This window comes from Cryptomeria japonica, chromosome 9 (assembly GCF_030272615.1).
Source record: "Cryptomeria japonica chromosome 9, Sugi_1.0, whole genome shotgun sequence".
Classification (NCBI taxonomy): Eukaryota; Viridiplantae; Streptophyta; class Pinopsida; order Cupressales; family Cupressaceae; genus Cryptomeria; species Cryptomeria japonica.
In genome coordinates this window covers 149,583,581-149,655,669 of record NC_081413.1, presented here as the reverse complement: position 1 = coordinate 149,655,669, position 72,089 = coordinate 149,583,581, and positions in this window count along the sequence as shown.

Sequence of the window (72,089 nt, the reverse complement as noted above, 5' to 3'; positions counted from 1 at the left end):
AGGTACCAGTCCATCTTCTTTAATGGCAAGAAATACAACTTCATCTCCTTCTGATTCTTCATCTATAACACCTTCATCAACAACATAATATAAATTCTTTTGATGCTTATACTTCTAGTTAGACTTGTAAGGCTTATCATACTTCTCATGCTTCTCATATCTATCATTTCTATCATGATTATCAAATTTATCATGCTTATCATACTTAGCCATTCTCTCCAGGCACCTAGAAGAAAAATGTCCTACCTTATTGCAAGAGAAAAATTTCAAAGGAAATTTTCCATCATACTTACCAACTCCTTTAGACAATCTCCAGGCAATCAATGCTTTAAGCTCATCCAGTTCTCTTTCTTGCTCTACCATCTCTTTTCTCTCTCTCTCTCTCTCTCTCTCATATGTGGATATTATTTATTCTTCAATATCATACTTTTTCTTTTCGAATATAGATTCTCTAAATGCTATCTCAGACTTTCCATGTGATTCACCAAATTCACTCAGTTCAAATGTAGCAATCTTTCCAACCAACATATCTCTTGTTACTATAGTCACACTCTAGATCTCATCAATAGCAGTTACCTTGTGTTTGTAAGTAGGATGCAAAGATCTCAGCACCTTAACAATAATTTCATCTTTTTCAAGGGTTCCACTAGCACATTTGATACCTAGAACAAGGTCATTTACCTTAGCCATACAGGTATTTTTGTTCTCATCTTCTCCTATCTTCAGCATCTCATACGTCCCTTTCAGACTCTGTAACTTAGCAACTTTTACCTGCTTATCTTCTTCATACATGGTTTCAAGCTTCTCCTTGATCTCATGTGCGGTCTGAAGACCCATTACATTTGTCATCTCCGAATTAGTCATAACACTCAACAATGCTTCATTCAGTCTAATGTTATGTTTAGCTTCCTTGATCTCATCAGTAGTAACCGGTCCATTTAGAGGATTAGAATCAACATTATTTGTAATCTTCTAGTAATCTTCTCCAAGACATCTCAAGTTCACTTCCACCTAGTTCTTCCATATATCATAGTTACTTCCATCAAATCTCAGACTCTTCTTCTTAAAGATAACACTTCCACTTCCAGTTTCCATCTCGGATCTTCTCAAGTGGTTAAGCTTCTTTTAGAGGATCTAGCTCTGATACCAATTATTAGCAACAACAATGAAGGAAAACTGAGAGGTGGGGGGTGAATCAATTTTCACCAGATCTACAAACTTAACCACAAATATAGATCTGACATACATAGTCCAACAAGTCTTTTACTTGCTCTGATACCAATCTGATGGGATGGGGTGAGGGATAGACTAGCCTAGTCTATGCTCTTGGATCCTTTCCTTGGATCTCCTAGTGTTCTCTACACACCCTAGGGTCTCTAGGACTTTGCTTTTCTTGAGGAATCCCCTGACCATGCCCAATCCACCCACCAATGAGTTGCAATACTACTCCTAAGGTCTCACCTACTCATGAGACCCAAAACCCCCTACTAAGGCTAATAAGGGCTAATCTTGTTCCACACCTTCCAAGGTCTTAGCAAGGTTGTTTTAGGTCTATCGCATGGTCTATCCACCTATTCATGAGCCCCCAAGAGGTTTCAAGATTCTAATCCCTTACCGATTTCACAAATTTGGATTTTTGCCTTCAAACAGGGCTACAAGGATTAGGACCAATTAGGCCTCCTAACTGGTCTTCTAGGGCTCCCTATCACAAACGATGCACAAACAACTCAATCTCCCCAAAAATAATACCATTCATTTGGAAAGGACTCAAGGATTTTCTAGGTTTTAGGCCTCCAAGTGTCCTTACACTGTTCTAGGTGGATTTTAAGGTTTTCAAGGGTTTTTGTGAGGGTTTTTAGAGTCTGCCTGGGTCACAGTGAAGGTTTTGCATTCTAGCCACCTTGTTTGGATTGGTTGAGGCTCCTCCTTCACACCAATGATGCTTCACTCACTCCTCTGCACTTCCTCCAAAGGATGCACTCTCCACTAATCAACCTTTCTCTCCAAGACCTCTGCACCAACAACCATTCCTAACCGGGCACTGTCTAGTTGCGCCTAGGAATGGGTCTTTGCTTGGCCTCCCTGCATATTCAAGGGTCCTTCTTGCTTGGGACTATAGTATAGGGTCTTCAAATCCATTCTCCATGGTTTCATGGTGGTTCCACAATGGGGAATGGAGTTAAGACTTCATTTACTCAAACCGGTCCAAAATTGGACAGTAAGACTGCAATTTACAAATTATTTACAAATACACTCAACCGGTAAACAAAAAGCTAGTATAATCACTCACAATGAAGATATATACACCAAAGTAGACATTTCACATAGGTTTTCTCACAAATCAATGCATTAGTTTGCTCGGCAACTTCATTCAAACTGATTGGTAACCCAAAAATAGTCACAGTCAGGCTTTTCTTCCTTGGGCCGTACAATGTCTGACATCCAACCCTTTAACTTAGGGTTTGTAACATCTTATAATACCCATACCTTGGTTGGTGTGCCACATTTAGGGTTGCCCATGCCAACCTAAGGTTTTTGACATCATGGTGGAAAAGTTGCTTGACAACTTTTAAAAGTTGTCATGCAACTTTTGTAACTTTTCAGCAACTTTCCCAATGTTGCTCTTCATGACTTCTAGACCCACAATGGGCCAACCTAAGGACACCACCATGATATGAAGGACCCCTAAACACCTCTAGGACACAATTACTCTCCATTTTCAAGAAAATCACAATCTTGACTTATGACCCTAAGATCTCCTCTAGGACCCTACCTAGGACCTATGAGCACATGGCTCATTATTTTATGTACAATGGCTTCTAAAGAAGCATAACACCAACAAGACAAAGAAAGAGAAAGAGTCTAGAAGGGTTCTCCTACACTAGAGGGGATGATATTCCATAACCAACCTCGGATGGACACAGACTGTCATATCTCTCATCTACTGGTGTGACTGCATATGTTAGATGTATGTATGTATGTATGTATGCATGTATGTATGTATGCTTCTCTATGATGTAGGACTGTAGGTATAGAGCATCGACTCCACCTGAATCTTCAAGTTTGAGCATTCTCTTTGACTCAATGGAAACGTAGAAATCATAGCTATTAGTTAGACCCCGTGGTATCACTGTTCCTATGGAACAAGTTTCCCTGTCATGTATCCTTGTAAAGTACTTGTTCAGTCTTGTCAATCATTATCTCGGTTGGTCCTTCGTGTGTTGATTTGTTGTATTTTTGCTGCTCCTGTGTGTAGTATGATAATTATCTAATATGTTGTGAAATATATTAGTATTATATTTTAATGATATTTGGGTGTCATTATTTGATTATTAATAAGTTGAAATTGTGGAACTTAAGGATTTAAATTATTTAAATTAATATAATTAATTTGAAAAGAGTATTTATTAAGGGAATTAATAATAACATCTATTTGTGTGTCTTAAGATTAATTAATTAATAAATTATTGTAATTGCCTTATTTTACTCATTTAATTGAGAATTGTTAAGGCTTAAATTAGTTATCTAATTAAAAAGGATTAATTAAATATAAGATTGCAAATAATTAATTAAGTATTTTTGTAACTAGGAAAAATGGAATGCATCAAAGCAATAAATATTTGCTAACCACAAAGCTAAATTGCAATGAAATAAAATCCTATTACAATCAATAGAAGAATTGAAAATAAGACATTCAAAATAAATGAAAAATCATCACCAATGTCTCTTTCAATTGACCTCCATTGTCCTTCTTTCTCCTTCAAATTATCTTGTTTGTGGATCTCACCTACAAGCGCAAGAGCAAAGTATGAAAGCAAGCAAGATGACAAGATGAAAATTGCATCATAAGGATACTAGAAGCGTGGTTGATTGATTGAAAATGTGATTGATTTTGAAAATGTGATTGATTCCTCCTTTCATTGAAGAAAATCATCCAATTTATAGACAAATTGGAGAGAGGACAAGATTAGCATGAAGAGATTTGAAAGGAAATTCAAATCAAGAATCGCAAAATTATGACAAATGACAATTTGCTATGCAAGGAGTATGACAAATTATGACAAGTTGCTATGCAAAATGCATGACAAATTATGACAAATTATGGCAAGTGGAAGCATAAACATAGGAGAAAATGAGGGAATGAAATTAGGGGAAATATTAGAAAAATTAAAGAAAATAGGAGAAATAGAAATTAGGAATTAGGAGAAATTAGCAAATTAGAAAATTGAGGAAAAAGATGAAATAGAAATTAGGTGAATTAATTAATAGGTTTTCATCCATTAATTAGTTCATGAAAGAGACCTAGGACTAAATAAATAGATTTATTTAACCCACAAAGAAGAAGAAAAGAATTAAATGAACAAATCATAAAACCCTAGAAATAAGAGGACAAGGAATTAGGTCAAGACAACAAGAAATTAATGTAGGTTCGATCATGATTCTGATTGGCAAATGACCAATGTTGATAAATGATTGAGATTGGTTGACAAAAATCAATGACAAATTGACCAAGATTGACAAGGAGATCAAATTGATAGGCACCAATTGACGAGGAACAATGACTAATCGATCCAAATTGACATGATTGAAAAGGACAAGGATAGATGACGAATCGATCGCAAAATGACAAGATTGACAGGAGGACAAAACCCTAATTCTATCATCGATTAGAATTGATGATGTCCAAGATGATGATAAATGAGCACGCACATTGATGCGACAGGATAAGATTGACCAAAATCATGATTGAAGATTGCTATCGACAAGACCAAATTTGAAAGTGATAATCATGAGGAAAGCAGAAGAAGGACTCGATGCTCTCAAATGATAAAGACCAATTGTGTGACATAGAAGAAATGTTAATGCAACGCAAAAACCCTAAAATAAGGCAATGCACAAATGTTAAAGTATGACTCCGCAAGCATTGACCATTTTTAGACGTCTACAATTTTCATTACTGTTAATCTAATAAAAATACAATTATCACTTCATTGTTTAAAAACAAATAAAAATTTAAAGAAAATGATTCTATTTGGATATGTGGGGGTTACTAAAATAAATAAATTAATTGCATGAAATTAATTGAGATTCTTGCATGTGTATGGGAATTACATTTCGAAAAAAGCATATCTATTGATTTTGAAAAATAATTGAGTGGGTTGTTTTCTTGTGGCTTTCCTATGAAGTTTTTTTCTGCATACATGTTCTTTTTAGGGTTGAGGAGGAAGCTTTGTCGGGAAGTATTTTGGGGTTTTTGGAAAAGTTCTTGAAGGGAGAAATTGTTTGGATAAGTCAGAAATTTTTGAGGGGATTCTGCGATTATTTGGCAAATATTTGTTGAGGTATTGGGTTTGGATTTGGCTGGCTCTCGGGTTTGGATAGAGGATTTCTAGATTGCATCTTCTGTGTCTTCATAGAGTCTTTCTAGTTGGCGTTTTGATGTAGGAATACTACCCTCATCTTGCATGATATAAATTATTTTCTAGTTGTAGAAATAAATTGGGGATTTTAATTTTCAAATTGTTAATTTGGAGATTGATGTTAGTTTGTATTATTGGTTGCCTGATAATGAGTTTTTGGGCTTTTATAGAGTTTTGCATTTAAAATTTAGGTCTAAAATTGATATGAAATATTTCTCCTGAAGTCGTGTTTTGTAAATTTTAAATGTTTTTAGATTAAGAATGAAATTGGGGTTAGATCAATATAATTGTGAAATTTCTAAGCATTTGATTCATGCATTTGTCTGGTTTATCATCCTTGTGCATGTTGGTTTCAATATTCTATATATATATATATATATATACATATATATATATATATATATACATACATATATATATATACATACATATATATACATACATACATGTAGAATATATACATACATATATATATATACATACATATATATACATACATACATGTAGAATATATACATATATGTAGAATATATACATATACATATATATACATATATGTAGATATACATATACATTTACATATATATACATATATATATATATGTATATATGTGTATACATATATATGTATATACATATATGTATATATGTGTATATATATATGTATACACATATATGCATATATATGTATATATGTATATACACATATACATATATATGTATATATATGTATATATGTATATACACACACACACACACACACACATATATATATATATATATATATGTATATATGTATAGATAATTAATTGTTTATGCCAATATTTTCTTTATGTTCCGGCTCTATGTAATTGTGTTACCCTGTGTGTTTTCTTGGGGACTCATGGGGAGCCAACCCGCATCATGGGTAGCCTGACCTACACATATACATATATATGTATATATAAATAGATAATTAATTGTTTATGCCAATATTTTCTTTATGTTTCGGCTCTACGTAATTGTGTTACCCTATGTGTTTTCTTGGGGACTCATGGGGAGCCCACCCACATTGTGGGTAACTTGACCCACAAACATGGGGAAAACCCATGTTGTGGGGCGGGGAATCCCACAACTGTGGGCTATTCCCCCCATGGAAAATCCCCTCGATGCCTCCATTGAACTATCAACTCAGGGTTTCATGCGATAATCTGCATTTTCCAGCAGTGCATAGCAATTTAAATGACTTATATTATGTGTGTATTTCTAATTTTTGTGATTTGTTATATATAATATCCTTTTGTGGTATTATTCAGTTGCAATTAAATGTGTATAGGATATTGGTATTTTGTTATTTCTTCAGTATATGTGGTTAAAATTCAGTTTATGTTAATTGTTTTTTTGGCACTTGACTTAATATAACGATTCTCATTGGTATATTTTTTGTTCTAATTTGTATTTTACATCTTCAAATTCTAAATTCTTTCTTTAATTGTAAATGATCAAATAATGATAGTATAATGGTTAAAATGTATTTCGTTATTGTTTTTTATTGAATAATGAATTGCTAACTTTATTGTGCAAACTTATAGGAATAGAATGAATAATGATGATTTGAATTTGGGATATTATAAATTAATGTTAAATTGGAATTTAGTGAAGGTATAAAGATTAAATTGGTCTCCTTGGTATTAAAATTGTATTCTAGTATGTTCGACTTAATGAGGCAATGGTATCACTATGATTCTTGTCTATCCTTGTGAGTTGCATGGTCATGTTGTTGGCAAATGCACACTCCAATGAGAAATTGTAGGTGATTGAAGGTATTGTCATTGATGGCAACCTTACAATCCTATCACCGGCAACGACAACGACAAAGATGGTTACCGACACCCTGGCCGATAGGATTTTGGTTATTATATTTTGTATTTAATTGTAAAATCTTTTGTAAGATGACAAGGCGTATTGTAATAAGACTCATATAAGTATGAGATCTTGTAGGATCATTTATGTATGGAATGTAATAGGAAGATACAAACATGCGAATATTAAGGCAGATTTTGGAATAAGGTTTATGGAAGTTGTATGAGTTTAAACCGGTACTAAACCTGGCATAGTAGACGTTGAACTAAAGTAGTACATGATATTGGAATTACATAATCCAATTTTGTAAGTCAGTGAGACTTCCCTTTTGTAATTAAGCAGTGAACTTTAGGTAGTTGGCCTTCCTGCATGAGCAGGCTATTGGTATTTTGGTATGGTTTTGTCATTGATGTCAACACCTACTAAACCTTATCAACTCTGGCACTTTGGAGAATCAACAACATTCACCGGCAAGCAAGTGACTTATGCATAATCACTGGTATCTGGTACACCGACAGGATAAAATGATCACCGACACTTGGAATGGCATGGAAAACACTTGGTTATGTTGAAGACATCGTGTGGACACCTTGTCTTGGAGTTTTGTTAATTGGCATATTTGTATTTACATATTTGTTGTTACCAACAAATAGGTCTAGATTACACCGACAGGTTTATCTTCTCCAGATCAACATGGCATGCTATGGAGATGACTTATTATTGTTGTAAATGCATTGAGCCGACATGTTGAATTAGTTATTGCATCAAATATTATTTTTATTATAAAATAATTTTATTGTAATATATCTTGTAGAGCCGACCTACTAAAATTGGTCCTAGGTTATGGTATAAATGTAAGATCTTATTTGTAAGATCAAAGGTGGATTGCAAGAAAAAAAAGATTGTGTAAAGGTATATGTGAGAATAAGCAAAGCTATACACGCAGACATCATTTGAAGATCGAAGGAGGGTTTTTGTGAAGACAATCAGAACTACACCGGTACTAAATCCAACATATGAAGATGCCATTTTGAGCAGTACATTCTTATTGGATTTAATCATCCAATTGTAGTCACTGTGACTCATATTTTGTGATTGAGCAGTGAGCTCTAGGCGCTTGGCCTTTCTGCATGTGGAGACCCCATTTGTATACACTTACTATCTGCAGTAGTATCATATGATTGTGGGTAAGGTTTCCCACTGTGGTTTTTCCCCTTACAGGGTTTCCATGTACAGATATTGGTGTTATGTGTTGTGGATGACTTTTTCTTTTTGTTTCATGCATTAATCTTTACTAGTATCACAATTATCTAATAAAACTATCCATTGATATAATAGACTGTTTCACCGGTATTAAGCAGAAAGTTGTTTAAGTTGTTTTGTGTTTAAATTCATTTAACAACTGATTCACCCCCCCCTCTCAGTTGTCTCTAGGACCTAACAATTGGTATCAGAGCCTAGTCCTCTTTTGTAGAAGTTTAACAACTTGAGGAGATCCAATGTCTACTTACTATTTCAGGAAGGACAATCCTAAACTTGATGGAATGAACTATGGCATATGGAAGATCAGAATGGAGACACATCTAAATTGCATTGGAAAGGATATCTGGGATGTTACAAAGAATGGTTATGCTGCTCCTACTCCTGGTTAGCCTAATCCACCTACCTTGGGAAAAGATGAAGAAAATGATTGCAAAGTAAGACAAGCACTTTTGAGCGCATTATCAGATCAACAAATCATGGGATTATTAGATAGGTCTACTACTAAAGCTATTTGGGATCATTTGGAAACACTCAATGAAGGAGATTCCATAGTCAAAATTGCAAAACTTGAAAGCTTCGGAGTCAGGTATGAACATCTGAAAATGGAAGAAGATGAAAGGATTTCTTCTTTTATGGAAAGAGTAAATGAGATTGTTTTGGGTATTAAATGTTGTGGAGGAACCTTAAGTGAGGATGAAATTGTTTCAAAAGTTTTAAGAGGATTGCCACCGGCATATAAAATGAAGTTTACTTCTATAAATGAGTTAAGAACAATGCCTAATACATGAGTAACTAGGGATACATTGATTGGAAAACTTTCAGCTTTTGAAATTGAAGAATTTGGTCCTGTTGCTACTATAAAGACAGATTTAGCCTTTAAAGCATCAACATCATCTACACCATCATTTGATAAATCAGATTGGAAAGCCTTTTATGCAAGAGAACTTGAAGAAAGTAGGAAAGAAAATGAAGAACTTGAAGAACTTGAAGCACTATTTGCAAAGAAAATGCCTAAAGGTCTAGTTGGAAGTATGAAGGTAAAGCACCCTTTAAATGTTTTAACTGCAATAAGATTGGTCATATGGCTTCAAGATGCCCCGATAGACATGCTAGACTAAGAGAAGAAGCTAGAAGAACATACAAGCCTAACCCTGAATATCAAAGATACAAATTTATGAAGAATAAAGACAAATCTTGTTACATTGTTGATGAAGGTGTGACTGATGATTCTGATGAGGATCCGACAGGCAATGGATGGGTTTTTATTGCTATAACAGAAGATCAACCAACACCTACTGCTCAATCGGTAGAACATGCCTTGGCAGCTAAAGTTTAAGTAAAGGATGAGTGGATCATTGATTCAGGATTCTCACATTATATGACAGGAGATAAAGGCAAATTCTTGAACTTTCAAGAATACAATGGATGCTTAGTAAGATTTGGAGATGATAAAGCTTGTTTGATCAAAGGTAAGGGTACAATATCTCTTGATGGTAAACATAATACTAACAATGTTTACTATGTTGAAGGTTTAAAGCATAATCTTTTGAGTGTTGGTCAATTAGTTGAGAAAGGATTTCAGTTACAATTCAAAAATAGAAAATGCAAAATCATGAATAAAATTGGTTTGGAAATTGCAACCGATAATCAGAATAGAGGTAATATCTTTCATTTGAATAACAGTGAAAAGACATGCTTAATTGCACATATTGATGAAAGTTGGCTATGGCATAAGAGACTCTGTCATGTAAACTTTGATTGCATGGTGAAAATTAGTACTATTAAGGCAGTTAGAGATTTACCTAAAATTGTCAAACCTTACAATACAATATGTAAAGAATGTCAATTTGGAAAACAAGTAAGAGCTAGTTTCAAAAGTATTCCAAAAAAATTCAATAATGCTCTTGATTTAATTCATACTGATTTATGTGGTCCATCTAGAACTAAAAGCTTACAAGGTGATATATATTTCATGCTAATCATTGATGAGTATTCTAGAATGTGTTGGGTTACTTTTCTTAGAGAAAAATCAGAAGCACTTGGAAAGTTCAAACTGTTCAAAGCTATGGTAGAAAATGAAACCGGTAAAAAAATCAAATGTCTAAGATCAGATCAAGGAGGAGAATTTACATCTAAGGAATTTAATACATTTTGTGAAGTAAATGGAATCAAAAGACGGCTATAAGCACCTCGGACACCACAATAGAACGGAGTTGTTGAAAGGAAAACAAAACTATCTTGGATGCAGCAAGAAGTATGTTATCAGAAGCAAACCTACCACATGTATATTGGAGAGAGGCAGTCAGTACAATGGTCTATACATTCAACAAAGTTCACATCAAAGGTGAAACCGATAAACCCCTCATGAACTATGGTTTGGTATTACTCCTACTCTTAAATATTTTAGAATTTTTGGAAGCAATTGTTATATTAGAAGAGATGAGTATATTGGCAAATTTGATCCTAGAAGTTATGAAGGAATATTTCTTGGCTATTCATCTAAGAGCAAGGCATATAGATGTTAACAAAAGATTGCAGAAAATTGTTGAAAGTACAAATGTAAAGATTGATGAACAATTCAGAGGAACTTCAATGTATATAGACTCTGAATCGACAACATAAATTCTGACAAATGGACCTACACTGAATCCACCGGTACAGAATGAAGATCTAGTTACATCAGTATCATCTGAAAATTCCACAATAATTGAGGAACAACAGCAAACAAAGACACCTTGGTATGTAAGACTGAATCATTCTGAAGATCAGATAATTGGAAACAAGTATAAAGGAGTTATGACAAGAGGAAGATTGGCAAATGAAGAGGTATGTCTTATTTCTCAAATTGAACCATCATCTGTTAATGAAGCATGTGAAGATAAATATTGGATTAAAGCCATGGAAGAAGAATTGGAAGAAATTGAGAAGAATAACACTTGGACATTAGTTCCCCGGCCTAAAGATAAAAATGTAATTGGAACCAAATCGGTATTCAGAAACAAACTTAATGAAGATGGTAAGGTTATCAGAAATAAAGCAAGACTAGTGTGTAAGGGATATTCTCAGAAAGAAGGAATTGATTACAATGAAACCTTTGCACCGATAGCTAGAATTGAGGCAATTAGATTGTTTTTGGCTTTTGCAACACATAAGAACTACAAAGTATATCAAATGGATATTAAATGTGCATTTCTGAATGGAGATCTTGAAGAGGAATTTTACATTGAACAACCTGATGGATTTTCTTTGACAAATAACAAAGATATGGTTTGTAGGTTAAGAAAAGCTTTATATGGATTGAAGCAAGCTCCAAGAGCTTGGTATGCAAGATTGGATAAGTATATTTTGAAGATTGGTTTTTCTAAAGGTAATGCAGACAGTAATCTATATTATAAAGTGACTAATGATGACATCTTGGTTATAGAATTTTTTGTTGATGATATAATCTTTGGAGGAGAAGATGGATTATGTAAAGAATTTTCTATTAAAATGCAGCAAGAATTTGAAATGTCTATGATTGGAGAAATAAAATTATTTTTAGGATTGTATATTTCACAGACTAATAAAGGTATATTCTTGAGTCAATCCAAGTACTTAAAAGAGTTACTAAAGAAATTTGGGATGGAGAACTCTAAACCGGTAAGCACACCTATGACTACAAATGATAAACTATCAATAAGGGATAAATCTACACTTGTAAATCCTACTAGATATAAATCTATGATAGGAGCTTTACTGTATTTGACACAAACTAGACTTGATATTATGAATATAGTATGTATTGTTTCAAGATTTCAGAGTAATCCTAGAGAAAATCATGAATCAATAGTAAAAAGGATTTTCTTGTACTTACAAGGCACTATAAATCTTGGATTATGGTATCCTAGAGATGAAAACATTGAATTATGTGCATACACAGATGAAAATTGGGCAAGAGATGTGGATGATAGAAAAAGCACCACCGGAGGAGCATTCTTTCTTGGAATCAGACTAGTTTCTTGGCTGAGTAAGAAACAAAGTTGTACATCTTTATCAACAGAAGAATCAGAATATGTTGCAGCAGCAACTAACTGTGCACAGGTACTATGGCTTAAGCAAATGTTGAAAGACATAAAGGTAAAATGCAAGGAACCTATTACTATTGATTGTGATAACACTGTAGCAATTGATATATCTAAGAATCCGGTATTACATTCTAAAACCAAACATGTTTCTATCAAAATGAATTTTCTAAGGGAAAATGTTGAAACAAAGGAAATAAAACTGGTATATGTGAATACTAAACAGTAGATTGTAGATATCTTCACTAAACCTCTGCCTAAGGAGACTTTTGAATATCTCAGAGACTAGCTTGGGGTCATACCCCCACTGATAGAGACTTAGGAAGATGATGTTTGTCATCAACCAACATAATTAACAGAGAAATCTTTTACTCCGACTTTGATGAGGAAGCTACTTCTCAGGGGGAGTAGTTGGTATAATAATTTGGTTGGTATTTTGTATATGAACTTGGTTTTGTACTAACTCTGGCATTTGATGTCAAAGGAGCAGAGGTTGGTATGGAAAAACACAAGGAAAACACATGTTGCTCCCAGGCAGAGAGATTGTTATTTGGGAGAGATTATTACTCTCTATCTGTATTTTGATTTCTGGTTATGATCTCTTTTTGGAAAATTGTTGGCTTTTGGTATTTGGCATTTCTATTTTGGCACTTTGATGGTTTTTCCATCTTGTGTTGCCATCAATGCCAAAGGGGGAGATTTTTGGTATTTTGGTATGGTTTTGTCATTGATGTGAACACCTACTAAACCTTATCAACTCTGGCACTTTGGAGAATCAGCAACATTCACTGGCAAGCAAGTGACTTATGCACAGTCACTAGTATCTGGTACACTGGTAGGATAAAATGATCACCGACACTTGGAATGGAATGGAAAACACTTGGTTATGTCAAAGACATCATGTGGACACCTTGTCTTGGAGTTTTGTTAATTGACATATTCGTATTTACATATTTGTTGTTACCAACAAATAGGTCCAGATTACACCGGTAGGTTTATCTTCTACAGATTAGCATGGCACGCTATGGAGATGACTTATTATTGTTGTAAATGCATTGAGATGACATGTTGAATCAGTTATTGTATCGGATATTGTTTTTATTATAAAATGATTTTATTGTAATATATCCTGTAGAGCCGACCTGCTAAAATTGGTCCTAGGTTATGGTATAAATGTAAGATCTTATTTGTAAGATCAAAGGTGGAGTGTGAGAAAAAAAAGATTGTGTAAAGGTATATGTGAGAATAAGAAGAGCTATACATGCAGACATCATTTGAAGATTGAATGAGGGTTTTTGTGAAGACAATCAGAACTACACCAGTACTGAATCCAGCATATGAAGATGCCATTTTGAGTAGTACATTCTTATTGGATTTAATCATCCAATTCTAGTTAGTGTGACTCCTGTTTTGTTATTGAGTAGTGAGCTCTAGGCGCTTGGCCTTTCTGCATGTGCAAACCCCATTTGTATACACTTACTATCTACAGTAGTATCATCTGATTGTGGGTAAGGTTTCCCACCGTGGTTTTTCCTCTTACAAGGTTTCCACATACAAATATTGGTGTTATGTGTTGTGGATGACTTTGTCTTTTTGTTTCATGCATTAATATTTATCGGTATTGCAATTATCTAATAAAACTATCCACCGGTATAACAAACTGTTTTACCGGTATTAAGTAGAAAGTTGTTTAAGTTGTTTTTGGTTTAAATTCATTTGACAACTAATTCACACCCCCCCCCCCTCTCAGTTGTCTCCAGGACCTAACATAGGCCCCTATTGTAAGTAATATTCATTTATTGGCCAATGAGTGAATATTGTGCATCACAAATCTCACTGAGGTTTTTCCCACACCGGGTTTCCTCATTAAAAATATTGTGTTATAGTGTGCTTTCTATGTTGTGGTTATTTCTCTTATTTACTGCATTATTTCTGGTTTACCGGTACACTGTTTTGGAATGAAATTTTCTTAATAAGATAAGAAACTCTGTTAACCAGCAAGATACTGATTCACCCCCCCCTCCTCTCAGTATCTTTGAGAATCCTAACAATTGGTATCAAATCCTGGTCCTCCATTTTCAAAATCCTAACAGCTTGAGGAAGATTCTGGCATCGATACAGATGGAAAACCTGAGAAAGCAATTGGAAACAACTCTTGCAGATTATGATGCAGAAAAGTTGAAAAATATGAAACTTGAATATGATCTGAAGGCTGCACAGGAAATCATTCAAGGACTTCAATAAAATATCACTATTGCTAGGAACAAAAGAAGAGAACTTCATGAGAAGATACAGAGTGATGACGATGAAAAAGAAACTCTTAATGATCTTGTAAGCAAGATGAAGCAAGAAAACATGACCTTGAGAAATGAGATGCAAGATATGACTATGAGGTTTTGTAAAGACATTGAAGATCAAAAGAAGAATGAAGATGACTTGACTAGGAGAATCAATGATCCTGGAAATGAAAATCTAAGACTCAGTCATGAAAATGATATGTTGAAGATAGATATGATTCACTTGGAGCATGATAAAATTGAATTCATGAGATAGAAAGATTTCTTAGAAAATGAGTTGGCTACTGCAAATCAACACAAGGAGAAATTCAAGAAAAGCTCAGAAGAACTTGATGACATGCTGAAAAATTAGAAACCTAATGGAGATACTAATGGTCTTGTCTTTGAAGTTGGTGAAAGCTCTGGTACTGCAAACAATCATGATCACAGTAAACCAGTAAGACAACCTAATGCCCACAAATTTAATGGGAAATGATTTAACTGTAAAAAGTATGGTCATAGAGAAAATCAGTATAGATCTAGAAACTATTAGAATACCAATGCACCCACCGGTCAATGTTCTAAATGAGATAAAATTGGTCATAATTTAGGGGTAAATATACAGAGTTGGGTCCCAATCCCGTAGAAGTCCGCAGGTTGGGAAATGAGCATGCTAGAAATGGGTGCCCGAGCCAACAAAAAATGGGCATCCATTTAGCAACAGGTGCCCAAAGCTAAACGGACGCCCGTTTATTTCAAATCGGGCACCCGATTTGAAAAAAATGGGCGTCCGTTTTTGAAATGTATTTATTTATTTTTTTAAACCATTTTCCCATCATTTTTACTATTTGGAAAATGGGCAGGCGTTTCTGAGGAGCACGAGTACCCATTTTTTTCACCTCAGCTGACCCCCTAGACCATTTTTACCTCCTTCCAGGTATTTAGCTTTATTTTTTATATTCTATTTTATTTATTTTTATTGTTTTTCATAAAAAAATGTTAATGTATTGTTATTTTTTAATTTTTATGTTTTAAAGTTTGAAAATTGTCTTTTATTTCATGTTTAAAATAGTTTTCAGTTTTCAAATATTGCAAAAAAATGAATAGTAAAAACCGTAGGAAAAAAACAAAAACATGAATAGTATTTAAACCGTAGGAAAGAAACAAAAAATAGAAAACAAAAATGTAAACGAACAGTAAACATTAGACGCAAAAAATAGACAATAAACCCTGAACAAAAAAACGAATAAACATTAGATGCAAAAAACAGACAATAAACCCTGAACAGAAAAATGAACAATAAACATTAGACGCAAAAAACAGAAAATAAACCCTGAATAGAAAAATGAATACTAAACCCTAAATAGAAACAAACGAACAAGTCCCAGAAGAAATTTGACTATCTTGGTTGATTAACCCTAAACCCTAAATTAACCCTAAACCCTAAACCCTAAATTAAATGGTGCTTAGTGATCAGTGTTTTTCCTAGCAGTGTTGTATCGAATGGAACATATATTTAGTTTTTGATTGGAGCTTTTAGAGTTAAATTTAGTTTTTTTTGGTTTTCAGTCTATCATAATCAACAAAGGTATAATAGATCATCATTCATCTCAATGTAACTACAAAATTACAAATCACCATAAGGCGATCCAACACATCATGGGTCCAAAGCAATCACGAAACATATATCAAACTAAGCAAACAATAAACACTCAGGGGCATACAATGCAACAAATGAAGCATCTAGAATAAGATCAAAGTAAAACTGAAAGATTTACATTCAAAATGTAAATGGCACAATCATACGCACATGGCCAAATCCACATCAAGAATGAAGAATGCAAATGAGTAAAAGGGATTGGAATTAGAGGGGCATAGAATATAGTAAGGGAAATGTTGAGGAGCCCCTGAATTTTATCCATGTCATTGTGTTTAGGTGACCTCTCAAGATTATGCACCATCATTGTGTCATAATGTGTCAAAAATATATTGGTTAGAGTATTGAACTAAGGCCTATACAAGTATGGTGGAAGACCGTTGAGGGTAGTGTTAGTGTTGGTCTTAATGATAACAACTAATAATTAAGACCTCATGTATAGGGCATGGTGGCCCATTTTTTTGCATGATCAAGAGGATTGGCTATGATTAGAAATGGGTCATTGTAGATAGTGTAGGAATTGTCTAGGCTACAAGTGGATATCAACTAATACAATCACTACATCATTATGTTTTCATACATGTCAATATAAGGGTAGGCCATGAAAGTGTATGTTATAATTATTTGGTTTATCTTATACCAATTTGTAATAAAATGTAATTTGTTATACCAATATCTATCACTAGGCAATAATCACCTTGTAATTCTTTAGTGCATAGTTTGCACAATGGTGGGAATATGTAATTATTTTAGATGAAATAGAATTATTATCAATTATGAAGTATCATGTTTATAATCCATCACATGTTACTAAGAATTATGAATAAGCTCCCAACTACCTATGATGCTTGAGACAAGTATGGAGGTAGGTAACATCACAAATTTTTTTATCTAAGAGGGGTTTTTCTTCAACCTAATTATGTTTATTATAAATGAAGGCTTAAGAAAATGGATCTTAAGACTCCTTTTAATTATGGACATGAAAATTGTTAAGGGAGAATCAAGGTAGGCTTGTCTAAGAAATGTTTGTTGATTTCTCGAAAGGATTGGACTTAGTGACCTACTTGCCTCAAATGGAAAGCAAGAAAGTACAAATAGAAGGTGTACATCAAGAGTTTGAGGTATTGCAATCTTATTGTAGCAATATTAGTAAAGTGTTGGTTGGTTTGCAAAATGCACATGAAAATAGTAGAGTGTGTGTTGGAAGTGAATGTATTATATTATGTGAAAGCATTAATTGAAATAGTAAAATAAGAACCAACAAGAAGGGAGAGTCGAGGGTGGTGTCTATATAGGGTAGATGAGTTATGTACTCTAATATATGACAAATTTTCTTAGATAGGTTTCATTATAAACCCCACTAAATTACTTAAAAATTTACACGTCTATATAAATTTATTTTGCCAAGTATATATTAAATTAAAAAACTGATTATATATTTATATGTGTATGTATCATTTTACATTTAGAATGAATTGATTCTAAATTTTTTATGATAATTGCTTGTATTTCATTACCAAATGTTTATTCTAATTGATATAATTGATGTACATAATTAAAATATATTTTGAAAATTATTTAATATGTAAATAAAAGTTGATCTTAAGTAAATAAATTATTTAATATGATATAATGAATTTCCTCTTAAGTATCACCATCGAAGGGTATGTGATCTTCATCTACAAAGGGAATGAAACAATCTACAATAGGATCCTCTAGGAATGGAGAGATATGAGGGTCTCCATGGATCTCCTAAAGTCTATTCCAAAGTGTGTGGGGGAAATCAATATCCAATGCAATACACATAGAATAATGATCTTGATACTAGATCAAATCACTCCTACATGGTCAATGATGTTACACCAAGATTATATATTTTCTAGTGTTTCTAGTTTAGGTATGACTCCATACATAAAAGGAAAATGATTAAACCACCTAAAACTTATGAAGATACCATTTTAAAAAAGAATCATAGTTATCCCTTTCTAATTTTACCACAAACGAATGAATAGAGAAACCTATGATGCCTCCTCATGTTTGCAATTGTAATTGTAAATTTTCAAGTTTGTAATTTAAAATTAGAAAGGGAACACTCACATTGACAAACAAAAGGGACTGGTTTAATTATAATAGTAAAGAGATTGGATATTATTTTTATATTTCCCAAATTGATTGAGCATAATGATTTTATAAAATTTAAAATAATTATATGCTTGGTTTTAGATCACCTCCTTTGACTTTACAAGTCATGGAAGATCTTCTAAAGCCCAAATGCACCTTCATCTTTAAAAAACTATGTAGTTTTATGATCAACCCTTCATATATCTTGTCGAACATTGATGAAGTGAGCTTCTAAAAATAAGAATAACCAATACATATGCTCTACTAAAAAGATCATAATCCTAAAAAATCCGTAAGGATTGGAATAGTAATTCCAATTTTTAAGAACATTCTATTGGAAAGGAATGGATAGAAATGCAGCTAAACACTCTCAATGGATTAATCATAGTTAGAGGAATCGACTAAGATCAATTCATGAAGAAATAACTCTTATCTTAAAATTAATAGATGTCAAAAGAAAGGAAAATAAAATCTAGGGGTAAAAATCTTGAGACATTTAGCTAGCTTAACATGAAAAGAACATAAAATTTTTCCACAACTTAAGTAGGTAAAAAAGGAGCTGCAAAAATCACTTTTATAATTTTTTTGAGGAGAATCTCGCAATGAGCCTTCACCCATTAGACTTGAATCAATTTTCCTTTTTAGTGAAATTATTGCTAGTGAGGGGGATTTAAAATTGTAAGACAAAATAGACTTCTTATATTTTGTTCTCTTTATTAACACAAGTGAAGATAGTCAAATATTAATGATGCCTTTCATTAAGGACGAGATGAATTTGGATTCATTTTAAGTGAAATTAAACAAAGCCCAAAGGCCTAATGAGTTTCATGTTTCCTTGTTGGTATACCATTGTGGTGACTTGTAGTGAAGCCTAAAGATTCAAAAGGTTACTGAAACAATTCAATTGTATATTTATTACATTAATCCTGAATAATTCTTCCCTTAAATATCTTTTATAAATTTTCGATTAATCTCTGGTTGTAACAATCTATATAAAATCCTATAAAAGTAATCAAAAATTTAATGTTTGTAATTGTAATTGAAAATTTTAAGTTTGTAATTGTAAATTTTCATGTTTGTAATTGTAATTGTAAATTTTCATGTTTGTAATTGTAATTGTAAATTTTCATGATTATATATATATATATATATATATATATATATATATATATATATATATATGCAGATTATTTTCACATGATGGATGAGTTTGAGATAGATGAGCTATTAGGTATAGTACCACCTCCACCTCCACCTCCACCTCCACCTCCACCAGAGCAATTGCGACAAACAATTAGGACAAATATTGATGCTCTGATTAGAGATATTCACACTATTAGGCATGAGCCTCATCCACCCCCTCAGTTGTTACGCCTTGCAGATGGTATGCAAGGCATTGTACAGTATGTGCAGGTATTAGATAGTGAGTTAGATAGCTATCGTAGCTGGCGTGAGGTATTGTGTGCATTTTACGCAGATGGCTTCACATACAAACAAGTTAATGATTTAAAAATAACAAAAATAGATTTGAAAAAATATTTTGTGAACCCTAAGACGGGTGAAGAGATAGATCCGAAGAAGCCACAGATCTCTATTCAATGGTGTAGGCACCTGGGCATTGCTAGCCACTTTTGGGAGAGGTGGTGGATGGTCTTTAACCATCCACCACACTCCAATCATGAGGTCCCAATGTATTTTTTGAAGAAATTATGGGCGGAATTCGAATTGGGCAAAAAACCCAATTACTTTGATATTAGATCTTTTTAGGGGGTTGGGAGAGGCATGCCCCAGGATGGGCCAAGAGAAAAATTGAGCGACAGGGTTAGAAACTGTGTGCACGATGATCCATTGGTTCCTCTTCTAGCACCTTCCCATCATCGAGCAGTGGATTCTGCTCTAGGTTCATTGAGTGTCCTGTTGGGCAATTTGGTATAGCAGTTGCGGGAGGTGAGGGCTGCCCCCTACTTAGCACATGTTTGCACGAGTTGTGGGGATGTATGTAGGGGTCCATAGAGTGAGGCTGCCCCTAGAGGAGATGATGATTTTGATGATGCTGATGCTGCCCATGGTGGTTACGATGATGCCGAGGAGGCTGCACATGCTGATGCCGTCTCTTCATATGTTGATCTCCCGTGGGCAGATGATGATCAGCCTAGAGAGGTACAAATTTATTTGTATAATTTATAGTGCAATATTAAATTCCTTATATATACACATATGAACCATAACATGAGTCAATTTTTTCTGAACAGAGGATGGATCACACCACATCATTGAGGAACCGACAACATGTTACCTCAATACCTAGAGATGTTGGTGCCCCATTTATGGTATGCACTTTCATCTAGATAGATTGTATTGATATGTACATTTAAAATAAATAATAAATTTTTTAATGTAATGATTTACATATGATATGTTTCTTCAATTTTGTAGGGTGCTTCATGTAGCACTGAGGTGGGTACTTCTTCACGTGACCCATGGACCACTAAGGCCCAACCTCATATACCACTAGTATGTTTTTCATCCATTAATTTGAAGTGTTTACATGCTTACTAACTTAAGTACAACTTTGATTCATGTTCGTTATTTTTTGCAATTGTAGGCTTCTGGATCGTTTGATGGTGCATCACATGTATGCCTTCGACCATCAGTTACTTTCCCTGCATCACATGTATGCTTTTCTGTGATAATCTTGTACTCTATATATATATATATACTTTATAATTTATGTATATATACAAGTTTGATTCATGCTTTATATATGTTGTTCAGGTCCACACCACTACCAATATTGGTATGGCTATGGGGTTGAGCTAGATGCAACCATTGACATTATCATTTGAGGCATGATGATTACAAAAATAATTTCTAATTTGTTTATACTGTGTACCTGGCTTTTATATGGATTATCAAAATTGATATACAATGTTTTTTTTTGCAGGACTTGGCTACGACCACTTTTCTTGTTCATGATAGTGGACCTCCACATATCAGTGAGGGCATTGTCGAGCATGGTTGTATGGTAATTTATTTAATTTTTTTTAGTATTTAATTACTTTATAAGTGAATTATGCAAGTAACTTCTTCTCATGTAAACTCTTTTAATAATGCATAGGAGGGTGTAGACATTGATATTGCACAGACACAGGATGGTGCATCTCAGGACCATGTGCAGCAGGATGATTCATCTCAGCCACCTTCACATGGAGTGAAGAGGACTGTAGATGAGATGCACGCAAGTTCTTAGATTGTATATTTTAGATCATGTCATGTTATTGTATTGTGCACTTTTTATGATGACACTTGTTATGTTATCCTAGGACTTGTTATTATGTGATTATATATAGGACTTGTTGTTATGTGTTATGTGATTATATATAGGACTTTTTATTATGTCATTTCCTTGCTATTATGATATCAGGTCGTGTTATGTGATTTGGCGCACTCTAGTGATTATATATGTGATACATTGTTTTGTTATTATGTTATTTGGACTTGTTTTAATGTCATTTCCTTATTAAATTATTATTTCAAGACTTGTTATTATAGTGCAACAGTTTATAATTCAATATGCACAAAATAACATTAAGAATAAGATAACTAATACAATATTGTTTGTGAAACCAAAATTGTATCAAATGTAGACAAATACAATGTTAAAGGGACAAAGAAAAACAATTAACATGATTAAATATTTAAAAGAGTTCACACAAGTATCGACTTATTAATTATAAATGAATCTCATAGAGGAATCATGATTTTCATGATTATATAAAAGGATTATTAATTATAAATGAATCTCATAGAGGAATCCAATAGATTGATGGAATTAAGGCTAACCAAATTATTAGGAAGCTACAAACATAGTATCGACTTTCCTCTTAAGTTGACCACACTACTTTACTAGTGTATTGATGGTTTATTAGTGTGGATAGTAGTGGTATGAAAAGCATGGACTTCATGGTACTAAAATAAAAAAGTACACTATAAATATAGATTTGTCATACAATGATAAATAAAGAGTCAGGTCATATTTTTGACATAATTCTATCTTTGAACTTACAATTAATATATGAAGAGATTACAATAAAATAAATATATCATAAAAAAATAGAATTCAATTGTAACACAATTACAATGTGCACAAAATAACATTAAGAAGAAGATAACTAATACAATGTTGTTTATGAAACCAAAATTGTATCAAATGTAGACAAATACAATGTTAAAGGGACAAAGAAAAACAATTATTATGATTAAATATAAAAGAGTTCACACAAGTAACACAAACTTACATGCATATAAATTTGATTCAACCCAATTTACCATCTGCATCCTCTCTCTTCTGCAATGTGTCTATGATTGCCTCATGCCCTTCTACTGAAAGTGTCCACAATACCTTATTAGTAGATCTACCTTTGTATCTTTCTAATTTGATGTTTGTTGCCACCACCAAATGAGAATAGTGTATAATCTTCTTTTCTGATTGGTAGTCTTCATAAGTTGGTAAGCCATTCCTTCTTGTTAAGTATTTGCGTAGCCATGTACCAACCACCACAACAGACCCAACTAGATACTGAAAACCATCGTCATCTACTTGATCACATATCAACTTTTTCTTAGGTTCTACACATCTAGCTAGCCAATACTCAACCTGCTCATCATTATCCTCAAGTGCAACAATAGCATACACATGTCCTATAAAACAAATTTAAGTACAATGTGTAGAAATAAAACATGTTAGAATTTATAATTCAAATATGTAATCATAAATTATATGACAATAGATAAAAATATATAATTTAAAGTTATAAACAATAAATTGAATTAAATTACTAGGTTGTATGAGGTCCGAAACATGATCATAATCTTCTGATGCAAATGGATGATCGGGGTCTTCATTTCTTCTAACATCTTCATATTGTGTCTCAGTAGGTGTTAAGGATTTGTGTTGCCATTCTTCAACCCATTCCGCATTCTCGCATTCTTCCCATTCACCTGCAACACAAAATTGACAAAAACATGCAAGCTCTCTAGTCCATATAGTCCAAGTGTTATAATTAGAACTCTTAAATGAATGCCATCTAGCTGACCCATTTATTGTATCACAATCATATCTTGGAAGGATATTATCCTCTTTAACTAGCCAGAAGAAACATCTAATTGTAGAGTTCTGACTTGATCCTGTGGATAAATTTGCACTACACCAATCCACAGTTGCAATTGTATTTTTAAATTTAGCCTTTTCCTTGAATTTGAGTTGCTTTCTACAAAGGGCTCTCTTAACACATGCACCAGCACCATCATGTTCTCCTTTCCCGTGTATTTGAGTTGCTTTCTACAAAGGGCTCTCTTAACACATGCACCAGCACCATCATGTTCTCCTTTCCCGTGTCTAGCCTCAAAAAAACTCCAAATGTGTTCGATATTAGTTTTTTTATGAATCCTACTCAACCAATAAAACATTCTAGCATTCTTGAATTGCCCTGTGCAATTATCAGACCATATTAGATGTTGTGTCATCTAAATTTCTCTCTCCCTCAAATTCTGAAAAAAGGCCTTGAAGCAAAACTGGACAAACTCAGATGAGTGTAATTTATTATCACTCATATAGAAATGGTACTCTCAAAATTTTGCAATCCTCTTGTGTACTATCTGGTGCATTCCTATAGACAATATGGACAAAAATTGATACCTGCACTGAATTGTAGTATTGTGATTGTACCTCATCTTGTCGTGCAAGCGTGTAGTTCTCTGCAAATTCAACAATCGAAAGTATACTACCAACAGGAAATGTATCCTTACATATTCGAAACTGACCATCGAGCCATTTAGCATTTTGAGTGTGTTTAACATATTTAGGTATGATGTTACTCTTGAATTCATTCATAAATGCATGAACACTAACTTTTTCAGTGATTAGATCGCATTGTTTTCCAACCTTTCCATCCTTCAATGGATACTCAATAGTTTTAAATATTTTAACATCAATTAATTGTTGTCCAAAATCATTTGAAAGATTTTCATGCAAACATTCATCCAACAATGCAAGATTGCCACATATATCACATACACCAGAAACACATGCATTGAAAAGGAAATTTTGTTCATTTAGTGGGTTGCAAAACAAACTCGAAATAAACTCCTTTATAGTTTCAGGTGGTATATTTATACAACATTCTTGGAACATTCCATTACTATGCATGGTAACACGTATATATAGAAATACATCATAATGGTAGCGAAATTGAACATGAGTTTTGCAACAACATGTGACTCTTTCCTTGTTAATTCGAACATACCAAGGTTTACACTTTTCAAAAGACCTTTGACAAATGCTAATAGTCAACACTTTATCATCCAAATTTTTTTTATACAATTCAGTTTGAGTCATGTCCAATAGGTGTTTTGGATGTGGATCACGAATTTTTGACCCAACTCTTAATTTAAGAACATCTCTAACATTAGGTGATACTCTCGTATTATTGTGCTAGAATTTTTCGATCAAATTTTTGACTTCACCAGTAAGTTTCATATCAGACCTTAGTAGTCTACCACTAAAAGTCCACAATTTGTTTGCCGGATCACTTTCAAAATTAACTCTTCTTTTTACAGCTCTTGACAAAGTGTTGCGATGAATATTAAGATATCCACTTATGTTACTCATCATTCTTTTATTAGAAGTTGTTTGACTTACTAAAGCTGTTGTTATTGCTCGTCATGCCACATTTTTATCTTTAGAACAACTTTTCTTTCCAATTGTATCAAAGGCACTAGCAACAGTAGATACAACTTGTTTTAAAGACTCCTCCTTCTTCTTGGGTTTGACATAAAAGCCTAACTTCTTCATCACTTTTCGCATTTTAGTCATTTTAATTAGTTGTACCATTAATTGACATTGAAACCCAAATTTCTTATTATAAAAAAAATGTCTAAACAATCTATTTGCATGTGTCCTAATCTATCTCCATGAAACCAAGCCAGGAAGGTTGTCTAGTACATCACTTTTAATTTCAAAATTTTCATTCATTTGATTATCATTCAAACATGTTTCATTTTCAATTGGTGTTTACATGTCTACATACACATTATTGGTTTTAGTTGTAGGTAGATTTTCAATTTCATTTGGAGTTTCAAATTTGGTTTCAATTTCAGTTTCAAGTTGAGATCTAGTTTCAGTTGGGGTTTCAATTTGGATTTCAATTTCACTTTCAACTTGACTTCTAATTTCATTTGGGGTTTGATTTTCAATTAGAATTTCATTTAATAAGTAACCTGCTTCTACTAAATCACCAATTTCTTCATGAGAAAAAACATAGGGATGTGGAGGCATACCTGTATCCAATAATGGATTAGAAGATGCACCTAAATTAAATGGTTCTATTGTGTTTCCTTCGTCAGCATTTATGGTCTCATTGATGTTCTCCTCTTCTAAAATGATTGTGGAACTTGAAGCTCCTTGTCTCATTCTTGATCTTCTCTCTCATTGACGCATTGCCTCCTTCTCCCTATTTGCTGCAATCTCCTCAATTGTCAGAACCTTCCTTTGCCTCTTCTTGCATTGATTTGATCCCATGGCTACACCAAAATTTGAATTCGAATCAATCTCCTTACCAAATCGACAATAAGACAAACAAAGAGAATGATTAATCAAAACATTCTCTTTGCAAATCGTACCTGTCAGCCAATGATTGAAAAATCATTCAATCATTGGGATTTGTGCTTGTGGGCTAGATTCTGGCCCAACGGATCTTTTTAGAAATGGGCACCCATTTTTGAAAATGGGTGCCCGTTTCGCTTTCAACGGTATCGAGCGAAACGGGTGCCCATTTTTTGAATTTAAAAAACGAGCGCCCGTTTTTTAAAATTAGGGGCAGGAAACATTCCTTAGATTTGTTTTTTGCTTCGAGATAGGCTTGGTATCACCAAGCCTATGCTTGGACCTCCAAAAAAATGACTAAGGTAAATCGACATCAGATTTCTACCTTGGCCTAATTTTTTGAGGGTCTTTCTGATTGAATTTTTTGGCGAAACAAAAATCCATTAGAGTTTTTAGCGTCCCGAATTCAGAAATGTAAATTTTATAGTGATAAGATTACTTTTACTATTTTTGTATTATTTATTATTAAAAAGTGGAACCTAAACCTAAAATACCAAGGTTCACTAAAACTTTAATAACTTTTTGGTTTTTAGGATTTTAGAAAAATAAATTATATGGCATCAATCTACATACAATTCTTTTGAATATGAAAAAAAAAAATGGAAAAATATGAAATTTTCATCAAATTATGGTGGTCGTACACTCGATGTTTTGAAAATATACTTTATTGTCAGTTAAAAATTAATAAAAAAAAATATAGTCAATAAAAAAAAAAGCAAAAATATTCTCATCAATATTTGGTGTCTTAGGTATCATTTCCTAGAAGGATTTGCAAAAATTCATTTATTTGCATCAAAAAAGAGTGGTCGTACACATGCGTGGTATGGTCCTGAAATAGGCATTTTGAAAAAATGGTTTTTAAACATGCCTACTAAAAAGGGATTTCTACCATGTGGGTATTAAAATAAATTACATATTTGAAAAGTAGACTCTAAGCACTACATTTTCTATTAATGAAGTTTTTTGAGATTCAATCTCTAAGTGCATCAAATTTTGACATCAATCGACATAAAATTTGGAAAATAGAGAAAACACTTCCACTTTTTGCCCAAAAGTGGGACTCAACTTCTTGCAGCCACCCTTAGAAAACTGTAGAATGAATGTAAGATGTTATGTTTGTGGAAGTTTTGGACACTTATCTAATCAATGCAGAACACATACCGGCATAGGATATGGAAAAGCTATTCAAAAAAATAATGTGACTTGTTATGCTTGTAACAAGATTGGACATATTGCAAAATTTTGTAGAAGTAAGGCATCACCGGCAAATAACAAAGGACCCAGTTTTGAAAAGGTTGAAGAAGTAAAGTAAGAATTTTCAAAACAATGGATTAGAAAGTCGAATCAGAATGTTAATGAAACTATTCCTTCATCGGTAAAATAGAGTATCATTCCACCGGTAGGAGATTCTTCATCTAACTGAAAATAAATCCCTTGGGGGTATGACAACAAATTGAAAAACATGCTAGTTTACCCTCGGTTGATGGTGAGAAGTTGAATTACTTCTTTACCGGTAGATGTGTTAAGTTTCACTTAACTCGCAGGCATTTAATGTGGTAGTTGAAGGAAATGACATTATAAAGCAAGTGTTTTCACTCTTTTTTCATTCACCAAGCATTCAAATTTCCTTAGAGCGTGAAAAACCCGAGAAAAGGCATCCACAGTGAGAAGTGAAGGAAATCATTCAAGCATTCAAACCTAAAGGTAGAATAAGTTATTTATACAATGGCTTCCTCCTCTGCACCTGAATTCATTGCAAACCCTACAGTAATTGAAGTGATTAAACACCCTAAGCCCGTATTTAAAATCATTCCCAAAGTAGTGAAGAAAGATGATAACCTAGGAGCATTTTCTAAAATACCCAAAGGAGTTGCTTATGCTGGGGATCCTAGAATTTACATGCATTGTCATATTGAAGAACTAGGTGCTGATGAGATTATGAACATGTATAGGATAATAATATGTGATGAAAATGGTAATGTAAAACTGGAACTCAAGATAATTGAAACCCTAGGTTTTGTGGAGATACTTAGCATTTTTTATTTTCCCAAAGAGGTTATAAGGATTGTATTGAGCAGAGTTCATGAGGAGTTCTTTTGGCTAGATTCCATTCATAAGATAACAAAAGAAGCAGTTAGGGCAGTGACAGGCTTACCTTCCACCGGTAGCAGGCCTGACAAGTCTAAAAAGGTTCCAAACGACACTGTAATGACCCTAATTGGTGCAACCTATGACAAGAGATCCTTAAGAGTCAATGATGTAAAGGATATCAATGTAAGATTCATTAGCATGATTCTTGGATACAAAGCTACATATGCTAGCAGATTAAACTATGTTTCTAGTTTATGTATCAAGAGTGCTTATGACCTAGTAAATAGTAATGCAAAGATTGACATTTGTGAATGGTTAAAAGATGAGATAATAGACAATTTGAAGAAAATTAAGGGTGACAAGAAAGGCACATTCAGATTTGGTAACTTACTTGTATGTCTATTGTTGTATATCACCAAGGAAGCTCCCGATATTGGTAGAAAGGATTTTGGATTTGACATACCGGTAGGAAAACAACTTTTGGATATTCTTAATAACATGGGAGATGACAGGGAGAATAACATAATTGAACACTTTTGGGCACTGAAGGCTAGAATGAAAAATAGGGAAAGACTATCTCAATCTATAGTTGATAAATATCAAAAAGAGATATGTTTTGTTATAAAGAAGGATGAAATCTAGATGGAGGCAGTGGTTTCAAAGACAGTTTGGGTTATAGAGATAGGTTATGAGGCAGATGAAAACATAATAAAAACTTATGCAAAAGCCCTTCTAGAAACCCCTAAAGAACCAACAGAAGAAGTATTTGGAAATGCAGAAACCATTGAAAGCAAAGTTCAATCATAGAAACGAATAAAGAAAACAAAACAAACAACTAGAAAGGCAACTAGATAGGCAAAAGAAATCAAGGAAGATATATTGAATAAAAGTGGTATTAAGGAAAGTGAATTGGAAGGACTACAACCGAAAACACATCTTTCACCGGTTGGTACCTCCTCTGATAGCAAAATGCAGGCTGAATTTAAAAGGGTAGAAAGAAAAAGAAAAACCTCACCAGTACCCTCACCTTCTCCAAAGAGAACAAGATAGAAACAACAGGCAGTAAGGCCTCCGACAAGGAAAATGACCCCAAGGAAGAAAAAGGAAAAACAAGTTCTCCCTCCCTTAGACAACCTTTTGAATGAAATAACTAAAGATGGTAACTTGTCAAATGTTAGCAAGTTGTATAATACTTTTAGCAATGAAGAAAAGGAAAGTATAGAAAATAGTGTTATTTTACACTTAGATATTTTCAAGAAATTCTTGATAGAAGTTGTAGATAATCTACCTAGTGACTTGTACAGAAGGTTAGATGCAAAAAGGTTAGCAATTGTTGAACTGGACAAGAAGATAAAGATAGAAAAATTACTTGTAGTTCACCCAGTAAGATCAGTAGAAGAGATTGATGAACTGATATGTGAAGAAAACGGGACTATATTTTCCACCGGTCACCGACATGTAGCATTAATGGCTGGTATAGTAAATGAGATATCTAAAGAAACAATAGAAAAATGGGATATCTTCTTTGTTGAGAAGGAAAAGCAAGAAGAGCTTAAACGACCAAAGACTTTGAAAGTCTATCAAAAGGACAAGGATAAAGGTAAAGGTAAGGTAGGTGGTCCTCCGAACATAAAAGTAACAGATAACTTGCCCCCACCTTCTTCTGATACTCCACCGGTTGTAAATATTGATACACCACCGATAACAGATAATGTTGAGAGTATGAAGACAACACATGAAGACACCAATCCTGCCTAAGAGGTGTTGTATACCATGAATATTGACACACAAGAAGTCAACATTGTGGTTGATAAGGAAATAACTAAGAAGACAAATGTGGCAACTGAGCCACTAGCAGAAAAAATTGCATTTGAGACAAATGTTGAGGATACAATTGGAAATGTTGAGATTGGGATTGAAACACATACTGAACAATCAACTGATCTCCTAGATAATGGAAAGACAAATACCACTAATGTACATACTGAAAAACCTACTGAGCAACTGGCTATTGATAAATCTATTGAGATACCGGCAGTAGATAGTTCAGAGGTACTTATAGATTGGTAGAAAACATTGAGACCAACCAAAAAAACCGGTAGTGGAAAGCTCAGAGAAACTGACAGAGGAACACATTGAAAAACCTGAAGAGAAAAAGGTTGTGGAAAAGGTTCAGATAGAGATAGTGCCACCGACAACAACTGAGAAACACAAACCTTTTCTAGTAGAAATGCAGACTCAAACTGACCTACCAGAGGTCAACATAAGCAAAGAGGTTACTCACACCGACGCATTGTAGATCGTTAAGGTAATTGGATAGTTATCTGGTTCCTCAATAGAATTCAGACCGACAAATATAACAGAGGTATTATTGGATTCCATCAAGAAAATCACAGAGTGTAATGCATAGGCTTATAAGGCAATTGATGACACCATTCCAATTTTGAAATTGATTGCACCCAAGTGCAATGTAGAAAATAAAGATTCTTTGATCCAATTAGACACATTGTCTAAGTACATAATTGGCAACCTACTAACAATTGGTCAGATCAATAAGGAGACTTTCAGTGAGAAAATAAATAAAGAGAAAGAAAAATTCTTTGAAGAATAAATAAACAAATGTAAGGAACATATTGACACATTATTACCAGAACTAGGGAAGATAATAATGAAATTTAAGGAACTGCACAGAGACACCTGCAAGACTAATCTTCTGACAGTGGATATTGAAAAGGAAATCAACAAAGTACAAAAAGAAATAAATGATATAGCTGACAATATCATTGGTTCACATGTACCAATATCAGTTATATAACAAGAGATAGCTGGATTTGAGGAGAAACTTGATAAATTGGAGAAGGAGAAGGAAAGAATAAAATACAAGGCTAAGGAACTCAAATGTAGACTAGGTCCGAAATTAGACATCCTCATCTCCCTGAGAAAAGATATTTCAGAGGCTCTTGTTCCAGGACTTAAGACACCGGAAGAGAAAATGCACATAATCACCAGTACCATCCAAAGGACAAAAGCAACATTGAAGGATAGTGAGAGGTTCACTAACAACTTGAATTTTGCATTAGCCGATCTATATCAGATTGTAACCCATCGGTTATAGGGATCTTGACAAGAACTAAACTCAATTGACATTAATTGATAGCCTTTGTCATTGATTCCAAAGGGGGAGTAGTAGAATGAGAAAAATGATTGGTAGAAGACATCATCTGCTCAGGGGGAGCACACAATTTTGGAGCACACAGTTTTGGCAAGATTTTTTGGACAACACATTTTTGGATACAATTTTGACTTTTTCTGATGAGTGTTGCCATCAATGCCAAATGGGGAGATTGTTGGAAAATGCACACTCCAATGAGAAATTGTAGGTGATTGAAGCTATTGTCATTGATGGAAACCTTACAATCCTATGACACCGGCATAGGCAGCGGTAGCGGCAGTGGCACCAGCAAAGATGATTACCGACACCCTGGCCGACAGGATTTTGGTTATTATATTTTGTATTTAGTTGTAAAATATTTTGTAAGCCGACAAGGAATATTGTAATAAGACTCATTTAAGTATGAGATCTTGTAGGATCATTTATGTATAGAATGTAATAGGTAGATACAAACATGTGAATATTAAGGCAGATTTTAGAATAAGGTTTATGGAAGTTGTATGAGCTTAAACCAGTACTGAACCTGGCATAGAAGATGTTGAACTGAAGCAATACATGATATTGGATTTGCATAATCCATTTTTGTATGTCAGTGAGACTTCCTTTTTGTAATTAAGTAGTGAGCTTTAGGTAGTTTGCCTTCCTGCATATGCACGCCCCTATTGTAAGTAATATCCATTTATTGGCCAGTGAGTGAATATTGTGGGTCAAAAATCCCACTGAGGTTTTTCCCACACCAGGTTTCCTCATTAAAAATATTGTGTTATGGTGTGCTTTCTATGTTGTGGTTATTGATCTTATTTACTACATTATTTCTAGTTTACCGATACATTGTTTTGGAATGCAATTTGCTTAATAAGATAAGAAAATCTGTTAACCGACAAGATATTGATTCAACCCCCCTCTCAGTATCTTTGGGAATCCTAACATTTCCAGAGGCAAGGCCTATGTTTGAGATTCTTTCTGTGTATGTTATCTCTTCATCATTAAATTTAATGAGATTGGCATCCTACATGGGTTCTATTGTCCCTTGTTGCATTGAGCCATCTTGATTGTTATCATTTTCTAGCAAGTAGGATAAGCCATGCTATGGTTGGAACCTTGTCACCTTGTGTTTTGGGGGTCATGGAATTGTGATTTATATTCTGATTCTTCAGTGCAAGTAAAGGGAGAGTAACTCTCATTAGGGGTCAGGACCCAAAGTGGTCACTAGGGTAACTCAATGGAAGTTTTATAATCAAGTGAAAATATAATTAAGGTATCTGGGTAGGTAGTTAGTTCAAATTAATAAAGATCATTCTTTGTTGCCTCTTTTGCCTACAAATACTCGTATAGGTTTGGGGTAAGTAGAGAAGGGCCTGGAATGGCTTCCATCAAACTTGTCACCATGAAAGGTTGGTGTAGTCCACTAGTATATGTATGGGGACCTAAGGTTAGGAGAGGTCACTAGGGTAACCCTAGATGGGGGCCAGGACCTAGCGAATACCTTCCAGGGTAACTCATGACATCCAAGTTATGACACTCTTCCCTATTGCTACCTAGTGGTAACTTACATCTTTTGATTCCTTCCGTGGATTATTTTTTTGGAACTCTAGAAGTGGTTGGTTAACTTGTTGGAATCCAATAACATTGAGAATGGGGGGGGTGAATCAGTGTTACACCAGAATGATCAATTTTAGCCTTATTAAAACATGCATACACCAACCAGTATACAGGTACATACAAAATTGAAAGAAGAAAAGCAACCAATAAGCCAATCACATAAGTAAGAATCATAACACACATAATTAAACGTAGAAAACCTCAAAGAGGAAAAACAACAGTGGGATTTGTGACCCACAATATCAATCCATTGGCCATATGAAGAGATATTACAAAATATAAGGGGCTTATAGTTGCAGGAAGGCTTACTGATAGTTCTGATACTTAATGTAAGTACAGATCCAATAGCTAACAAGATGAGAGGGGGGGGTGAATCATACAAACTTAATCTTCCATAAAAACATCAGATTCAACCTTGGTAACATATACTTCAGTAATATAACCAAAACTGCTAAACATGCAAACTCAAAAGCATATAAACATCATATCACTCATAAAACTAGATTTAATGTGGAAACCCAAATAGGGAAAAACCACTGTGGGATTTCAGACCCACTAAGAAATATACTCTTCTAGAGTATGCTCGGTTAAAAGCAAATCATGTTAAAGATTACAAACACATTGCTAGATGTGACCCCGTTAAGGGATTTCCCTCAGATCTGTTAGGATATTCACCTTGTTAGAAGTGACCTTGTTAAAGGATTTCAAACACTCAATTAGAATGTCACCTTGCTAGAGGGTTTTACAAATAAGACTATTAAGTCCACTCGGTTAAGAGATTTTCTGTCACTTTCACAAAATAACAGTAATAAAAATATATCTGCAACTTCACATCTAAAATGCTAAAGCAGATTCTTATTTGCTCAATACAATCTAGACATAGAGCTAATCTTGTCCATCTGCTGGGCTTCTATACTCTATTATTCAAACAGGTCTTCAAGCTTCTGTGCTCGGTAATCACTATGTAGCATCCCTATGCATATATTTGTCCGCAGACATTGTTTATCAACAGTTCCCTATTTATAAACAATTTGCCAACTGCTTAATCTCCTTGATCACATTTCCCATGATCAATCATAGTCATCAGATAATCAAACTTGTCCAGGTTCAATGTATCCCTCGATCTGAAAAATGTTTTACCCTACCTTGGAACTTGCATACATTTCTTGGAACTTGTGCTAAGGTAATGCGGTTCAATATGCACTGTAGATATTCATGCTGATTTTCCTTTGCCATAGATTCTTTAACAAACTTCATGCATGACATACCAATCATTTAATCAATTCCAACTCATCAGCTTCCTTCATTAAATAACGCATGTAACCATTTAATGTATTCTGTTACAACTTAGTTACAACTCGGTAACAACTTGGTAACAACTCAGTAAATACTAAACTTCACTCGGTAGACATTCTGCCCTCATGAACCGATAGCGATAACCTTAGGGTTTACCGACTAGGTTCCTTAGGGTTTACCGACTAGGTTCTTTACTCGGTAACATAGTATAGTATTAACCTTACAATTTACAGCATATGTATGATGTTAAAACAATCTAAACATCATGATCTCATCATTGTCTAACTCGGTAATAGTTGCCCATTGAATACCTTATTCATCCCCTTATTCATCATATTCTTTCTGTGTCTTTTACCGACATCTTTATACTCATCAAATCATACTTCTCAACATATGGCAACATCATACTGAATTAGAAAATCAATTTCTTGACATCAATGACAAAATAATAATATTAAGACAGTAAATCATCCTTAATTAGTTATATCCATAATCATCAACAACCTTCTCAATGTCCTTATTAAAATGCCAACAATCTCCCATTGTCTGTTATAATGCCAAATGCCAAATGCCAACAATCTCCCCCTTTGGCATTGATGGCAAAACCAATTGATTTGACCTAATTGATTCAGATTGCTGTGAGTTGTTTGTGAGATTCTGAAATGCTCTCTTCATGTCATCAGAATTCTCCCCCATACATTAGACTTCTCCTCTTTTCTCTAGTCTTCTCCCCCTTTTTCTTCAATCTTCTTCAATCTTCCCCCCCTTTGACAACAATGCCAAAGTAAAGAACTAAAAAGTAATTTCTTCCTGTATGAAGTGAATTCCTACTGTAATGTGTCAACTTAGTCTCAGTTAGAGCATTTTGTCTTCAATTCCTGTTTCCTGTATTATATCCTGCACTGTTTCCTGCACACCTTTAGAAAACATCCTAAAGTGTGTAAATCAGCATCAACTCTTAAAAGATATTCGATAGAGTCATCGAATTGATGCTTTCACCGAACTCGGTCAGTGAGTAGAAGATAGGGGTAGGACCCCTAACTTACTTCTGAGATACTCAAAAGTGTCCCTTGGCAGTGGCTTGGTGAAGATGTCTGCTATTTGTTCCTTTGTGCTAACATATTCCAACACCACTTTCTTCTCTTGAGCTTCTTCTCTAAGATAATGATATTTGATAGAGATGTGTTGTCTTAGAGTGCATAACAGGATTCTTCAAAATATTAATGGCACTAGTATTGTCACAGAATATAGTTACTGGCTCGGTAACTTTCTCATTTATACCTTCCAACAGTTATTTGAACGATGCTATGTTGGTACAATTCAATGCTGCAACAATGTATTCAGTTTCTATTGTTGACTATGAAACACATCCTTGTTTCTTGCTAAACCAACTCACTAGTCTTTCTCCTAAAAGGGAAGCTCCTCCACTTGTGGTTTTTCTATCATCAATGTTGCTTGCCCAATCAGCATCAATATACACTTTTAAATCAAAATCATTTCCTTTCTGATATACTAAGCCATAATCCTCGGTACCTTTCAAGTATCTAAAAATTCTTTTGAGTGTTGTCATGTGTGTTTCCTTAGGATCTACAGAGAATCTTGCAACTATACCTACTGCATGTGCTATGTCTGGTCTACTATGAACAACATATTGTAGCTTTCCAATCATGGATCGGTAAAGTGTCTCATACACAGATGCAGATTCATCATTCTTTGATAGTTTACAGTTGGTAGTCATAGGAGTACTTACTGGTTTTGAATCCTCCATTCCAAATTTCTTCAAGATTTCCTTTACATGTACTTGGATTGAGTAATGAAAATCTCATTTTTCATTTGTAGTATCTGTAAACCTATAAAATACTTTATCTCACTAATTAATGACATCTCAAATTCTTTGCTCATTTCATTTCCAAAGTTCTTGCATAAAGAGTCATTTCCACAAAATATAATATCATCAACAAATATGGTTGAGATTAGTATTCCATTTTCATCATTCTTCATGTACATATTATTGTTCTCACTTGTCCTTATAAAACCAATCTTAATCAAATAAGAGTGCAATCTTTCATACCATGCTCTAGGTGCTTGTTTCAGACCATATAAAGCTTTGTTCAATTTACATACCTGATCTTTACTCTTGTCTTCAACAAATCCTTCAAGTTGTTCAATAAAAACTTCTTCTTCTAATATTCCATTCAGAAATGTAGATTTGACATCCATTTGATATACCTTGAAGTTTTTGAAAGCATCATATGCCAACAATATTCTTACTCCTTCAAGTCTAGCCACAGGTGCAAAATTTTCACCATAATCAATTCCTTCTTCTTGAGCATAACCTTTGCATACTAGTCTTGATTTATTTTGAATGACCTCACCTTTTTCATTTAGCTTGTTTCTGAAAATCCACTTTGTACCAATTACATTTTTGTCCTTTGGTCTTGGGATTAGTGTCCATGTGTCATTCTTCTTGATTTGATCAATCTTTTCTATCATAGCATTTATCCAATCTTCACTGTTAAATGTCTCTTTCACTATTCTCGGTTCAAATTTAGATATGAGACATGTGTTATGTCTCAGTTTGTTCCTTGTCATCACTGGATCATCCTGATCTCCTATAATCTGACTTGGTGCATGATGTCTTCTGACATACTTGGCTAATACAGGCTCGATAGGCTCTGTATGATCTTCTTCATCACTTAGTAACTGGATATTCTCTTCATTTTCTTCAACAGTTTTCTTGATAGGACTTGTCGATTGAACATAGACAAATTCATCATAATCTTCTAGTTCTTTGGAATTTCTTTCATCATTTCTTTCTGCAAATTCATCAATTTTCACATTTGCACTTTCTACTATTTTGTTAGATGATTTGATTAGACATTTAAATGCTTTGCTTCTAGAAGAATAACCTAGAAATGTTCCTTCTTCACTTTTTTGATCAAACTTGCCATTTCTATCATCTTTGTGTACATAGCATCTACTTTCAAAGATTTTAAAATAACTTACATTAGGTTTCTTGTCATACCATATTTGATATGGTTTCTTCAAAGTACCTTTCTTTGATTGTACTCGGTTCAGGATGTAAACTGTTGTGCTTATTGCTTCTTTCCAAAATGTTTGTGGCACTTTCTTTTCAATCATCGGGGTTTTGGCACAATCCACAATAGATCTATTTCTTCTCTCAGCTATTCCATTTTTCTATGGAGTTCTTGGTGTAGAGACTTGTCTTTTAATACCATGATCATTGCAGAATAAGTTGAACTCATCAGATGTGAACTCTCCTCCTCTATCTGATCTAAGACATTTTAGTTGTCTTCCTGTTTCATTTTCAACTCTTGCCTTGTACCATTTAAACATTTGAAAAGCTTCTGATTTTTCTTTTAAAAACATTATCGACATCATCCTTGAGTAATCATCCACAAATAATATGAAATATTTGTCACCATAATAACTTTGAACTTTCATAGGACCACAAAGATCAGTATGCACAAGATCTAAAATTCCCTTAGAGGTGTAAGACTTACTTGTAAAGCTTGATCTTGTCATTTTACCCATCTGGCATCCTCGACACATAGCATTCTCAGGTTTTTTAAGACTCAGTAGACCTCTTACTCGGTGCTTCTTACTTATTTTGATCAGATTATCAAAATTTACATGAAAAAACCTTTTATGCCATAACCAGGTATCATCTATCTTTGCATACAAACACTTGTTCTGAGTTGAGTCAAGGTGAAATGTATTACCTTTTTTTTGTGTCCCAGTAACAACTAACTTTCCATGCTTGTCATGAACTTTGACAATTCCTTTCTGAAATTCTATTCGGTAACTTGTATTGTTTAGCTATGCTACACTCAACAAATTGTATTTCAAACCTTCAACCCAATAAACATCATTGCATCTTGCATTGTCAAGAAGTGTTATCTATCCTTTACCTCTTACTGGACATGGTGCATCATTACCAAATCTTACATAGCCTCCATCATAATCTTCTAACATAACAAACTTGTGTTTATCACCCGTCATATGATGTGAGCATCCACTATATATGATCCAAGAATCATTAGTATTTATGTGAGATATTAGGGATTTTTCTTCATACCTTTCTTCATTTGATCCATCTTTGATAGCCACATAAACTACTTCCTCTGTATCAGTTTCATCTGATTTATCATCGTTGGATTCCTCATCGACTATTAAGCATGTCTTTCTATCTCTTCTTCTGAAGTCTCGGTGTCCTCTGTAATGATTATCTTTCTATCTGTCATCTCAGTAATCTCTCTTTTCAGTAGAATCTTTGTCAGGACAGTTAGAAGCCATATGTCCTATTTTATCACAATTGAAACATTTCAAAGGTAGTTTTCCTTTATACTTACCTTTGCCTCTCGGTAACCTTCTGGCTAATAGTGCTTCAAACTCTTCCTACTTTCTTATTTCATCATACAGTTTGTGTACTTCTTCCATATTCTTACAAAATCTTTCACTTGCTCCACTGTGATCTCCTTTAGAGTACTTGTACTTTCTTTCATTGTAATCATTAGATTCATCAAGATGAAAAGAACGAAATGGAGATTCAACTTTATTTACCGAAGATCCACTATTATCAAAGTTACTTAACTCAAATGCATGTAGCTTACCAATAGTAGCATCTAAAGAAATTGGCATATTAGTTATAGACCTCAATTCATTGATTGTAGAGACTCAGATTGCATAGGCCGGTAGAAGGGTTCTTAACAACTTACTTGTTATATCCTTTTCTTCAATAGTTCCACTTGTTCCTTTGATTTGATTGACAATCTCTTTTAGTCTTGTACTGTACTGAGTTATGTTCTCACCTTCATTCATACTCATAGATTCAAGCTGTCCTCTTAGACTATCTAATTTTTCTCTTTGAACATGTTCATCACCGCCATATACAGATATGACCTTGTCCCACATTGCCTTTGCATCATTGTAGCCTTTTAGATTATTAAACTCTGAGTCGGTCAATGCAGATGTTATTTCAATCATTGCTTGGATATGTTCTTGCTTTGCCTTTATTTCTTCCATAGTCAATGGATAGGTGCTCGGTGTGATGAAATCATTCTCTAGATAATATACAACATATTCTCCAACTCCTGATAGGTGCAACTTCATCCTTTTCTGCCATGTAGAGAAACTTGATGTGTTCAGCTTTGGTGCATCCCTCTTATACATCTTTGGATCTTTGCCTCAAGTACCTTTAAACTTTTTCTTCTGAAGTCCAAAGCTCTAATACCAATTGATAGTTCTGATACTTAATGTATGTACAGATCCAATTGCCAACAAGATGAGAGGGGGGGGGTGAATCATACAAACTTAATCTTCCATAAAAATATCAAATTCAACCTCGGTAACATATGCTTTAGTAATAGAACCAAAACTGCTAAACATGCAAACTCAAAAGCATATAAACATCATATCACTCATAACACCATATTTAACATGGAAACCCAAATAGGGAAAAACCACCGTGGGATTTTGGACCCACTAAGAAATATACTCTTCTAGAGTATGCTAGGTTAAAAGCAAATCCTGTTAAATATTACAAACACATTGCTAGATGTGACTTGGTTAAGGGATTTCCCTCAGATCTGTTAGGATCTTCACGTTGTTAGAAGTGACCTTGTTAAAGGATTTCAAACACTCATTCAGAATGTCACCTTGCTAGAAGGTTTTACAAATAAGACTGTTAAGTCCACTCGGTTAAGAGATTTTCTGTCACTTTCACAAAATAACAGTAATAAAAATATATCTACAACTTCACATCTAAAATGCTAAAGTAGATTCTTATTTGCTCAATACAATCTAGACATAGAACTAATCTTGTCCATCTGTTGGGCTTCTATACTCTGTTATTCAAACAGGTCTTCAAGCTTCTGTGCTCGGTAATCACTATGTATCATCCCTATGCATACATTTGCCCGCATACTTTGTTTATCAAAAGCTCCCTATTTATAAACAATTCGCCAACCGCTTAATCTCCTTGATCACATTTCCCATGATCAATCATAGCCATCAGATCATCAAACTTGTCCAGGTTCAATGTATCCTTTAATCTGAAAAACATTTTACCCTACCTTGGAACTTGCATACATTTCTTGGAACTTGTGCTAGGGTAATGCGGTTCAATCTGCACTATAGATCTTCATGCTGATTTTCCTTTGCCATAGATTCTTTAACAAACTTCATGCACGGCATACCAATCATTTAATCAGTTCCATCTCATCAGCTTCCTTCATTAAATAATGCATGTAACCATTTAATGTATTCTGTTATAGCTCGGTTACAACTTGGTAACAACTCGGTAACAACTCGGTAAATACTAAACTTCACTTGGTAGACATTCCACCTTCATTAACCGATAGTGATAACCTTAGCATTTACCGACTAGGTTCCTTAGGGTTTACCGACTAGGTTCTTTGCTCGGTAACATAGTATAGTATTAACCTTACAATTTACAACATATGTATGATGTTAAAACAATCTAAACATCATGATCTCTTCATTGTCTAAATCGGTAATAGTTTCCCATTGAATACCTTATTCATCCCCTTATTCATCATATTCTTTCTGTGTCTTTTACCGACATCTTTATACTCATCAAATCATACTTCTCAACATATGGCAACATCATACTGAATTAGAAAATCAATTTCTTGACATCAATGACAAAATGATAATATTAAGACAGTAAATCATCCTTAATCAGTTATATCCATAATCATCAACAACCTTCTCAATATCCTTATTGAAATGCCAACAATCTCCCATTGTCTATTATAATGCCAAATGCCAAATGCCAACACTTACAACCTAGAGTACACTGCTCAATCACAAAAGGAGCCTCACTGACTACATATAAATCCAGACTACAATCCGGAGAAGTGTTGAACTCTAAAAGATAACATCTTCTATGCCAGAATATAGTTCCGGTTTAAGCTCTATCTGTTCTGGTCTGAAACCCTAAACCCTTTACCAAAATAACCCTTACATAAATATCCTCACATACATAATCTCTTTGATATATTTTGCATTGTATCACACTCACATATCCATCACCATCTCTATTATTCTCTATCAAAAATGATTTAATCGAATTGACGTATATATCCTATATAATTTATCATGCCTTGTGTTGGCTTACAAGGATTATTACAATATAAATTACATGTCAGCTAGATAACATAAATGCATGAATATCAAAAACAATTTCTGATGCCGGATCCAAGAGATATTGGCCTCCAATATTGATAACCATATTCTATACCATGTTGGCCTACGTTGTTGGTAACCAAAGAAATCATTTTGTTCTATCAGTGCTGATGCCGGTGCCGATGTCGGTGCTGGTGTAGTGTCTGTGAAGTGCATGTCAGTACACAACTGAACCAAAACATGAAGCAAAAATAAAATACTATGTTGCCATCAATGACAACATAGTGAACCCAACCAATTGAGTGTCAATATCCAACATAATTTATGTTAGTTTATCCTATTGTGGATTTATTTGGGCCTTTAGAAATGGGTTATTGACTCTAGTGTCTCCTTCAACATTACTATTCTGAGCCTCTTGTGGATTCTGTATTATTGAATTCTCTTGTGAGACCTTGTCTACTCTATTATTGTGGATTCTCCTATGAGTCTCTTGTGAGTATAAATTTGTGGATTCTTTTGTGGTTCTTGATTGGTACCCCTGTATGTTTTTCTTCCACCTTGTGGGTCTAGCTGATACCTCCTAGCATGGGGGGTGGACCTATTGATACCACATGGTTGGGTGGAGTTCTATTCGCACCCATTGGGTTTTGACTCATCTTTCTTCATGATCAAGGAGGCTCATGAGGAGATTGAAGACTATTATTGGTGTACCAAATTATTATATTCTTCCCTACATGGGACTCTTGGAGATATGTATATTGAGGATCCATTGTAATGTATTTAAAGTTCATATGTGTATTCTTCAGCAATATAATAAGAATCTTGTACCTATGTAAATGATTTATGTTGTAATTTGTATAGTAGTTCTTGTTGAATATATTGGATGATGTTCAACCTTGTGTTGCATCATTATGGGGCCTTGAGGATAGTTGCAAGTTGTTAATTATGTATCACTTTTTTATCTTGATGGATGTATCTCTCTTGCATATGTAATGTTATCCTTTAAAAAAAAAAATTCGCATTATATTGTTCATTATTGTTTTGTCCTCTCAGCCTCATGGCAGGGCGTGACATCACACATACACCACTCTCTGATAAGGCAAACACAACCTTGATACCTAAATTACATGACAATATCACCTATTTATACAATTCATCAACCTTGACAACAAGGTTGGCTAAACCCTCAACTCACAATTATTAAATTACAACACATGATATAAAGATCGACCACCAGACCAATATAATGATATACATGAAATAACATGGACCTAATTCAAATCTCCAAACACCCAACACCACCGAAAATCATGCCAAGGTGAACCGCAACATGCTACACCACCAGGAAAACTGCATAGCACGAAGAACATCACTGGTTCAATAAAATTACCAAAAAATCACACAACGATCAATGTGGATGGTCAAAAAAAATATTAAATAATCACAGTAAATTACTATTGGTTCAATGCAATGCACTTTAATATCCTTCAACATTTACTTCATCCATAGAACTTGTTTATAGTTAGTAGCAGTAACAACATACTCAGCTTCAATAGTAGATAAAGAAGTACATGATTGCTTTCTTGCTGATCCATGAAACCAACTTCTTTCCAAGAAAAAAAGCTCCACCGAAAGTAGTTTTCCAATCATGAACATCATCAGCCCAATATGCATCTATATATGCACACAAAGTAAAGTCATCATCCTTAGGGTACCACAAACCATATTTAGATGTACCTAGAAAGTACCTAAAAATTCTTTTCACCACACTCTCATGATTTTCTCTAGGATCACTCTGATATCTAGATGCAATACAAACAACATTCATTAAGTGAAGCCTAGTCTAAGTCAAATATAGCAGACCTCCAATCATAGACTTGTATCTTGTAGGATTTACCAGTGTAGAAACATCTTTCCTTGTCAATTTATCAATTATAACCATAGGAGTACTTACTAGTTTAGAGTCCACCATACCAAATTTCTTCAACAATTCCTTAGCATTATTAGTTTGATAGATGAAAATAACTTTATCAGTTTGAGTAATCTACAAACTTAAGAAAAAAATTATTTCCCCAATCATAGACATTTCAAATTATTTCTCCATATTCTTAGAAAATTTATACACAACTTATCTTCACCTCCAAAAATGATGTCATCAACAGAAACTTCTATAATCAATATATCATCATTAGTGACTTTATATTATAGATTATTGTCAGTATTACCTTTAGTGAAACCAAGATTCAAAAGATATTTATCTAACCTTGCATACCAAGCTCTAGGTGCCTATTTCAATCCATATAAAACTTTCCCTAGCTTGCAAACCCTATTTTTATCATCTGAAAGTGAAAAACCATCAAGTTACTAGATATAAACTTCCTCATCAAGATCCCCATTCAAAAATGCACACCTGACATCCATTTGATAAACATTGTAGTTTCTATGTGCGACGTAGGAAAGAAATAATCTTACAGCTTCAATCCTAGCTACAAGTGCAAAAGTTTTGCCATAATCAATTCTATCCTTCTAAGAATATCCTTTACAAACTAGTCTAGCTTTATTCCTTACAACTTGTCCATCTTCATTAAATTTATTCCTAAAAACCCATTTAGTTCTAATAACATTCTTATTTTTAAGCTGGGGAACTAAAGTTCACGTGTTATTCTTCTCAATCTGATCTAATTCTTCTTCCATAGCTTTCATCAAACATTCATCTTTACATGCTTCAATTACTGATACCAGTTCAAATTGAGAAATTAAACATACCTCATTAAATGCCAATCTCCTTCTTGTCATCACTCCATTGTTCTTATCCCTAATGATCTGATCTTCTGAATGATTCGATCTCACATACCTAGGAGTCTTTTGACTCTTTGTTCCTCTTCCTGGTTCTTCAGTTACTGTTGAATTTTCTGATACTGCCAGAGTAATTGGTCCAACATTTTATTCCGGTAAAGGTGGTACTAATTTAGTTATGATCAATTCCACTACCGGTTCTTGCTCATAAACTCTGATTTGATTTCTATTCAGCTCATCCACCTCAACATTAGCACTCTCCACAATTCTCTACAATCTCCTTTTATAACATCTATATGATTTTCTTTTATTAGAATAACCAAGAAAAATTCCTTGATCACATCTAGGATCAAATTTTCCAATGATATAATCTCTCTTGATATAATATTTAATATCAAAGATTCTAAAATACTTAACTGTAGGTGTATTGCCAAACCATAATTCATAAGGTGTCTTACCAGTTTCTCCTTTGATATGTACCATGTTGAATGTATAAACCAATGTGCTCACTACTTCTCTCCAGTAGATATGAGGTAGACTAGCTTCCATCATCATTGTTCTAGCAACATCCAAGATAGTTATGTTCTTCCTTTCCACAACTCCATTTTGCTGAGGTGTTTGGGGAGCAAAAAATTGTCTCCTTATACCATGCTTCTCACAAAAGTTATTAAACTCACCAGATGTGAATTCTCCACCATGATCTTGTTGGCATATGCACACTCCAATGAGACATTGTATGTGATTGAAGGTTTTGTCATTGATGGCAACCTTGCAATCCTATGGCACCGGCAAGACATTATACCGAAAAAGAATTATACTGGCAAGATAGTGCACCGGCACTCAGGACACCAGCACCGACACAGAAGAAAACAAGTATACCGTCATAGAGGCCGACAAGATTTTTGTTATACAATATTTTGTTTATTATTGTAAGCCGACTTGGCAAATTCTAAAATGACTCTTATATATAAAGGAGATCATTGCAGACATTTGTAGGAGTGATGTGAAGGAGCATAAAGGAAAATATTAGGCAGACCTAATATGCAAAATATAGGTCAAAGGGTACATGTAAAAAATAGAGCAGGAACAGGTACTGAATCTGGCAATGAAGATGCTATTGTAAAGTACTACAAGTTATTGGATTAGTTTAATCCTTATTGTAAGTCAGTGTGACTTTCCATTGAGCAGTGAGCTCTAGGAAGTTGGCCTTCTTGCATGTGCAGGCCCCTATTGTAAGTAATATTCTCTTATTGGCCAATGAGTGAATATTGTGGGTCACAAATCCCATCAAGGTGTTTTCCACACCAGGTTTCCTCATTAAACATCTTGTGTTATGGTGTACTTTTCATGTGGATGTTCTTGATTATGTTTATTGCATTATTTCTTGCATACCGGTACACTGTTATATTATGTTTTGCATGTTTTAACTTAAGAAATTCTTATTACCGGTTAGATACTGATTCACTCCCCCCTCTCAGTATCTGTGGGACCCCTAACAATTGGTATTAGAGCTTGGTCCTCTATTTTCAGAAGCCTAACAACATGAGGAAGATCTTGACACCGGTAAAGATAGAAAATCTAATGAAGCAACTTGAAGGAGCTCTTACAAACTATGATGTAGAGAAATTGAAAAATATCAAATTAGAAGATGATTTAGGGGCAGCTCAGGATATCATTCAGGCACTTCAAGAAAATTTTACTGTTGCAAGAAATAAGAGAAGAGAACTTTGTGAAAAATTGCAAAATGAGAATGATGAAAAGGAATCACTTAATGATATGATAAGCAAGTTGAAACAAGAGATCATGACAACAAAAAATGAAATGCAAGATATGACTATGAGATTTTGTAAAGAGATTGAGGACATGAAGAAGAATGAAGAAGAATTGACCAGAAGACTAAGTGATGCAGCAAATGAGAACACAAGACTTAGCTATGAAAATGACATGTTGAAGATAGATTTGATGCATACTCAGAATGACTCAAATGAACTGATGAGACAAAAAGAAATCTTGGAAAGAGAATTGGAAACTGCAAGTCAACACAAAGAAAAATTCAAGAAAAGCTCAGAGGAAATTGGTACCTTGCTGAAGAATAAAAAACCTAAAGGTGACACTTCTAGAATTGGCTTTGAAGTTGGTGAAAGCTCCAATACTGCAAATACTTAGGATCATAGCAAATTGGTAAGACAACCTAATGCTTATAAATTCAATGGAAAATGCTTTAACTGTAATAAGTATGGTCATAGAGAAAATGAATGTAGATATAGGAATTATCAGAATATCAATACACCCACCAGTCAATGTTCAAAATGCAACAAAGTTGGTCACAACTCTAAAAACTACAGAACGAATGTGAGATGTTATGTTTGTGGAAGATTTGGACATTTATCAAATCAATGCAGAATACAAACTAGCATAGGTTATGGGAAAGATATTCAGAAGAATAATGTAACTTGTTATGCATGTAACAAGATTGGGCATATTGCTAAATTTTGTAGAAGTAAAGGAACACCGGTAGACAACAAAATTGCTAGCTTGAAAGGGAAAGAAAAAGTTGAGGAGGTTAAGCAAGAATTCTGAAAACAATGGATTAGAAAAGCTGAGCTAAATATTGGGAATACTTCTCCACTGGTAGAACCAACCAATGCTTCACCGGTAGGACAAGGTGATACTTCACTAGTAGGACAGAGCAGTGCTCCACCAGTAGGAAGTTCTTCATCTAATTGAAGAAAATTTCCTTGAGGGTTTGGCAATCTAATGACACATGAGCTAATTATTCCCTCGGTTAGAGATAAGAAGTTGAAAATTACTTATTACTAATAGACAATGTTAAGTGAAGACTTAACCAGCATGCAATTAATGTGGTAGATGGCGAAAATACATTATAAAATAAGGTTTTGGCTCCATTTCATTTCACTGTGATTTCAAATTTTCAGAGAGCGCGAAGATTCTGAGCTAAGGCATTTCGAGCAAGAAGCAAGCACACTCCAAGCAATCATCCACCTAAGGTAGTAAAAGGTATTTAATCATGGCATCCACCTCTATAATTGAATAGATAGAAAACCCTACTATTGTTGAAGTAATAAAAAGACCTAAGCCCATATTTCAGTTAGTTCCTGAGATAGAAAAGAAGGATGATACCTTAGGTGCTTTTTCTCAAATCCCTAAGGGATTTGTATATGCTGAAGACCCCAGAATGTACATCCATTGCAACATTGAAGAGTTAGGAAATTAGGAAATCAAAACCATGTATAAAACCGTGATATGTGATGATACCGACAATGTTAAAGATGAACACAAGATTATTGAAACCCTAGGATTTACAGAGATCCTTAGCATTCTTGAATTTCCTAAGGATGTGATTAGGATAGTTTTAAGCAGAGTACATAGAGAATTTTTTTGGTTAGATGCAATCCATAAGATCACCAAGGAAGCTGTGAAAGCTATCATAGGGTTACCAACCACCGGTAAGAGACCAGATAAAACCAAGAAGGTTCCCAATGACCTAGTTACAAAACTATCTGGTGCAACATTTGACAAGAGGTCTCTAAGGGTTAATGATGTAAAAGATATCAATGTGAGATTCATTAGTATGATATTAGGTTATAAAGACACTCATGCTAATAGACTTAATTCAATTTCAAGTTTATGCATTAAGAGTGCTTATGATATGGTAACAGACAATGCAAAAATTGACATATGTGAATGGTTAAAAGATGAACTAATTGACAACCTTGGAAAGATCAAGAATGACAAGAAAGGAACTTTCAGATTTGGAAATCTGTTAGTATGCCTAATGCTACACATAACAAAATAGGTTCTCGGTATAGGTTATAAAGAACTTGGATATGACATACCGGTAGGAAAGCAATTGACTTAACTATTCAATAACATGGGTGAGAACAAGGAAAACAATATTAATGACTTCTTTCAAGCATTAAAGACCAAAATGAAGAAAAGAGTAAGGTTATCTCAGAAAATAGTAGACAAATACAAAGATGATATATGCTTTGTTATTAAGAAAGATGAAATCTGGATGGAAGCAGTCATCCCAAGGACAATTTGGGTAACCAAGATGGGCTATGAAATAGATGACCACATAGTTGAAACATATGCTAAAGCACTTCTGGAAGCCCCCAAAGAACCTAAGGAAGAAGTATTTGGTAGTGCTGAGACCATAGAAAGCCAAATACAGTCTAAGAAAAGAGTAAAAAAGGTAGAGGCATTTGTGAGGAAAGGATCCAGACAAGCAAAGGCCATTAAGGAAGATTTATTAAAGAAAACCGGCATAACAGAAGATGAGTGGGCAGCCCCACAACTTGAAGCTCATCTATCACTGGTAGGTACTTCTTCGGAAGGTGACATGCCAGTAACTTTTAAAAGAGTTGTTAGGAAAAGAGATCCCTCATCGGTAACCACTCCTTCACCTAGAAGGACAAGGCAGAAGCAACAAGATGTGAGATCTCCAGTTAGAAAGGCCACACCAAAGAAGAAATTGACACCTAAGAAGAAGAAAAGGACAAACAGAGACTTGGCCCCTCTTGATATACTGCTAAATGAAATCACAGAGGAAGGAAAACTGAAGAACATAAAGAAAATCTATGACACTCTAATAGCTGATGAGAAAGAGCAAGTTGAGAACATTGTTATATTGCATATGGACATGTACAAGAAATTTTTGATGGAAGTAGCAAATGAAATTCCTGATGAATTATTCAAAAGGTTAGAAGCAAGAAAGCAGGTAGTGATAGAATTAGATAAGAAAATAAAAATAGAGAAGCTACTTGCTGTATATCCGATAAACTCTCCAAAAGAAATTGATGATTTGATTGCTCAAGCAAACCGGTCAGTATTCTCTACTGCACACCAACATATTTCACTAATGGCAGGAAGAGTAAATCAAGTGACAGAGGAAACATAAGATGGATGGGATATATCCCTAGTTGACAAAGAAAAACAAGAAGAGTACAGGAACCCTAAACCTATAAAGGTATACTAGAAAGATAGAGACAAGGGGAAAGGCAAAGTCGGTGGACCACCAAGCATCAAAGTTAAAGACAACCTACCCCCACTGGTGAAAATAACAACTACTGAAGATCAACTGGCAATGGAAAGTATGGATGTAGAGGATAACAATCCTAATTCTGAAGTCCTATATACTGTGAATGTTGATACTCAAAAGATCAACATAATAGTAGACAAAGATACAACTAATAAGTCAGATATGGCTAATGAGCCTCCGGTAGCAGGGGAAACAAAGAAACTGGTAGAAGATACAGAGAAAAAGGTAGAGACTGAGTCACAGACAAAGACAACACAACATACAGAGAAACCCACAGAGCTAAAGACTCTGGAACAACATCAACCGGAACAAGTACATAAGGAAACAGTGCCACCGGTAACTAGTGAAGTAGGAAAACCAGTGCTTAAAGAAATGCAGACACAAACTAACCTACTAGAGGTCAATACAAGCATGGTTACTTCCACTGGTACTTAGATTGATGGATCATCATCAGCATTCAAATCAACAAATGTGACTGAGGTATTACTTGATTCTATTAAGAAAATAACTGAGTGCAGCTCACAGGCTTACAAAGCAATTGATGATTCTATACCAATTTTAAAAGTAATAGCGCCCAATTGTAATATAGATAATAAATATTCTTTAGGACAATTGGATACATTGTGTAAATATATCTCAGAAAACATTGAGAAAATAAAGGAAGAGTCAGTGAAGGATAAGGTAGAAGTTGAGAAACAAAAATTCTTTGATGAGGAAATAAAGAAGTGTAATAGAGATTTTGACACACTTCTACCGGAACTATGTAATTTGTTGAAAGAATACAAAAATCTGTATAAGGATACCTGTAAAACAAACTTTTTGACTGTAGATATTGACAAGAAAATGAGCAAGGCACAGGATGAGATAAATAAACTTGCAGACAGCTTTGTCAACTCACCTGATACACTATTAGTTTTTTGAAGAGAAGATAGAAAATTTTGAGGAAGAATTACTCAAATTGGAAAGAGAGAAAGAAAGAATAACATAGGGAAGCAAAACACCAGCAGAGCATTTGCAGCATCTCATCGATATAGTGAAGAGAACTGAGACAACAATAAAGGATAGTAAGAAGTTTATGGATACTATAAACTTAATTTTGGGAGATCTTTTTCAGATTATAACCACCCAGCTACAAGGTTGAGTTTATGGATAGCTGAAATTACAAACTCTACTGACATCTTGACAACCTTTGTCATTGATGCCAAAGGGGGAGTAGTGTGATGAGAAAATTCAAAACACAGGAATCATATGCTCAGGGGGAGCTCTCACATTTTTGGTAAACATTTTTTTTGGTAACATTTTTGGATACTTTTTGAAATTTCTCATGAGTGTTGCCATCAATGCCAAAGGGGGAGATTGTTGGCATATGCACACTCTAGTGAGACATTGTATGTGATTGAAGGTTTTGTCATTGATGGCAACCTTGCAATCCTATGGCATCGGTAAGACATTATACCAGCAAAGCATTACACCGACAAGCTAGTGCACCGGCATCAGCGGATCACACTCCACACCGGCACCGACACAGAAGAAAACAAGTATACCAGCACAGAGGCCGATAGGATTTTTGTTATACAATATTTTGTTTATTATAGTAAGCCGACTTGGAAAATTGTAAAATGACTCTTATATATAAAGGAGATCATTGTAGACATTTGTAGGAGTGATGTGAAGGAGCATAAAGGAAAATATTAGGCAGACCTAATGTGTGAAATATAGGTCAAAGGGTACATGTAAAGAACAAAGCAGGAACTGATACTGAATCTAACATTGAAGATGCTATTGTAAAGCAATACAAGTTATTGAATTAGTTTAATCCTTATTGTAAGTCAGTGTTACTTCCCATTGAGCAGTGAGCTCTAGGCAGTTGGCCTTCCTGCATGTGCAGGCCCCTATTGTAAGTAATATTCTCTTATTGGCCAGTGAGTGAATATTGTGGGTCACAAATCCCACTGAAGTTTTTCCCACACCGGGTTTCCTTGTTAAACATATTGTGTTATGGTGTACTTTTCATGTGGATGTTCTTGATTCTATTTATTGCATTATTTCTTGCATACCGGTACACTGTTATATTATGTTCTGCATGTTTTAACTTAAGAAATTCTTATTACCAGTTAGATACTGATTCACCCCCCCCTCTCAGTATTTGTGGGACCCCTAATAGATCTAACCTTAAACATTTAATATTCAATCTTGTCTCTATCTCAACTTTAGCCTTAAAGATTTTAAACTTTTCAAAAGCCTCAGTTTTCGCCCTTAGATAAGTAACCCAGATCATTCTAGAATAATCATCAATGATTAGCATAAAATATCTATCACCTTGAAAACTTTTAACTCTAGCAGGGCCACACAAATCAGTATGAATAAGATCAAGAACATCATTAGTTTTGTCTTGTATACTCTTAAAAGAGGTTATGACCTGTTTTCCCATTTGACATTCTTTACATACTAGATTATAGGGATGTACAATCTTAGGTATATCTCTAACCGCTTTAGTTGAACTGATCTTTACAATGCAATCAAATTTCATGTGATATAGCCTATTAGTCCATAGCCAACTTTCATCAATTTGTGCAATCAAACATATCTTCTCACTGGAATTCAAATGAAGTATTGTTAGGATTCCCATAGATACTCAGAGGTGGGGTGAATCAGTATCTGATTGGTAATCAGATTTTCTTAACTTAAAACATGTAAAGCATATTAATACTGTGTACCAGTAAACAGAAAGTAATGCAATAAATAGAGATAAAAATAACCACATGAAAAACACACCATAACACAATATTTTAATGAGGAAACTCGGTGTGGGAAAAACCTCAGTGGGATTTGTAACCCACAATATTCACTTACTGGTCAATAAGAGAATGTTACTACTACAAGAGGGGCCTGCACATGTAGGAAGGCCAAGTGCCTAGAGCTCACTGCTCAAATACAAAATAGGAAGTCTCACTGACTTACAAAATGGATTATATAAATCCAGTGTCTTGTACTGCTTCAAAATAACATCTATAATGCTAGATCCAGTATCGGTTTCTGCTTTGCTTCTTACATAAACCCTTAACCTATATTTCACATAATAAGTCTACCTTATTTCGCCTAATTACATTCCTCTATCATTACATAATTGTTCTACAATGATATCTCTTATATAAGGGTCATTTAAAACTTTCCAAGTCGGCTTACAATGATTTTACAATAATAAAAAAAAAATATTAACAACAAAATTCCTGTCGGCTTCTATGTCGATATGCTTCCTTTTACTGCCAGTGCCAGTGGTCTTTGTGCCGGTGTAGAATCCAACTTTGTTGGTGTCGGTGGATTGCCTTGCCGGTGTCATAGGATTGTAAGGTTGCCATCAATGAAAAAACCTTCAATCACCTACAATGTCTCGTTGGAGTGTGCATTTGCCAACAAATATATTACCTTTTGTCTGTATATCGGTTGCAATCTCCAAACCAGATTTATTAATGATTTTAAATATTTGATCCTATAACTATAATTGAAATCCCTTATCCACCAATTGTCCTACACTTAAAAGCTTGTTCCTTAAACCTTCAACATAATAAAAATTATCAGTATTGTGCTTACCATCCAATGATATAGTTCCTTTTCTCTTGATCATACATGCCTTGTCATCTCCAAATCTAACTAGACTACCATCAAATTCTTGCAAAGAAAGAAAATTCCTTTTATCTCTAGTCATATGATGTGAACATCCAATATCAATTACCCATTCATCCTTATCTTGAATTTTAGTAGCAAGTGCCTTCTCTTCAGGTACATTCTCTTCCAGTGTCGGAACATCTTCCTTGATAGCAAAGAACACCCATTCCTTTCCATTTCTGAAACCACTAGTAGAGTCTTGTGTCGGTTAATCATCAGAATTAGTCACACCTTCCTCATCTGCTATGTAGCATGATTTATCTATGTTTTTCATGTACTTATACTTGTTCTGATAGCCAAGGTTAGGCTTAAAACATATTCTATCTCTCTCTTCAAATCATAAATTTCTTTCAGGACATCTAGATGCAAAATGATCTAATCTTATTACATGCAAAATATTTAAAAAGTGTTTTTCCTTCATACTTACTTACTACTGGTGCTTTAGGTACTCTTCTAGCAAATAGGGCTTGAAGTTGCTCAAATTCTTCATCTTCTCTCTTCATATCATCTAATTCCCTTGCATATAAATCTTTCCAATCTTGCTTTCCAATTGATGATGTAGATGCATAAAAAGTAGGTTCAAACTTCACAGCTCCAGAAGGTCCAAATTCTTCAAGCCAATAGTAAAGATCTCAGAACTTAAGAAACTATATGATCTTCACTCAGAGTTCCACCACAACATTGAATTCTGATAACAATCTCATTTACCCTTTCCACGAATGCAGTAATCCTTTCATCTTCTTTCATCTTCAAGTTTTCATTTCTCACCTGGTAACCATTAAGTTTAGCAATCTTCACAATAGGGTCACCTTAATTAAGAGTTTCCAACTTGTCCCATATAGCCTTTGCAGATGATTTGTCAGTTAATCCCATTATTTGTTGATCAGAAAATGCAGATGAGAGGGATTCTCTTTCTCTACAATTATTCTCAAGCTCCTTATCCAAGTTTGTCTGAGGATTATTGCCAGATGCCAGATTATGAGGTGTAACACCATTCTCTGTGATCTCCCAAATCTCATTACAAAGACATCTCAGATGAGTCTCCATCTGAATCTTCCATACTTAACAATTTGTTCCATCAAGCCTAGGAATATCTCTCTGACAGATAGCAGCAGATGAACCATATGAACTTGAACTATTAGTCATCATAGGATCTTCCTCAAGTGGTTAAGCTTCTGTAGAGAGGACAAGAGCTTTGATACCAATTGTTAGACAGTTCAAATAACTAGAAGACAACTGAGAGGGGGGCCTGAATCAGTTGTCATAGATTACTGGAACCTTAAGAAATTAAATCTTTAATATTAGAATCCAAAAGATCAATACCAGAATGCATAAACCAAATACTGAAATAACAGATAAACCAATTAAACATAAGCAATAATCAGAGAATAAATACCATCCACATGACACCAAGATTTATACGTGGAAAACCCAGTAAGGGGAAAAACTGCGGTGGGAAGCCTACCCACAGTCAGATAATACTTCTGTAGTAAGTATGCGAATTACAATTGAGGGGACTACACTTGTAGGAAGGCCAATAACCTAGAGCACACTACTCATCACAAAAGGAGTCTCATTGACTATATAGAAATATAGACTACAATTCGGAAGAATGAATGAACTACAAAGATAGAATCTCCTATGCCTGAGTATAGTTCCGATTAAGCTCAATAGCGGACGAATAAATCCTCTTACATAAACCCAGCTCAATCACCAATGATCGACCAAATCCTTTCCTTGAATGATTATTACATTATTTGCTCATTACATCCCATGATATGATCTACAATGAGATCTTACATCATATATATACAAACTCTCAACCACAAACAATAAGGTCAGCCACCAGGCAATAAACCAGTTATATAACTACAAAACTTGTCGGCCTAAGACCAAACAAATAATATCCAACCCATAAGACATCCTAGAAGCACATCGAGAGGTCCAATCCACACGTTACATTAAGTCGGTCCATAACCTAGACAATATCAGGACCTAGTATAGGTCCACACAAGCCAAAGCAATAATCCCAATCAACTAAGTCTCGAACATGATCACCATCAGTATCCTGAATCTCCACTAGAAGCTGCACCAACATGACTTACGCATAAAATCAAAGATCTTCAACAAATCTCTATGGGTGAAACCCTCACCAGAACAACAAACCAAGCTTTCCAGCATACAGGATAGCATCCAATCACTAGATCAAAACCAACCAACTGAACATGAGCATGAGTAGCATGAATAAGCTAATTCCATAACTTAAACATACTGAAGCATACCAGATCATGATGATCCAATCTAACTAGAAACCAAACAACCTACCAAGACTAGAAGGATACTGGTAAAGCAACCCAAACAACTAGTGTTGACATCAATGAAAAAACATCAATGCAACACATTAATCAATTCCTCCAAATGGCCAACACATGCATTTAGACACACTGCCTAGAGATCACTACTCAAAAGATAATGACCCAAAAGGCTACAACCCTTAGGGAAGTCTCACTGACTTATAAGAAGATTCAAACTACAATCTAGAAGAAATGAACTGAAATAATAACATCTCCCAATGCCTGATTACAGTTCTAGTTAAGCACAGTTATATTCTCAGTAACACCAATATCTCCTTAATCAAAAAATTATAAGATGAATCACTTTATCACACATAAACCACTCTCTGATAATGCAAATACAACCTCTACACCTAAATTACATGACAATATCACCTCTATATATAAATCATCAACCTTGACAACAAGGTCGGCTAAACCCTTAACTCACAATTACAAAATTACATCACATGATACAAAGATTGACTACTAGACCAATATAATGATTTACATGACACAATATGGACCTAATTCAAATTCCCAAACACTTAACTCCACCAGAAATAATGCCAAGAACAACTGCAACACGCTACACCACCAAAAATACCGCATAACATGAAAATCATCACTGTTTCATAGAAACCATAAAAAAATCACACAATGATCAATGAGGATCATAAAAAAATAGGACACAACTAGGAAACACCATCAAGCATGTTAAAATCATCAGAAATAGCTGCACCAACACCACTTATCAAATCTTCATCTATCAACGTTTGAAAGCTCAAGAACACAACCAATCAATAACTGTCACAAAGAAAGATAACTTGTGGAGCGCCAAATCATTAAAAATATGAAATGAAGATACACAAGACCATTCTAAACAATCTCCCAAAATCTCAGTTGAAGATCTGATCACACTGAAATATACCAGAGGAAATACCGAGCTCTGCAAGGCACCAAAACTGCAAATCCGGATCATATGATATGATCAATCTACAAACACTAGATAAAATCATAGGAATATGTTGACATCAATGGAAACAACATATCCTAGTAGAAACAATGTCCAACAATTTCCAACAATCTCCCTCTTAGCATTGATGGCAACATATGAATGTGAAAACAGTCAATGTAAAGAAAAATGATATCTCCAACAAACTCCCCCTAAGATCAAGACAAATAAAGGAAATTTTCACATGATCTTTGTCCCCCTTTGACAACAAAGCCAAAGATCTCAAAACAAAAAACCTAAATCTCTCTCCCAAAACTAAAACATGAACTAGGAATCTCAAAAATTTCTCCCTAAACACAGACTACTCCACCAAAAGAGAAACACCAACTCACCAATCCAGATAGAAAGATAAGACTCTAAAATCTACCAGATCGATGAAACTCAATGCATCTAGTTCTCAACAGGAGGGGTAGATACCCCTGACTTATTTCTAAAATAGACAAATCTATCTGGAGGCAAAGGCTTACTAAAAATATCAATTATTTTTTCCTTTGTAGAAACATACTCTAGCTTCACTTTTTCTTCACTGACTTGCTCTCTCAAGTAATGATATTTTATTGACACATGCTTAGTCTTTGAATGTTGTATCAGATTTTTTGACATGCTAATAACACTAGAATTATCACAGTATATAACCGTAGGCTCATCATAGATAATTTTTACATCTTTCAATGTTTGGTTCATCCAAACTACCTGAGTGAAATTACTAGCAACAACAAAGTAGTCAACTTCAGCAGTAGATAAGGAAACTGAATCTTGTTTCTTACTGGCCCATGAAACCAATTTCTTACCCAAAAAGAATGCACCACTAGAGGTACTCTTTCTATCATCAACCTAATCAGCATCAGTATAAGCACATAGCATGAAATCATCATTCCTCGTATACCACATACCATAATCCATAGTTCCCTTAAGGTATCTGAATATCCTCTTCACAGTAGTGACATGACTCTCTTTCGGATTAGCTTGACATCTAGCAGCCATGGAAACAACATGCATAATGTATGTTCTAGTTTGAGTAAGATATAGTAGTCTACCAACCATAGATATGCACAAACTCCCATTTATCTTTTGGAGATTCATCATTCTTATACAATTTATAACTAGTCACCATAAGAGTTCCAACTAGTTTGGAGCCATCTTACCCAAACTTCTTTAGCAATTCCTTTACATACTTAGTTTAAGATATAAATATACCTTTTCTAGTCTGTGAAATATACAAACCTAAGAAGAAGTTCATCTCACCTATCATAGACATCACAAATTCTTTCTGCATATCACCACAAAACTTCATGCTCAAGTCATCATCTCCTCCAAAGATAATATCTGTAAAGCGGAAAATCGCGATCGAACCCTAGTTGCTCTCCCCTCTTCCAACTCCAAGGAGAGAGAAGGGAGATTCACTAGGGTTGATGGTTTTCACTTAGGGGAGAGACTTTACATTCAAAAGAGGGGTTGAAACCCACAAGATCCAATCCCACGCAATGCAAGATTGGATGCTAAATGAGTTTCAAGGGTTATGACAGCAAGGCTACCCTCTTTTGTAAAGAATATGCATAGAAGAATTAAGCTAGGAATGCATAGAAAGTGAGAAAGATTCGCTTATAAACTGAGATAGGAATACAGTATGAAGTTGCGGACCTGGAATTAGCAGTAAAATGTCGATACGGCACTGTCCTACAAATTTGAGGGAAAGTTGTCGGGACGATGGCGCCCGAGCGCCACGGTCCTCCGAAAAATCTGCGAAACGAAGGGGGATCTGTTCGTCTCTGCACAAGGATTCCAGATCTTCAATTTCAGCTGCGTACCTACAACCTACACATAGAAAAGCGAAGACGATTGGGGGGTTAGGGATTAGGGGTTTGCCTTTAGGTCAAACCCCGGTTTTGGAATTAACCAAGAAATGAGCAATGCTGTAAATGTAAATGTCTGTAATGTAAAACAAGTACTAATACCTTGTTGTAAGGATGTTTGTATCCTTATGTGCGAAGGTATAGATGTTGTATGTTGTATGTTGTAGTAGTATGTTGTAAGTGATCTCCTCTTCAATGGTTGAATCCTTGTCTTGAATGCAACACTTAGCCTTGAATGGAGACTTGAAATGATCAATTGCTTGAAGGAATGCTTGAATGCTTGAATGCTTGAGTATAGTTTCTACGCTTTTTCCGTCATGTATCTATCTCTCCCAAATGAGAGAGGAAAATGTAGTTTATATACTTGTCATTTAGGGCTGATAGACTGATTTTCCCGACCTTAGGCCCACCAGAAAAGATAATTTTCCAATTTGCAAACATAAAGACCCGAAGTCCAAAAGAGACCGGGCCCAAAATAGGACCCAGGGACCAGGGCACTGGGCGCCCTGGTCCTCAAGGACCAGGGCACTGGGCGCTCTGGTCCCACCTCCCGGGACAGCAGGGTGCAAAGGAGGTTCAGGCCAGGGTGCAAGAAAATGCAGTTTTCAGTGTCATAATCAGGTTTCGGGGTCTCCATTCAGGTTGCGTGTTGCATCGCCATCATGAAGACCAAAATGCGGTCGAAATTGCAAGTGTCACAATTTTAGGACGCTACATTTAGCCCCCACTTTAGCGGGAGTATGTATGCTCATACTTCCGGTAAAGTACAAGGAAACAACATTGAAAGACTTTCACCACGTCAAGGAGGCAAGATACACCAAGCCCCCAGTGCACTAAGGATCTTACGACTTCGATTGACAAAGTAAAAGGGAAGATCACGAGGGAGAACCATGAATTTCAGTAGTAAGGTTCCCTCACTATGAGTCATGCAAGAAAGATATCAAAAATTTTCAAGGCAAAGCTAAATTTGTCAAGAAATTTTCAAGTATCTTGAAAAGATATGAACGGGATGTATGCCCCCCTACGTTAAAGCGATCGCACATGCCTCACTGGGGGTGATTGCTTTAAGGCAGTGATACATATAAGAAATGAGAAAGGAGCACGTTATCGCAAGGATTTAGCCCCCAAGTGTGAGATAAGCCCAAGGATAATAGACACAAAACACAAAGCATGAGGTGACTTCACTTTGCTCGGGGTCAGTATGCTGTATGATAATTCATGTATATATATCATATGTATGTATGCATAATTGTTCTTCATTCCCCAATCAAGGAAGGTCACCTAGAAGAAGGGAACACATGTGTCTTTTGAGTCAACATGAGAGAGACCAAAAGAGATCTCAATGCTTTGCATCGTCCTCAAGTAGACAACACTAAGGACAACAAATAGAAGAATGAGAGTAACACATAGAAGAAGTAACGAAAGCGAGGAGGAGACAATCTGCTATGCTAATGAAACTAGTCTAACACGTCATCTACCCCCCGATCTTGCTGATCAATGTTTCGGGAAGGCAGGGAACATGCTAGAGGAGGAACATTCAACACAGTAGATGGAGCTATCACAAGATCCAAACAAGGGCTATGTTCATGTTCCAAGCCATGTTGTTCTTGTCTAGGAGCTAGGATAAGTGCTTTAGAAAATTCATTAGATAAATGGTTATCAATATCAACAAGTTCATATTCACTATCAGAATGAACAGGAGAAGTAGCATTTTCATCATGAATAACATTTTCATCTATATCATCATCAAGATTTATAAAAATAGGATCTTTAACTCACATAGGATCAAGACCATCATGCATCTTATGTTTAGGAGATTTCGGCTCAATCGTCGGCTAAGGAGAAAATGGAATAATGCTTGTTGAAGGTGTTTTTGGGGATTGCGAAGTTTGAGAAGTAGCTGCCTGAGCTCTAAGACGACGCTTTCATCGGCGTTCATGTGCAGAACGATTTCGGCTAGTCTTAGTAGGAAGTTGAGAAGATTGAGGAGGAGGAATGTTCTCATCCTTATCACTTGGGTGTTTAGGTTGTGGTCTCTTAGGCTGGATAATAGGAGAAGAAGAAGGTCTCTTCTCTCTATAAAAAGAAGGAGGAGGAACTGCTCCATACAAAGGAGGAATATTTGGTTTAGGAAGAAGACCAAGTCCATCATGATGAGGAGGGATAGGTCTACTTTTAGGAAGTTTATTAGATATAGACATAGTCACATCCATAGGGATGGGTTGGGAATCTTCTTGAGGAAAGACATTAGTTTTATCTTTCAAAGGAAGAACTTCCTTCTCAAGAATGATAGGAACGTCAAGTTTGGGTGTTCTAGGTTCACTTAGAGATAGGATCATATCTGTTTTCCACTTTTGATAAGATTTAAAAAGATGATCACTTCGCGGAGGAAGAGATTGGAATTGTTTAGGCCAAAAGTAATCAATAGGAACGCTAGAAGTTCTTTCAGCTGGTTTAAAGAGACTATGATTGACAGTAACAACTTCACCATTATGGGGAAATTTCAAACACTTATGAATAGGAGAAGCAATAGCTTTCATGGAAGATAGCCAAGGATAGCCAAGCTTCACACAAAATTGTTCGGAAGATGGAATAATAGCAAAGTTCACATCAAGGGATTTGTTATGGACCTCAATAGGCAATGTAATAGAACCAATTGCAGGAGAAGAAAATGCATCAAATAGTTTCACAATCACATCTGTTTTGTCATATATCACTTGATTCAATTGCAAAGTAAAAAGAAATTCTTCAGTAATAACATTAACCATGCACGAAGGATCAATAAGCACTCCACGGCAAGGTGCATTCTTGACTTTTGAAACTATGTATAAAGGACCATCAAGTGCCCTAATGGTTTCACTAGAATCAAATGTGATGGAAGGTTCTTTAGGGTTTTCTTGCTGCTCTACAAAGTTAATCACATTCGGAGTCATAGACACAAGACCATCAGATGAAAGAGAGGAATCATTAGTCTCAATCACATTAGAGGTATGAGAAGGTAATGGATCAGTGAAAATCTAAAGATTTTGATTAGGTGGAACTACAGATGTGTTGCCTTTATCATTCATTCCAGAAACAGAAATAGTATTATTATCAATCAAATCTTGAATTTTCCCCTTTAAAGCAAAACATTTTTCAGTATCATGCCCAGGCTGACGATGAAATTGACAAAAAGCTTTGTTATCAAAATAAGGTGAAGTAATCTTTGCAGGATCAATTTGTCTTATAGGAGGAAGAGTAAGCACATTTTGTTCCAATAACTTATTCATAATACTATGCAATGATTCATTCAAAGGAGTATACTTTCTTTCTTTCTTGAAAAATTTAGAAATAGGAGGCACACCTGATGCTGCATTCACATTGTTGTTGATGATGTTTTCATTGAATTTGATGGAATCTCTGTTCGGTTTAAACTTCCCAAATGGTTGTTGACTGCTATCACCCTTATCACTCGGAGCCATAGGATGTGATTGTTCCATTTGACTCATAGTCAGTTGATAATTGTGAAGAGTTGCACACAACTGTTGGAAAGAAGTAAACTTAGAAAACAGAAGTTTGTCTCGAATATCTTTTTGTAAATTAGAAATAAAGATTCTTCGAATATCATTGTCAGGCACTGGAAAAGAAATTTGAGCATACAAATGCTTATATCTACCAATAAAATCAGTTACTTTTTCTTTAACACCTTGTTTACAATGCATTAAATCAATCAAAGTAACTTTAGGACTTATATTGTTTTGAAATTGTTGAATGAAAGCATTTGCAAGTTGTTCGAAAGAAGTAATAGAATAGGAAGGCAATGAGCAATACCATTGTAGGGCTTTGTCTCTTAATGTTCTAGTGAACAGTTTTGCAAGCAACCTTTGGTCATAAGAAAAATCAGTACATATTGTTTGAAAAGTCTTAACATGCGTTAGAGGATCACCTTTACCATTATAAAGCTCCAAATGCGGGATTTCAACATGTTTAGGAGGGATAGCTCAAACAATGTCAAGAGAAAGTGGGCTCGCAACATCAAATGTGGGCACACTAAACTTAGATTGATTCATAGAAGCAATTTGTTGCTGTAAAGAAGAGACAGTTTGTGCAAGATTGTTAATGGTTGCTTCAGTCGAAGAGTTCATATTAGATGTGTTAGATTGAGATGGAGGTGTTATGTTATTAAAAGAAGGTAAAGAGTAAGGTGGTGGGACTCTATGATAATTAGTCATAGGAGATGATTGGACAGGAGGAACACTACAAGGAGGAATGGAATGATTGAATGAATTGCCCCCTTGCATCATGTTCATTTGTGGAGATATAATAGGGACACTCATTGAAGGAGTGATCTGATTTATGAAAACCAGATTACAATACCTGGTGTGATACCTGCGGTATTGTAGATTTCAACACAAAAATTGACAACAAGAAGATTGCAAGCCAAAAACTGTCTCCATTCTATTCAAAATTGGAGTTTATACAAGTCGAATGTATCCCAAGGGTCACACAAATCCCTTGGAATTGAAACGAAGAGTCACAATAATGTTTATTACAATTAAACTACTAAAACTATCAAAATTATCAAAAAACTAAATATAAAATTTAGTCCACTTTGAGAAGGCATAACTTTCTCATCCTAGCTCCGAATTACAAACCGTTTGATGCGTTGGAAAGGTATTCAAATAATCTAGAACCAAATTTCGGAAACATCAAAGATGTCTCTTCGTGTTTCCGCGCCCAACATTTGTCCAAAAATGCACCGAAGACCCTCAAAATTGCAATTTACTAAAACATAGAAAATTTTGAAAATTAGATTTCAATATTTTCCCAATTTAATCCTGATCATTCCTCCCCCCTTAAGAGGCAATGGGCCCCATTGCACTAATCTGCTGCAACAGATGAGGAAATTGTTCTTCAATTTGTTCCTTAGTAAGCCACTTGCCTTGATGAGAATGCTGACCAGCTCGAACCACCCAATACAAAGGGATTTTCTGATTTCTCAAAGTCTTTAAAATGGCTTCAGTAACATGGTCACACTGGACTGGAGCAGTAGTAGAGGGGTTTAACTCTGCAGCTTGAATGTATTCAGTAGCTTGGGAGATATCCAATAAAGGAGGAAAATAGGGTCTCAACAACTCCACATTGAAAACTGGATGCAGTCCCAAAAAGGATGGCAAATTAAGTTCAAAAGCATTCTCACCAACTTGTTTCACAATAGTGTATGGTCCATAACGAAGAGGTCGGAGCTTCCTATTTGGTCCATGCAGACGCTCTTTCTGAAAATGTAACCATACCTTGTCACCAACCTGAAACTGATGGGGAGTTCTATGTTTATCATGTCTTTCCTTATATTTCTGATTACTCTGCTCCAATATCTCATGAACTTGTTGTTGTAGGTGTCTAATGTTATCAATGAATTTTTCTGCTTTATCTACCTCCTTGTCACCATTCAATGGACTGCTAGACTGTAGAGATGGTATTGCTACATCCATAGGTGCCAATGGCGGGTACCCAAGAGAAACCTCAAATGGACTGTGCCCTGTAGTACTATGGAGTGCACGGTTGTAGCTGTGTTGCACATAGGGTAAGCTTTCATCCCACGTGCGAGGATGTTTTGAATGATACATCCGTAAAATATGAATAATCATTCGATTCACCACTTCTGTCTGCCCATCTGTTTGAGGATGGAATGCTGTGGACTTTGTCAGTTTTGTGTCCATTTTAGCCCATAGTGCAGACCAAAATTTGCTGATGAACCTGCTATCCCTATCAGAAATAATGGTTTTTGGCAAACCAAAATGAACCCACACATGTTCAAAAAATAGCTTGGCAGTATCTTCTGCAGAAATCATCTTTTTACATGCCACCATGATAGCCATTTTAGAAAACCTATCTACCACAACATATACACAATCATGCCCCCGCCTGGTAGTTGGAAGCCCAGACATAAAATCCATTGAAATAGATTGCCATGGCTTATCAGGAATAGGTAATGGTAAGTATAGACCCAACTTACGGTTTGTTGGTTTTGCAATTGCACAGGCTACACAAGCTTGTATATGTGAAATGACATCTTGCTTCATTTTTGGCCAATAGAAATACTTTTGAAGGATAGCAGTAGTCTTACCAATACCAAAATGTCCTGCAACACGACTGTAGTGAGCTTCCCATATCATTTTCTTCCGTTCTTCGGTGGGTACACATATGTGACCATTATGGCAAAGAAACCCATCCTGCAAGTGAAAATCAGAGACAGATTTTCCTTCTACCAAATTACTATGGATGTTAGCAAAATCAGGGTCAGTACTATATAGTTGTTCCCAAGTGGATGATTGATGACCGCATGAATCCAACACTATTGTCAAACCTGCAATTGGAGGCCTACTCAAACAATCTGCCACCTTGTTACTGCTTCCTTTTTTATGACGAATGTTGAGGTGAAATTGTTGTAAATAGACTGACCACCGTTGATGTCTATCATTCTGTAGCTTTCCTTGTGTTTGCAAGAATTGGAGTGGTTTATGGTCTGTATGTATAACAGTTTCTTTTCCCAGTATATAGTGTTTCCATTGTTTGCAAGCCTGAACAATGGCATACAACTCCTTATCATAGGTGGGATACTTACGTACTGTATCAGAAAAAGTTTCACTGTGATAGGCAACAGGATGCCCATTTTGTGTGAGTACCGCACCAAGAGCATAATCTGATGCATCTGTTTCTATCTCAAATGCTTGGTGTAGATCTGGAAGGACCAATACTGGTGCTGAGCATAGTCTTTTCTTTAACTCCTCAAATGCTTGTTGTTTTGCCTCTGTCCATTGAAATTTTGCTTGTGCTCCACCCCTGAGTGATTGATTAAGAGGCCATGATATGTGTGAGAAACCAAACACAAATCTACGATAGAAGTTGGCCAAGCCCAAGAAGCTGCGAAGCTCTGTGAAATTTTTAGGAGATGGCCAATCTTGAATTATTTGAATCTTTGCTGGATCAACATGAACACCCTCAATGTCAATGATATACCCTAAGTATTGAATACTCTGCATACCAAAAGAACACTTCTCAATGTTGGCATAAAGTTTGTGTTTTTGCAGAGTTGAAAGAACTTGTTCAACATGCTGCAAATGCTCAGACCAAGTTCTGCTAAAGATGAGTATGTCATCCAAATAAACAACTACAAAGGAATCAATGAATGGTCTAAGCACATCATTCATCAATCTCATAAATGTGGCTGGGGCATTTGTTAGGCCAAAAGGCATGACCAACCATTCAAACAAACCTTCCTTAGATTTAAATGCAGTCTTCCACACATCTGCTGGATCAATTGGTACTTGGTGGTATCCAGACTTCAAGTCAACTTTTGTAAAGAATTTAGCCCCCCTAAGTTGGTCCAACAAATCATCAATTCGAGGGATTGGATATCTATTTTTAACAGAGATTTTGTTTAATGCTCTATAATCAATACAAAGCCTCCATGTCCCATCTTTCTTTTTAGCAAGGACAATTGGACTTCCACAAGGTGAAGCACTTGGACGAATGTGTCCTTTCTGAATCAACTCCTGAATTTGTCTCTTAATCTCATTATTTTCCAAAACTGACCTCCTATATATTGGCTCATGTGGTAGCGGTGTGCCTGGAATTAAATCAATAGAGTGCTTGACTTGACAGTGTGTTGGTACTCCCACTGGTGGTGTAAACACATTGTGATATTCTTTCAAAATTTTATCTATTTGATTTTGTTGATTCTCTGTTACCTTAGCATGTGTATTAAGAACAACTGACTTTGTTTGTTCAGGGCGAATCATGAGTACAATAAAAGCTCCAGTTTGAGCAATCAAGCGTTTACATTGTTTAGCACTAATTAAAGATGCAGTTTTTGTTGGACATACCTCTGGTATTCGGTACCTCTTCTCACCAAGCTTGATTGTAACACTACGTGGCCTTGACTCATACACCCCATGCCTCTGATACATGTATGGCTGCCCCAGCAAGACATCGCATACATCCAATGGTGCTACATCACATATCACTTCATCCTTGAAAGGCTTGATTGAATATGGCAATCGACATTGTTGATTGATTTGAATATCTTGTCCCTCATTCACCCATCCCATAGAGTATGGTTGTGGGTGTCTTGTCACTTTCAAATTTAATCTTTTGACTGTCTCCCTAGAGATCAAATTCTTTTGACTCCCACTGTCAACAATAAAATGTAGAGGCTTTCCATCAACCCACATCTGTGAATGAAAAAGTCTCTCTTCATCTTCACGGGGAAATACTTTAGCAGTTCCAACTACGGCATATGGGTTTGCTTCTATGATGGAATCATTCTCCTCTTTCTTAGAATTATCTATTGGTGGCGATTCAGGTTCAGCTTCCTCCCCTCGTATTTCTGTCATCAAATTTTTAATACTTCGACAATCCTTTGTATTATGGGTTGGGGACCTATGCAGCTCACACCACATGCCTGTGTCTGTCTTTTTAGTAGACCACCATGTGTTCTTGGGTGAATTTGAATGAGGTTCCTTGGTCACCTGTTTCCCTGCAAATTTATTGCCACCTTCAGCCCTTGGCTTCTTTTATATATTCCACAAATTCTCCCCATGTGGGCTTCTTATCAAGAGATAGTATAAAATCATCTTCAGCAACTGATTCTTGTTCTTTGTTTGCTACTTTGGTTTCCCATGCTAATTTCACATGGGTTTCAGCTTTGAGGAGAGCAAATGTTATCTTTTCAGCATCTGAGAAATTATTTACAGAAAAGTACCTATCCAACTTTGATAACCAGTTATCAACAGCTTCAGCATCGACCTTTCCTTCAAAATTTGGGATGTCGAAATTGACTTGCACTTTGAAAGGGGTATTTCCACGAAATGGTGTTTCAGATTCAGAGGGTTTTTGCTTCTGTAGGAGGTTTGAAAATTGACTCATCATCTCCTCTCGTTGCTTATTTAAAGCTTCCTCGACCAACTTCTTAACATCATTGTCTGACATCTTCGATTGTGTGCGTCTCAAAGGTGGGTATTTTGACAAATCTTGTGTATCCAATCCTAATCTTTGGTAGGAAGACCTTGTGTAAATTGGCATAAAGGAGCGTTCCCGCTCTGATACCACTGATCTGATTTATGAAAACCAGATTACAATACCTGGTGTGATACCTGCGGTATTGTAGATTTCAACACAAAAATTGACAACAAGAAGATTGCAAGCCAAAAACTGTCTCCATTCTATTCAAAATTGGAGTTTATACAAGTCGAATGTATCCCAAGGGTCACACAAATCCCTTGGAATTGAAACGAAGAGTCACAATAATGTTTATTACAATTAAACTACTAAAACTATCAAAATTATCAAAAAAACTAAATATAAAATTTAGTCCACTTTGAGAAGGCATAACTTTCTCATCCTAGCTCCGAATTACAAACCGTTTGATGCGTTGGAAAGGTATTCAAATAATCTAGAACCAAATTTCAGAAACATCAAAGATGCCTCTTCGTGTTTCCGCACCCAACATTTGTCCAAAAATGCACCGAAGACCCTCAAAATTGCAATTTACTAAAACATAGAAAATTTTGAAAATTAGATTTCAATATTTTCCCAATTTAATCCTGATCAAGGAGTGAATGAAGAAATCGGATTGAATGAAGGAAGAGGGTTAATTGAAGAGGAAGGATTGCCCCCCTGACTGGTGATCATAGGAGTAATGTCTTGTGTAGAAGTAGCCATTATGTTTGATGTAAAGGTAGGTATGCTAGCAATAGAAGTCATCAAAGGAATAGAATGATTGACTTGAGTAGGAGGTTGTGTATAACCTAAGGTTTCGGCACAACTTTTCATAGGCATCACATTTGAATCCACAATGTGTGCACTACCATGCAAAATATCAATTCCATTCTTATCACTTTGAAGCATACGTTTTAGACCCTCAATTAAAGGAAGAGCTTGACTATCAGGGTATTCTTGAGACATCCATTGTCGAAAATCGTCAAATTGGTTATCCAATTTTGAAAGTTGTTCTTCAGAAACCTCATGGAGAGCTTCTTCATCATTAGGAGGATTAGAGGAATTACCCATGTCCTCGTTAAAAAGGCCATTCAAATTAGGTTCCATCTCCTCGGTAATTAAACCTCGAAAAGACTTAATTCTATGGCTTCGTCTAACGGGAATAGTGTAAGTAGGGCTTATTGTTGTAAAACTCATGCACTAGAAAGGAAGAGGAAATTTTGAATTTAGAGGTAGCAATTTTCAGTAAAATCAGCCAATCTTCTGGATTTAAGCTGTTAAATGCAATCACGACAATCTCCCGAAATTTCAGAAAAAATGTCAGGGACCGTGGCGCTTCGGAGTGCACACGGTCCTGGCAACTTTTTTCGAAATTTGCAGGGATGAAAGGTATGATGATTTTAGAGCTAATCTGAAAAAATTGAGTGATTTTACGATCTGTAGATAGGCCAAATTAAAGTTGCAATCTCGAAATTGAACCCTACCAAGATTGTCGAAAAATGCAAAATTTGAATTTTGAAAAAGAGAGGGAAACTGAAATTTTGAATTTTATGATTTTAGAGGGAATGTCAAGAGCAATGCAAATTTTGAAATTTAAAAATTGACTCAATTTCACGCAAAATTCAATTTTGAAGGCGGAAATTAAAGTTGTTGTAATTAAGCACTTAATTTCAAAAGTCACAAATTGTAAGAATTTGAATAAAGCACTGAAATTTTTAATGAATGCAAACACACTTTTCAGATTTAGGATAGTAAGAACACAATTTTGACACAAAATTTCAATTTCAATGATTTTTGAATGATTAGAAGCGTTAATCCAAGCAATCCCTAGACCAACTTTGACTTTAATTTTGAAAGTGTTATAATTGATAAAATCAGCCAAAATTCTGGATTTTAGCAGGAAAATACAGTAAAATCTAGTTCCCTAAATTTCGGAAAAAATGTCGGGGACGATGGCGCTCGGAGTGCACACGGTCCTCGCAACTTTTTTCCAAATTTTCAGGGATGAAAGATATTGTGATTTTATTGCAGAATCCAAAGTTACAGCTGATTTGGAGATGTTTTGATCAGTGAAATTGTCGGACAAAGATTGAATCAAGAGGGTTTCAAAAATTAGGGTTTTGACACTTAACCACTTAATTTTCAAAATTAAAGCATAGATATGAATTGATAATTTGTAATAGAAGGGCAGATCTGAAACAAGCATTAACATTTAGACATTTCACGAGTTCAATTACTAAAAAGAAAATTTAGGGTTTTTATGCAATCGACCTCTAAAATTTGCAAAAGATCAAACATGGAAATGTAATCAAGGAATCCAATTTTCAGATCTAACCATGAATAATCAGAAAGGATGTTCACGTCGGGTTCACCAAAATGTAAAGCAGAAAATTGCGATCGAACCCTAGTTGCTCTCCCCTCTTCCAACTCCAAGGAGAGAGAAGGGAGATTCACTAGGGTTGATGGTTTTCACTTAGGGGAGAGACTTTACATTCAAAAGAGGGGTTGAAACCCACAAGATCCAATCCCACGCAATGCAAGATTGGATGCTAAATGAGTTTCAAGGGTTATGACAGCAAGGCTACCCTCTTTTGTAAAGAATATGCATAGAAGAATTAAGCTAGGAATGCATAGAAAGTGAGAAAGATTCGCTTATAAACTGAGATAGGAATACAGTATGAAGCTGCGGACCTGGAATTAGCAGTAAAATGTCGATACGGCGCTGTCCTACAAATTTGAGGGAAAGTTGTCGGGACGATGGCGCCCGAGCGCCACGGTCCTCCGAAAAATCCGCGAAATGAAGGGGGATTTGTTCGTCTCTGCACAAGGATTCCAGATCTTCAATTTCAGCTGCGTACCTGCAACCTACACACAGAAAAGCGAAGACGATTGGGGGGTTAGGGATTAGGGGTTTGCCTTTAGGTCAAACCCCGGTTTTGGAATTAACCAAGAAATGAGCAATGCTGTAAATGTAAATGTCTGTAATGTAAAACAAGTACTAATACCTTGTTGTAAGGATGTTTGTATCCTTATGTGCGAAGGTATAGATGTTGTATGTTGTATGTTGTAGTAGTATGTTGTAAGTGATCTCCTCTTCAATGGTTGAATCCTTGTCTTGAATGCAACACTTAGCCTTGAATGGAGACTTGAAATGATCAATTGCTTGAAGGAATGCTTGAATGCTTGAATGCTTGAGTATATTTTCCACACTTTTTCCGTCATGTATCTATCTCTCCCAAATGAGAGAGGAAAATGTAGTTTATATACTTGTCATTTAGGGCTGATAGACTGATTTTCCCGACCTTAGGCCGACTAGGAAAGATAATTTTCCAATTTGCAAACATAAAGACCCGAAGTCCAAAAGAGACCGGGCCCAAAATAGGACCCAGGGACCAGGGCGCTGGGTGCCATGGTCCTGGGGGACCAGGGCACTGGGCACTTTGGTCCCACCTCCCGGGACAGCAGGGTGCAAAGGAGGTTCAGGCCAGGGTGCAAGAAAATGCAGTTTTCAGTGTCATAATCAGGTTTCGGGGTCTCCATTCAGGTTGCGTGTTGCGTCGCCATCGTGAAGACCGAAATGCGGTCGAAATTGCAAGTGTCGCAATTTTAGGACGCTACAATATCATCAACAAAGACTTCAACAATAAAAATGTTATCATTCTCTATCTTAAAGTATAGGTTACTATCAGCAACACCTTTATTAAATCCCAATTTTAATAAATACTTATCTAATCTAGCATACCAGTCTCAAGGGACTTGCTTTAATCCATAAAGAGCTTTCTTCACTTTACATACCATGTCTCCATCATCTGATAATGAAAATCCATCAGGTTGTTCAATGTAGACTTCTTCCTCAAGACCACCATTCAAAAAGGCAGATTTGACATCCATCTAATATACCTTGAAATATTTATAAGTAGCATATGCAAGAAGCAATCAAACAGCTTCAAGTCTGGCCACTGGAGAAAAAGTCTCCTCATAATAATTTCCTTCTTTGTGAGAATATCCTTTGCAAACCAATCTATTGTTCTAAAAAATGAGCAAACCAAGTTCACCTGCAATCTATCTATGAAATAGCCAATCTCAATCAATGAAAAGCTTCAGGGCTTGGACAACATAACATAGGATCCTAATGATCCTCCTATAGTTTAGGTTCTACTAGACTTAGGGGGGGACACCCTTTGATGCATAAAATACAACCAGTTACAGACATATGGCATCAATAAAAGTAGATGACTCTCAAAAGGCTCAACAACAAGGAGGTTACTGCAGATGGGATAGATCTACATTGACATCTCAACTAGATTGGAGCATGAGATAGGTGGAACATTACCATAGAACAAAAAGAAAAAGATATTATGATTTGATTTTTTTTTTCTAAAGAAACAAGTAACTTCTGGCTATAACAGATCAGTGCCTTCACCCGAGCATAGAGTTAATACAAAAACCACAAATGGAATCCAAGCTACACATCAGATTCATTGAAAAAGATATCTCTATATTAATGCCTGACATTAATACATTCTAAACCCAATCAGAGGATCGTACATACCCAAACATTGACTCGAATCCAAAATGATTGTTCATAGGATTTAAACTCTTCCTTGAAGAGTACCTAAGAACACCCATTACACTCCCACTTTGAGAGGACAAACCCAAACTCCCTTAAAGACTAGATTTATTGAAAATAAGGGAAGGCCTAGAGACAATCCCATGCAACTGTATATATGCCTTACATATATGCGACCTGC